This window comes from Pistacia vera, unplaced genomic scaffold (genome assembly GCF_008641045.1).
Source record: "Pistacia vera cultivar Batoury unplaced genomic scaffold, PisVer_v2 Contig52, whole genome shotgun sequence".
Classification (NCBI taxonomy): Eukaryota; Viridiplantae; Streptophyta; class Magnoliopsida; order Sapindales; family Anacardiaceae; genus Pistacia; species Pistacia vera.
In genome coordinates this window covers 193,402-252,224 of record NW_022196357.1, presented here as the reverse complement: position 1 = coordinate 252,224, position 58,823 = coordinate 193,402, and the positions used below count along the sequence as shown (strand labels likewise).

Sequence of the window (58,823 nt, the reverse complement as noted above, 5' to 3'; positions counted from 1 at the left end):
CAAGTGTCTAAAAAATGAAGTGTACTAGCTGCAAGCCCATACTGCCTCAGAGATATTTTATATAAACCCTATCTCATTTTAAGATAAGGATGAATGAGAGCTCTCCATGTGTCAAGATAACTATCAAAAGCACTCATTACATTGACTTCGAAGGTGCATAAATTGACACCTCTCTTTACAAAAAGGAGAACCTGGGCAGATGAGAGGTAGACAAACATTTGAGCTTCATTATTTCTCTCTGTAAACAAAGTATTTCTCTATTTTTTTATGCCTTACGGGTAATATCATAGAAATAGTTGGAGAATAATAAAATAACAGTGGATGTAGGATTTACTTTAAACATCCGAACCACTATAAAAACCTCTCTTGCCAATATTTTTTTTTATGTTTCTGCAACATATATAATCTCAGCACCATATTCAAATCTCATGGATCCATCACGTGTAATTTCTAAGACTCTCTTAGCATTTTGCAAGTGCGAGTCGTTGGTGTCAAAATCAAGCATCAATAAGTATATACTCAAATTTTTATTGCATTTGCACAATGTAAACTCATTTTGTTACATGAATCATATGTCGTTTGCTTAATAAGATTATAATAATATAACCGTGCAATGCCTATTGATTCTTTTTGTATGTATTGGGCTTTTGGTGGTTGGTCTTTGTGTATAGATTATAATAGTGATAGAATTTGAGGTGGGTCTGACTCCTCATCCAATAAGGTTTTATTGAATAGAAGAATTACTCTCTCTTATAAACCAGTAGACTTAAGCATGTCTAGTCGGTGTTGGACTCCAATACTCCCCTTTATAATCAAGCCTATATATGTTGGGTCATGCCTATTAATGGAGGTAGTTGCTGGCTCTAACTCTTTACTCGCTAGTCAAACACTTAGCTCAACTGGGCCTAGCTCTGATATCATGATAGAATTTGAGGTGGATTTGACTCCTCACCCAATAAGGCCTTATTAGGTGAGGAGTCATACCTACCTTAAATTTTATCATGGAATTAGAGCCATGTTTGTTTCTCTCTCCCCTCTTTGGTTGGGGCAATGATGGGTTTGGACCTTTGCCTTGCACGCAGAGTGTGAAGAAGGGTGTTAAAAGTTGAATTTGTCTCACATCACCCCAATAGTGGGCTATTACGGTGTATGTTAATGGTTGGACTCCCTCATCCCTTGAACTAGCTTTTGGAAGTGAGTTCTACCCAAGCCCACTTTATCAAATATCTGCCCTATTTTTGTGATGCTGATATGCTTATGTGTATGCTTCATCAAGACTAGCTTGTTGGTTCATAGGGATTGTAAATCCTTGCTTCTTTTTATTGTTTTTTGTTTGGTCCTTGGGCATGTCCAGGAAACCTAACTCTCTAAGAAACCTCCTTGGTGGTCTGATTCTTTATTCTTTATAATATCACCTCTTTACCTAAAACAAGAAACGAAAAGGATGACTATATAACCAGAGCTTGGACTGGAGTTGAGCTATATACTCAAATTTTTATTGCACAAAATCTGTAAAGTTTATTATTATTTTGCACACAATGTAAACTTATTTTGTTACATGAATCCGTTGTCGTTTGCTTCATAAGATTATAATAATACTTTTGATGCTTGATTTTGACACCAACTATTCATGCATGTGAAGTGCTAGGCGGACTTAGAAATCACACGTGGTACGAAAGTGTAAAAAGAGAGATTGAGCAGGTAGCAATTTTTAAAGTGGTTCGGATGTTCTAAGGCAGATCCTATGTCCACTGTGATTATATTAATGGTTGATTACAATCAAGTCGCACTCGGCGAGCTGAACTACAATAGAAAAAGTAAAATAAAAATAGAGAGAGAGAGAGAGAGAGAGAGTATGTTTTGTGCGGTGGATGAGCCAATCCTATAAAATAGAGGAGAACCCTCTATTTATAGTCGAAGGATTCAAGCTGGTAATTATGAATCTACGTGCGGGCAGGTGTGGTACAATTCCTAACCCGTTTCCTATTGGTTGTCTATACGAGAGATATCCTTAAATCGCGTAGGGCTTCAATAGGTAGACAATTCCTAGTCACTCATAAGTTTGGCGTTCACCTGCCTCACTGGCGATGACCTTACCCCTCTTGTCCTTGCGGGACATGGCTGTATCCAAATGGCAGAAAACCTTCCTAAATTCTGATTGACTTCTACTGATTTAAGCTTATGTCAGCCCTGGTTTTTGGGCATAACAAATACAATCGTATCTTGAGTTTGGACTGGAGCAAGCTTTAAATCCAGCTAGTGTTCCTCAAATTTTTTTTGGCCAAGAGCTACCACGTTTTAGATTTATACTATGATTCTTGAGTTTGCTGGCACTACGGAGACTGTTCGTGAATGGAAGAGAAGAATCCCTATCATTTAGACCACACATTCAATTGTGTTCCCAAAACAATGAATAATTAAAATATACATATTTTAAACCATATGATCAACAGTAGGTAAATCAGATCTTAAAAGTATTTTGATCGATCTACATTATTTTGTTGTACTGACCAAGCATCAAGACTTTGAATTATTGAATATATGAATTAACTCAACGAACAAGAACCCTTTTTTTTTTTTGTGATGATCGTGAGTGTCGGATCAGTTTACATGTATCTCAAATAATTTCCTAAAACCCTAGAACTATCGACCAGCTAAAAGCTTTAATGGTTACCCTTATTAGTAACAGGTGAGAGACTCGAACTCAAGAGTCCCTTGTCGAATCACTCAATCACCCAGAAGTAATTATTTATATTATAACAAGAACTTATTAAATTACGAGGAGTGATTGGGATGAAGTTGCAAATTGGAGTAGTAAAAGTGAACAGCATACGCATGAGCAGAATATAATGCAGGAAATATAACGTGCTCCAGAATCCTTGGTCTCGTAACTCGTTACGTTGTTTGAGATTTGAACCAGTTTGGTGGCCCATGCAAGGTCTCGAACCTTCGTCCAAGCACCCCGATGGGTGGTCAAATCGCAAATCGCATGCATCAGAGCCCTCCAATCGCGTGATCAATTGCAGATCACACGCATCAGAGTTTTCGGATCGCGTGGTTAGATTGCAGATCGCAAGCATCAGAGTTCTCCGATCACGTGGCCATATTGCTATCCACGTATCGAGCCCTCAGATCGCGTGGTTAGATCACATTCACACATATCAGTTCTCGAATCATGTGGTCAAATCACAGATCGCACGCATCAGAGTTCTCTAATCGCGTGGCCAATTGCTATCGCACGCATCAGAGTTCTCTGATCGCATGGCCAAATTGTAGATCACACGTATCAGACCCCTCCGATCACGGTTAGATCGCAAATCTCCGTATCATTCTCGGATCGCATGGTCAATCGCAGATCATACGCATCAAAGTTCTCGGATCGCATGGTCAGTCGCATCATATGCATCAAGTTCTCGGATCGCGTGGTTAGATCGTAGATCGTACGTATTAGAGTTTTCCAATCGCGTGGCCAGATTGCAGACCGCAAGCACAAGAATTCTCTAATCGCGTGGCCAGATCGCAGATTGCACTCATCGAGCCATCAGATCGCAGATCGCAACATCAGAGTTCTCGGATCGTGTGGTCAAATCAGATCGCACACATCAGAGTTCTCCAATCGCGTGGCCAGACTGCTATCGCACGCATCAGAGTTCTCCGATCGCATGCCAATTCAGATCGCACGCATCAGAGCCCTCCGATCGTGTAGTTAGATCGCAATCTCATGCATCAAGTTCTCAGATCACGTGGACAGATAGCAAATCGTACACATCAAATTCTCGGATCACGTGGTCAGATTGTAGATTGCATGCATTAGAGCTCTCCAATTGCGTTTTAGATCGCAGATCACACACTTAGATAGCCTAATCGCTGGCCAGATCGCAGATCGCACGCTCAGATCGTTGAGATGATGCGTCAGATAATTTAGATCGCCTCTGAGCAGCCAGATCGCGCTTTCGGCACTTAGATCGCTGATCTCGAGTTCTCAGATCAAGCTTCACGCTTTCTGATCAAACTGCTTGTGTTCTCAGATCAAGCTTCATGCTTTCTGATCAAACTACTTTCTATTTATGATTGAACTCCTTAAACTCTTAGATCGCAAGAGCCTCAAGCTCTCAGATCGTAAAAGAGCTCTCCAGTTCTCAGATTGAGCTCCTTATGCTCTCAAATCGAGATTCTTATAATCTCAATCGAGCTCTTTATTCTCTCTAATTGAGCTCCTTATGCTCTCTAATTGAGCTCATAAGCTCACTATTTTACTTGAGATCGTGTGCATCAGATCGTTCAGATCGCATGCCTTAGACTCTCAGGTCGACTCCTATCAACTCGCGATCAGCCCTAGCTCTCAAATCGCGATCAACTCTCATCATTCTGAGATTGTGAACAGCCTCAAGTTGTATTCTTATGTTTCTCAGATAGCGACCAGTTACCAACGTTAGAAAAAACCATAGAAAACTCAAAACAACCTCGAAACATGCTAAATGGTGGATTTTGGCCCTAAAATGGCTCGAACTTGGTCCCCCATGTGCCACGATGTAGAGCTCAGAACAAGCTTTGTGGATACTTACAGGCTCCAAAACTCTTCCGATAAAAAGTTATGGCTGTTTTAAGTTGGCTTATCTGTTTAAGACCTCTAAGCCGTGCGTTTGGGCTTCTGATGTTAGCTCCCTCCAGGAATTCTTACTGGACATTTCATGTCAGTTATCAGATCGCGCTTAGCTTAGATCGCTCCAATCTCTCATCCAGTCCTAGCTCTTAGCACCTTATTGCACCAAGCATAGTTCGAGCTCTTCAGTTCCAGACTGCAGCCTATAGCACGACAACCATTCAGACTAAGACATAAGTTTTTGAAGTGCAATTACGTACTCCAAAACTAGGGGGTTTTGTTATGCGTAAAATCACCTGATGTCACTCAACAAGTGTCTAAAAAATGAAGTGACTAGCTGCAAGCCCATACTGCCTCAGATATTTTTTATATAACCCCTATCTCATTTTAAGATAAGGATGAATGAGAGCTCTCCATGTGTCAAGATAACTTCAAAGCACTCATTACATGACTTCGAAGGTGCATAAATTGACACCTCTCTTTACAAAAAGGAGAACCTGGCAAGGAGAGGTAGACAAACATTTGAGCTTCATTATTTCTCTCTGTAAACAAAGTTTTCTCTATTTTTATGCCTACGGGTAATATCATAGAAATGGTTGGAGAATATAAATAACAGTGGATGTAGGATTTACTTTAAACATCCGAACCACTATAAAAACCTCTCTTGCCATATTTTTTTTTATGTTTCTGCAACTATATAATCTCAGCAACCATATTTATGTTTCTGCAACATATATAATCTCAGCACCATATTCAAATCTCATGGATCCATCACGTGTAATTTCTAAGACTCTCTTAGCATTTTGCAAGTGCGAGTCGTTGGTGTCAAAATCAAGCATCAATAAGTATATACTCAATTTTTTATTGCATTTGCACAATGTAAACTCATTTTGTTACATGAATCATATGTCGTTTGCTTAATAAGATTATAATAATATAATTGTGCAATGTCTACTGATTCTTTTTGTATGTATTGGGCTTTTGGTGGTTGGTCTTTGTGTATAGATTACAATAGTGATAGAATTTGAGGTGGGTTTGACTCCTCACCCAATAAGGTCTTATTGAATAGAAGGATTACTCTCTCTTATAAACCAGTAGACTTAAGCATGCTTAGTCGGTGTTGGACTCCAACACTCCCCCTTACAGTCAAGCCTATATATGTTGGATCATGCCTATTAATGGAGGTAGTTGTGGGTTCTAACTCTTCACCCGCTAGTCAAGCACTCAGCTCAACTAGGCCTAGCTCTGATATCATGATAGAATTTGAGGTGAGCTTGACTCCTCACCCAATAAGGCCTTATTAGGTGAGGAGTTAGACCTACCTTAAATTTTATCATGGAATTAGAGCCATATTTGTTTCTCTCCCCTCTTTGGTTGGGGCGATGATGGGTTTGGACCTTTGTCTTGCACGCTGAGCGCGAAAAAGGGTGTTAGAAGTTGAATTTGTCTCACACCGCCCCAATAGTGGGCTATTACGGTGTATGTTAATGGTTGGGCTCCCTCCTTCCTTGAACTAGCTTTTGGGAGTGAGTTCTACCCAAGCCCACTTTATCAAATATCTGCCCTATTTTTGTGATGCTGATATGCTTATGTGTATGCTTCATCAAGACTAGCTTGTTGGTTCATAGGGATTGTAAATCCTGGCTTCTTTTTATTGTTTTTTGTTTGGTCCTTGGGCATGTCCAGGAAACCTAACTCTCTAAGAAACCTCCTTGGTGGTCTGATTCTTTATTCTTTATAATATCACCTCTTTACCTAAAACAAGAAACGAAAAGGATGACTATATAACCAGAGCTTGGACTGGAGTTGAGCTATATACTCAAATTTTTATTGCACAAAATCTGTAAAGTTTATTATTATTTTGCACACAATGTAAACTTATTTTGTTACATGAATCCGTTGTCGTTTGCTTCATAAGATTATAATAATACTTTTGATGCTTGATTTTGACACCAACTATTCATGCATGTGAAGTGCTAGGCGGACTTAGAAATCACACGTGGTACGAAAGTGTAAAAAGAGAGATTGAGCAGGTAGCAATTTTTAAAGTGGTTCGGATGTTCTAAGGCAGATCCTATGTCCACTGTGATTATATTAATGGTTGATTACAATCAAGTCGCACTCGGCGAGCTGAACTACAATAGAAAAAGTAAAATAAAAATAGAGAGAGAGAGAGAGAGAGAGAGTATGTTTTGTGCGGTGGATGAGCCAATCCTATAAAATAGAGGAGAACCCTCTATTTATAGTCGAAGGATTCAAGCTGGTAATTATGAATCTACGTGCGGGCAGGTGTGGTACAATTCCTAACCCGTTTCCTATTGGTTGTCTATACGAGAGATATCCTTAAATCGCGTAGGGCTTCAATAGGTAGACAATTCCTAGTCACTCATAAGTTTGGCGTTCACCTGCCTCACTGGCGATGACCTTACCCCTCTTGTCCTTGCGGGACATGGCTGTATCCAAATGGCAGAAAACCTTCCTAAATTCTGATTGACTTCTACTGATTTAAGCTTATGTCAGCCCTGGTTTTTGGGCATAACAAATACAATCGTATCTTGAGTTTGGACTGGAGCAAGCTTTAAATCCAGCTAGTGTTCCTCAAATTTTTTTTGGCCAAGAGCTACCACGTTTTAGATTTATACTATGATTCTTGAGTTTGCTGGCACTACGGAGACTGTTCGTGAATGGAAGAGAAGAATCCCTATCATTTAGACCACACATTCAATTGTGTTCCCAAAACAATGAATAATTAAAATATACATATTTTAAACCATATGATCAACAGTAGGTAAATCAGATCTTAAAAGTATTTTGATCGATCTACATTATTTTGTTGTACTGACCAAGCATCAAGACTTTGAATTATTGAATATATGAATTAACTCAACGAACAAGAACCCTTTTTTTTTTTTGTGATGATCGTGAGTGTCGGATCAGTTTACATGTATCTCAAATAATTTCCTAAAACCCTAGAACTATCGACCAGCTAAAAGCTTTAATGGTTACCCTTATTAGTAACAGGTGAGAGACTCGAACTCAAGAGTCCCTTGTCGAATCACTCAATCACCCAGAAGTAATTATTTATATTATAACAAGAACTTATTAAATTACGAGGAGTGATTGGGATGAAGTTGCAAATTGGAGTAGTAAAAGTGAACAGCATACGCATGAGCAGAATATAATGCAGGAAATATAACGTGCTCCAGAATCCTTGGTCTCGTAACTCGTTACGTTGTTTGAGATTTGAACGATAATATAATCCACAAGACTGGCAACTTGGCTGACCTCTAAAAAAAATCTAACAAAAGGTGCTTCTTGTTTACCACATAATTGGCCATGCAATCAGCCCTCTTGACTTTTGTATTTATCAATCAGTTGTGAATCATATTCATGGAAGTCTGATCTTATTTTCTTTTAATAAAGTTTTGAAAAAATTGGGAGCTGTTTGTATTCTATGAAAGCATCTCTTTCAGTTACCTTTGCAGTGGGAACTGGGAAATCCTTCTTTTTGGACTCTACTGGAAATATAGGTAAGTTGTTCATTTTTATTATTTTGTAAATGAAATAATAATTATTGCATGGACTTAATTTAATAGTCCATAAAGAAGTAACTACTAATTATCTCTTCATCGTTCACTCTATAAATTATTCTGACTTTTCTAAACAACATAATCAACGATTACATCATAATTAAAGAATTGAGCATGCTTTCTTAGACCATCATACAAGATTTGACAACCTCAATTCAGCTCACTAAGGATACGTAGTACGAATCTCAATTCAACCTACTAAATTTGACATTCTTGTTTCCCTTTATCAATCCAAAAACAGTTGACAAATTAAATGTCAGGATTTCAACTAGAATAAGAGTCAATAAAACATCAATATTTCAACTATAATAACATTTAGAGTCAATAAACCATCAATAAAAATATCTTAAGTAAATGTAAACCTATATATTTGAAATGACATGTTGAGGGACGTAGCTAACGTATTAAATATGGGTTCACTTGAACCCATTCAAAGTCTGAAAAAAATTAAAAAAAAAGTTTATACTTTACTTAAATTTATATTGACCCCACAAAAATTTATATTAAAAAAAAGTTAACAAATTTTCACATTTTCTCTCTTCTTTGTCTTCTTCATTTCCTCTCCTCTTCTCTCATATTTTCTTATTCCTTTAGTTGGATTAAACAAGAAAACCTACTCATTTGAAGATCACAATGCAAGACGATACTCTTTATTATTATTATTATTATTTTGCTTAAAAATCTCTTCTTTTATCTTTCTTAATTGATGAAAGATCATAAATTATGAATTTTTGTTGAATTTAATAAATGAGTTTGAAATGAGAAGATGAAATTCCTAGATTTTGATATGAGTTTTGATTTAATCTTATTTATGTTGAAATATGAGTTAATTAGTTGTTGTTTTAAGTTGGGTTTGATAAATTGGGTTTAAAGAATTGATGAAACCCTAAGTTGTAGAGATTTTGGGATTTGGTTAAATTTTGATATATTAGTTAATTACTTGATATTTAGAGCTTGGTTTGATGACTTTTCAAGGTTTTATGATTTGAATTTTTTTGGGTTATTAGAAATTGTTTGAAAAGCTTAAGTTATAAGATTTTGGACTTGAGCTTTTAATTGACCCCACTAACTAAAAATCGATGTTGTACAATATATTCTAATGAAAATAACCATGGATATGCCCAAATGCCATAATTACATTCTTGTTAATTTGCATTGGTTGATTATTTTGATGTGGGCATCAATATATTTTCTGTACAAGATCCAATGTTAATTAATTGTTAGCATGCATACACATTAATAAAGTTAATTCTTTCTTGCAGAATATGATTTATAAATTAACTAATTAAAGCAAGAAATATATACGTAATCTATATTAATTTAAGGTTCCATGAACGCGCACGCGCGCGCGCACACACACACACACAGATATATATATATATATATATATATATGGAGAAGGTAAGAACGTGAAAGCAGCACAATAATATGCCCAGTTCACCTAAATCAGAGGACCACACTTATTAAGTATATAATATATTATATATATATATTATATTTTATATATATAGGAGAAGGTAAGAACGTGAAAGCAGCACAATAATATGCCAGTTCACTAAATCAGAGGACCACAACTTATAGTATATATATATATATATATATAATATATATATATATATGGAGAAGGTAGGAACGTGAAAGCAGCACAATAATATGCCCAGTTCACCTAAATCATAGGACCACACTTATTAAGTACGCAACATTTATAGATCTGATGCACGAATCACTCCAAACTACATTATAATATATTAAACAGAAAGAAGATCCTCAAAGGAATCTAGTTGAACGTCTTCCTCAAAATTAAGAAGCTGCTGATACTCCCCAATGATTTCATCTAGCATGTTACCTTCAATAGGAACAAAGTCCAAGAATGAAAAATCACTTCCATAATTTGCAAGACTAGGTTCTCCATTGCGACAACTACCGCCCACCTCAGAATTAGTAGCTTTTTCTTCGACAAGATCAGGCCACCATGCAACTGGATTTGTGTCATTTGATCTTATTATGTTTTTTTCCCCATCGGAAGGTGATGATGAACCACTTCCCATGTTATCGAAACCCGTGCTTCTAATTGCAAAAGAATATGGGGAAACCTTGACTGCCTTGGGGAGATAAATTTTCACCTTCGTAATCTCTTCGTTTGCAGTATTACTACTGTCGTTGTCGTCGTTATTGCTCTTTTGTTTCTTGCCATTGGTGGACTGGTTCTTTTTCTTGACCACTCTTGCTGCTTTTGGTTGAGTTACTCTACTTGTTTCCACTCTCTTACTAAGATTGGAATTCCAGTAGTTTTTAATCTCATTGTCAGTTCGGCCTGGTAGTCTTTTTGCGATGAGAGACCAACGATTACCAAGAAGAGAATGAAGCCTGATAATTAGGTCTTCTTCATCAGAAGAAATGTTTCCTCTCTTTATGTCTGGTCGCAGATAATTCATCCATCTTAACCTGCAACTCTTCCCACATCTAAGCAATCCTGCAAACAAACCAAATATAAAAAAGTTAAAAAAAACAAGCCTATGAAGATAATTGAATTTCATCATTTTCATGCGCCATGCATGCCAGAATTAAGCAATCTATATACTAGGGAATTATAATGCTAGCTAATTAGGAAGCCTAGTTTAGTACCAGCTCTTTTTGGCAAATTTCTCCAATGGCCTTCACCATGTACCCGAATATAATTAGTTAGCAAAGTATCTTCTGTTGCACTCCATGGACCTGTACGCAAACCCACCTTTGAGCAACATGGGGCTCTTCCCATTCTTCTTCTTCTTCTTTATTTTTTTTACAAGAGATAATACAAATGAAAGAGATCAGGGAAGCTAATAAAAAGAACACGATCGAGTAATTACAATAAATTTCACACCATTCAAGTGGCCACAGAGAATTTGTGACGTTTGAGTGTTGTGAATTTGTGTTTTATATACACATATGACTACTTATAAACAGTTAAATATAGAATCACGTGAGGAAAGTTGGAGATGGAGAGAGTAAATATATAGAATATATAAAAAATTGGATTATCTTAATAAGACGTGCTAGGCATTGTGTTATTTATTTAATCACAAAGATGCCCGAGGGGGAAACACTCTTCAACCGCCATTCTTTCAATTATCTGTCGTTCAATTGATCAATTCCCCCAACTATTGGATCATTTGTTAAATATAAAAATCTCATTTTTAATTTGGGATTTGTTGGAATGTGAACATTTTTTCTGGTAATTCATGAAGACATTGAAGAAGAAAAGGAAAACAAGAAGAAAAAGAAATGATGTTGTGTATTGTTGTTCCTATTCTTGTTTAAGTTTTTTTTTTTTTTTTAATCCTATCTCAGGGCATGTCCTGTGGTAGAATATCTTTGTTTTTGTGTTCTTTTGCTTGCTCCTCTCTTTTTGTCTTATATCCTTCACGTGTTTAAGATAAGCAAACAAGAAAAGATTATGTTTTTAGTCTATTAGACTTGTGTTTTTGTTCCTTTCCCATGGCCTGTCCTGAGGCAGGATGGTCAATTTTTTTATGATCTCTTTGTACATTCTTTATCTCTTTCAATGATACTATTTACTTACCAAGAAAAAACAAAAATTAAGTTTTATGCAAATTTCTATTTTAAGAGTTTGTATTTGAGAATATTTGTTTTTTCTTTTTCAATGAGTTTTATTAGGAAAAAAAATTGGTTTATGACTTTATTTAGAGTTAAAATATGAGAATGAATTAAATTAGAGGAGTCTATTAGGATTTGAAATACGAATCCTAATAGAAAAAGAATGTACTATTCTATCTATAAATAAAGGGATCAGAATCAATTCAAAGGTATGAGAGAATCTAATTAAGAGAAGGGAGAATGTGAGAAACATAAAATGTGAGAAGGGGTATTAAATGCATAGGAAGAGGGCATCCACCTAAGTAGAAGGGTTAATGGTATTGTATGTTCTAGCATTTATGTTCTTAAGATTATAATGAAACTATCTTATTTATCGATATAGACAAATTATGTAGAACCATATAAAATATTATATGCCTTTGTGTGTTGTTACTGTTCTTTATTTAGTTTTTACTCCTCTAATTTTTGATATAGCATCAGAATAAATTATAATTTTTAACATAGTATCATAACAGATTCTGACTTTTACCCGGATTAAAGTTATGGTATAGTCTTTCATAGTTTATATATTTATGTAAATATAATAATACAACACACATTATGGGTTCATTGCCGACAGCCTATCTTCATCTTGGTTTTAGTAACATAATAATTTCACTTCTATACACATTTATAAAGATTATATTTCAGTACGCAAGTTGATTTGCTCATAATTTTTTGAACATTAAACGTGTTTTCTTCAGAGAATTAAATTAAAGAGATCACCAGATCTGTTGTTCTTGGCTTCCGAAACATATAAATTTCCCTCCAATATATTAGTAAAGAATCATTTCAGTATGCATATATACTATATAGTTGATTTATTTGAATACACACCGTGTTCCTCGAATTTCGAAGCAGTGAACTAAAGTTACTAGATCCGATATTTTTGGGTTGAAATCATATTCTCTAGTGGTATCGTACACATGGTTGGCGTCAAATATCAGATTAGAAAAAAAAATCCTCACTACCTACGTCAATTTCTAATTGGATTCATGTTTGCAAGCCAATAGACGAAGACCAACAGAACTGTCAACAGTCTGGACTCTGGAACCAAAAAGCTCTTCAATTGCGTATATTGGCTTTGATTCGTTCAATTTTAGCCAGTCAATGCCAAAACTATTGCTCCACATGGCCCGTAAATTCAACTACTCTGATGATTTTTATAAAAAATTATATTATACATATCTCTGTATATAATATTTATATATAGTACTTAAGATGACACAAAATAAAAAATTCGATTAGATTTGGAGATTCAACTAATAAAAATACTTAACAAATGAAGAAAAATGATTTGATAATGAGACATCAATTTGTATAGATTATTTGTATTTAAAATATTAACAAATGTTTTTTGAAACAAGACATGTTATCTAGGCACTAGGCAGCTTTTAACTAGGCATAAAAATATAATGTTAAGAGTTGCCCCCACAAAGTCAGGAACCCATATATCAAAATGAGTGGGAGTATGAAGTTTGCCTCGAGCCCCAGCCAGGCCAGGCAACCACGGCCTAAAATCTATCTCGATTTTGAAGGCATATTCAACAATTAACACGCCACATCATTCCTCGTGGTGACCCAGCTAGCTACATCTAACATCTCTCTCTCTATTTTCTATATTTATTTATATATATAAAAGAAAAAGGAAGAAAAATCAATAAGAATCTATATCTCTCTCGATTGCTTCACGCAATTAAGCATCATTCTACTGTGTGACTTGTGACAATAACAATATTGATCTTCTCTCTCACTCTTGAGTCTTGCCTTCCCTTTACACTTCTATCTACTGTTATTACTATTACTATCACTTTCCCGTACATTTTAAGTCTTCTGTACACCAACATTTTCCATCATCACTTTATTAATTTGGTGGGATTGGGGATTAAATAGAAAGAGAAATGATAAAAGAAAATGGAACTACTTATGGGTAGAGTGTAAATGTTGAAGTAAAAGCCTCTTTATGGAAAAAAAGGCAGAGGTGAATTGTGTCCGTATAATGGAAAGTGTCGAGAGAGTTATAAAGAGTTGCATGCGGTGGAGCTGACATATATAAACATGGTGTCATGTCACTCCTATTGTTTGGGTGGTAAACTTAGCTAAGTTGGCAAAATGCTAATTATAAGTATGCTGACTATCTACTCCGTTTCTCTAAAACGATCTTCATTGTCTTCTTGTTTGACTAAAAAGATTTATGCTGCAGGGCTTCTTGCTTTGGGCTGCTATTTTTCTTCTTTTATTCCGTGTTACTTATATTATATCATATGGGTCGTCCGTATATATATATATATTTCGACGTCAAAGGCAAAGAAAAGTTAAGCGTGTTTGGCTCCAGCTTTCTCTGCGGAAGCTTTAAAAAATTATTTATTATATATTATAATTAGAAAACAAAGCTAGCTGAATGTATTTAATTAGCACATTTGTTAATCTAATAACAACAATGGTGACAGCATGCATGTGGAGCTTATTTTGTCCGCCTCTTAGAGGATTTTCTCTTTTTCTTTCTTCTTTTTGGGTAAGTAAGTGGTATCATTGGAAAAGAGAAAAAATGTACAAGAGGCTATAAAAAAAGGGGTCATTCTATCTCAGGACATGTCTTGGATTAAAAACGAAAACACAAACCTAAAAGATTAAGAACTTAATCTTCTCTTATTTGTCTATCTTAAACACGTAAATGATATGAGACAGGATGAGAGGACCAAGCAAAGGAATACAAAGACAAAAATATCCTATCACAGGACGTGCCCTGGGATAGGATCCAAAAATAAAATATCTAAACAAGACTAAGAACAATTATACACAACATCATTCCTACCTCAGGCAAACCCTTGGAGTTGATTTGCTAAACAGACTTAAATTTCGATGCTACNTGTTGACCAAATGTTGAAAGTGGCAGTTTTGTAAATAAACACAAATGTTATGCTGTTTGTGTAATTAGACGCAGCTGAGTAATTAGGCGCAGATGTTATACGGTGTAGTTTCATTCTTCTTTATATAATAGAAGAAATTGTAAACTCTAATCAATGAAAACTTTAAGCTACTGAATCAGCTTTACTCTCTGGTTTTTCTTTCTTTTACAAGTTCTTTCGTTTGTTTTGACTGTCAGTAAGTCAAACCTGGGCCAAGTCTAAAGCACTGTCGTTTTAGTCTTCAATTTCAATTTTACCAAAACTGTGTCGTTTTGACCAGTTTCCTTCCTTTTCTATTATTTGTAGAACTTCAACTGAACTTCTCTGCATATATAAAGAGAAGTTAGCCGTATTTCGATCCTTAAGCTTTGTCAATAGAAAGTTCTGTTAATAACAATTTTCGTTCTCTTTCTTTCTCCCCAATTCTTTCTTTAAGCTTCAACACCTTTACTCTCAAAATTCCACATGGTATCAGAGCTTTGACAAACACCAATGGTTGAATTCGATCCTTCTAAGTTCATTAACACCGACAAGATGCTGAATAACTTTAGCAATTCCAGTATTTTTGCTTCGCCTGTGTTCTTATCCAGCCTACAAGTGATTAACCCTAAGCTCACTATTGACAACTATCGGTTTTGGAGGTCGCAAGTTCTGTTTGCCGTGGGTGCTCATACATTGGAAGACCATTTGATAGGTATAGTTTCTTGTCCTCCACCACTCATTTGTAGCAAGAAAGATAACTCTGGAATTGTTGGTGAAACTGTAGACAAAGAAAATGTAGTCACAGAGGAAAATAATCCAGCTTATGTTGTTTGGAAACGTACTGATAAATTCTTGGTTAGTTGGTTGTTAGCCTCAATTTCAGAAAGTATGTTTGGTCATGTCTCTAAATTTCGTCATTCAAGTGAAATACGGTTTGTCCTAGAGAATGAGTTTGAAATAGATTCTAAGGCTAGAGCCTTCCACTTAAAGAATTTGTTGCAAAATACTCATAAGAAGGACTTAAGCATAAATAGTTTCTTCAAGAAAATGAAGGAGATTGCGGACAATATATCTGATAGTGGACAATCCATATCAGATGAGGATCTTCTCCAATATGTCCTAGATGGTCTTGGCCCAGAGTATGATGTGGCTATTGTGAATTTAACTTCACGTATTGAGTCTAAAGTGGATTTTGTCTCCTCACAAGAAGCAAAGTTTTTGCTACAAAAATTTGAAATAAGGCTGGAAAAATTTAATACCTTGGACTTCTCAAATAGTTCAACCAACATAGCTATTGTAGCTACTAGAAATCAATTAACATCAACTATGAAACATGAGATGCTCCAATGTTTAATGGACCTACATTGAATGCTTTACATAGTTTAAAAAGTCAAGAACCACATTCCACTTATCCTGTCCCTGTAAATTCAGTACCTCAATTCAGTTCTTAGAATGCTTCGATACAACTGCCTAATTCTCAAACTGATATGTCTTGCCTACAGACCTGCAATATTTAATAATTCTGGTAGAGGTAGAGGTATATTCAACAATAGAGGCAGACCTATATGTCAAGTGTGTGGTAAACCAGGACATATAGCTGTCCAATGTTACCACAGATATGACTTAGCATATTCTGGAGGATTTCAATCAGGAATGTTTCCATCTTAGTCACAGTTCAACAATGGAAACTATTAGATTGGAAATTCCCACTTTGCAAGGCCAAGTCCTTATCTGTATGCAGGCTCTTCTTTATCTTCAGAGTTTAGTCCTGGTTCATATGGAAGCTCAGGACACTCTGGACACTCTAGTCAGTTTAATCCTGGTTCTTATGGAAGCTCAGGACACTCAGGACACTCTGGTCCTATTGGTCTTCCAAGCCAGCAGATGTCATCTAGTCCTATTGGTCTCCCAAGCCAACGGATGTCATTTGGATCACAAGCTCACTTTGCCGCAATCCAGCAGTCCCCACCAGGCTCACAAGCACACTTTGCTATGCAGACCCAACAGTTTCCTGCTATGACTACGCAACAGTACCCAAATATGCCTCCACAACACTTCCCAAACATGTCAACTTCCCTTGCAAACTCAGCAACAACTATTGATCCTATCTGGTATATGGATTCAGGTGCAACTGACCACATTGCTTTTGATCCAGCTCAGTTGAATGCCAGCAAACCATACGAAGGTACAGATCAATTGCAAGTAGGAAATGGTAAGTTCTTAAACATCTCTCACACTGGTTTTTCTTCATTATCTAGTGTCTTACAATCCAAATGTTTATACCTTAAAAATATCCTCTGTGTGCCTAACATCACCAAGAACTTACTAAGCATTTCAAAATTTACAAAGGATAATAATGTGGTTGTTGAGTTCAATTCTAACTGTTGTGTTATGAAGGACAAAATTTCCAGGACTGTGCTACACCAAGGAGATCTTAAAGAAGGGCTATATCGGCTGATGCTACCTTCTAGTATGTCCATTCAACCCTCACTTTCATCACAAGTCAAACTTCCACCTCCTTTACATTCTGTTAATTGTGCAATGTCTAAACAGGTTCAGTATTCAGTAGAAGAACCTTTAGAATAAGCAATGTTAGAGAAGTCAAACTCTGTAATGTTTGATGTCAATACCACATATAATAATAAATCTTCTTGCAATAAAAATAAAGTTCCAGTTTCAGCTTCAAATGTCTTAGTACCTGATGAAAGTTCTAAGGTTGATAACTCTAATAAATGTCATCAACATGATTTATCTTATGCATATCTTAAGTATAGCATTGTGATTAAATCTACTACTGCTGATAAAGAACACCATATGAATGATCTTTCTAATGCTGATTTTTCTGATGTTGCTTTGTTATCTGATGTTGCTGTGTTAAATTCTACTTCTATTATTACACAAAATAATAAACAATTGTCTTTAGACAGTTCATTCTCTCATGTTGAAGCACTTGTTACTACTAACACTAGTGTTAATTCATTGATTTGGCATCAAAGACTAGGTCACCCCTATAGTAAGATTTACAATCAAATCATGCATCGTTCACTACAAAAATTGAATTTACATCATGTTGAATTCTGTGATGCTTGTCAATTAGGAAAGATGCATCACACTAGCTTTCCCAAATCACATTCTAGAGCTAATTTTCCTCTTGAACTCATCCATAGTGACATATGGGGTCCTGCACCTATTTCCTCAACTGAAGGCTTTCAATATTATGTGCAATTCTTAGATAACTTCAGTAGGTATACTTGGCTATTTCCCCTTAGAACTAAGGCTGAGTTAGGTCTATGTTCATCAAGTTTCATCATTTAGCTGAAAGATACTTTGGTTATAAGCTTAAGTGTATCCAATCTGATCAAGGAGGTGAGTATAAGGGAATATTGCCATATCTAACTAGTGAGGGAATTCAATTTAGATATTCTTGTGCCTATGTCCATCAACAAAATGGAAGGAGTGAAAGAAAGCATAGACATGTTGTAGAAATAGGTTTAACACTATTAGCCTATGCCTCTATGCCTTTACATTTCCGATGGCTTTCTTTTGAGACTACAGTATACTTAATAAATAGAATGCCTATTGATGTACTGCAACATGCATCTCCCTATCAGTTACTGTTTAAATTTCCTCCTGTGTATGATACCTTGAAGGTCTTTGGTTGTGCCTATTTTCCTTTCCTAAGAGTTTTCAATAAATATAAGTTTAGTTTCCATTCAAGTAAGTATGTCTTTGTTGGATATAGTTTGATTCATGAGGTTATAAGTGTCTTAGCTCAGATGGTCGAATCTTTATCACCCCTAGTGTTAGATTCAATGAGCATGAATTTCCATTTTCTTCTAGTTTCACCACTGTTAAACCTGTCCAGTCTTCCTCACCTGAGTCCTCTTCCACTGCACCTACATTTTTCCCTTTCATTTCCATCCATAATCCCTTCTGCTCAGCTAGCTTTGATCCTCCTGGAGTAGTCTGTCCTTCAAATGATTCTCCTCCAACAAGTGGTAAGGATTCACTCTTCTCTCCATCTATTACTCCTGTATCCCATCAATCACCATCATCTAGTGCATCTCCACCATCAAATACACTGCCTAGTACTATCACAGTAGACCTAACAACTTCATAACTCCTTAGTCCTTCACCACATCATTCAACTATACACAATCTTCACAAACCTAAACCAACCCTCTACAACTATTCCAAACCAGAAACATTCCTACACAGTTCTCAAAGAACAGACCCACCCATACACAATTCTCCCACTCAAAGAACAGAACCAACCATACACAATTCTCACAATCAAAGAATTGAACCAGCCATACACAATTCTCATAGACCAGAACCATCCTGTTCCATTGAAATTGATCTGAATCCTTCCAAGTTTGCCATCATTCCAAGCTTTTCAGATGTTCCCATAAACACTCATCCTATGATTACAAGAGCCAAATCTGCTACTCTTCCCAAAACAGCATTACTAGCTGCTACCTCTATAATGCATGAACCCAACACTGTCCAAGAAGCCTTGTCTAGCAATAAGTGGAAATCAGCTATGCAAGTAGAATATGATGCTCTAATTGCCAACCATACCTGGACCCTTGTCCCATTTTCTTTGGAAATGAATGTTGTAGGGAATAAGTGGGTCCTTAGGACAAAGTTCAATGCCGATGGGTCCCTCCAAAAGTATAAGGCAAGGCTTGTAGCCAAAGGTTTTTAATTAACCCCTGGCCTCGACTATTTTGAAACCTTTAGCCCAGTAATCAAGCCTTCCACAATACGAATTATCCTTACCTTGGCAGTGAATAACAATTGGGATATCCAGTAGGTGGATGTAAACAATGCTTTCCTCAATGACACACTAAATGAAATGGTTTATATGTCTCAACCTTTTGGTTTTGAAAATGTCACACAACCAACTTCAGTTTGCAAGTTAAATAAAGCCCTTTATGGACTTGAGCAGGCTCTAAGGGCCTGGTTTGACAAGCTTAACAAGCTCTTCTATAGAAAGGTTTCATTTTCTCTGTATCAGATTCGAGCCTATTCATCCTTCATCAAAATGGTCAAGTTGTTTACATTTTAGTTTATGTTGATGACATGTTGTTAACTGGTTCAGATTTGTCCTATATAAAACAGTTAGTGTAGGAGCTTAGTGACCAATTTGCACTCAAGACACTTGGTTCAATCCATTATTTTTTGGGGTTGGAAGCAACAAGGACAGCCACTGGTTTACATTTAAAACAGTCCAAATATGCTACTGATTTGCTTGCCAAGACAAATATGTTAGAAGGCAATGCATGTGCTACTCCTATGGCTACTATGCAAGACTGTTTTTAGGAGATAGTGAATTATTCTCTAATCACAACCTGTTTAGGTGTATTGTAGGAGCTTTACCATACTGAACTTTAACCAGACCAGATCTGAGCTTTATGGTTAATAAGTTAAGTCAATTCTTTCAAGCTCCTACCACCCTTCGTTGGCAAGCTTGCAAAAGAGCCCTGTGGTATATTCAGAATTGAATGTTATGCTGATGTTGATTGAGGAAGTAATATAGAAGATAAGAGGTCAACTAATGGATATTGTGTGTTCCTAAGTCCCAACTTAATCCAATAGACCTCTAGAAAACAAAAGGTAGTGGCTCTTTCCTCTACTGAAGCTGAGTATAGGGCACTTCCACACACAGCCATTGAAATTGCTTGGCTGAATAGTGTGTTTACTGAATTAAGACTATCCTTTAACAAAACTCCAGTCATATGGTGTGACAATGCGAGTGCTAGAGTCTTGGCCTCAAATCCGGTGTTCCATGCTCGTACCAAACACATAGAAATTGACACTCATTATATTCATGAACAAGTATTGGCTCATAAGATTGCTGTTCAGTATGTACCTTTTAAGTTGCAAATTGAAGACATACTCACCAAGCCCCTTCCTACTGCTCAATTTGAAGAACTAAAGGCAAAGCTGACTGTTAAATCTGACTGTTAACTTTGCTACAATAAAAATACTGATTACATGTTTATACTGCTTCTTTTCTTTGATTGACATCTTATGAAGAACTGCAGTATTAGCTACAATGAAGCAATGAGCTACTGTGTTACAGAAAGCAGTGATTACTGTTGCTAAAGTAGTGAAACAGTGATTAATTCATGTTGGCACTATGTGGTGGTTCATGATGTGTTACAACTACTATTATCTAAAGCTGATGTGTTGCAGCTACTGTTATCTAAAGCAGTGAAGCAGTGATTAATTCATGTTGACTTTATGTCGTGGTTCATGTGTTACAGTTTGTAAGTTACTGATCTGCTTAGAAGTCAGAAGTTTTCTTAGAATGTCACCTATTGCAGCAGTTTAAGAAGATTAAAAAGAAGAAGATTTTCTGCTTCAGCAAATTTAAGAATATCTGCAGAATTTATGTTTCAGCAAGTTGAAAGAATTTTACAGAATTAGAGTTATAGAGCAGAATTTCAGACGTGCCTAATGTCTACAGATTTTGAGTTACAGAGCAGAATTTCAGTCTTGCGTAATGTCTACAGATTTTGAGAACAAAAGCAGAATTTTAGTCTTGCTTAATGTCTACAGATTTTGAGAACAAAAGCAGAATTTCAGTCTTGCCTCTCTGAATTTCGGTCTTGCCTCTTTTTTGTTTGCAAGCTGAAGCTACAAGGTTGTTCAGCTTGAGGGGGGCTATTAGCTAAAAGCGAAGCTACAAAGTAGTTTAGCTTGAGGGGGGCTGTCAGTAAGTCAAACCTGGGCCAAGTCTAAAACACTGTCATTTTAGAATTCAGTTTCAATTTTACCAAAATTGTGTCGTTTTGACCAGTTTCCTTTCTTCTCTATTATTTGTAGAACTTCAGGTGAACTTCTTTGCATATATAAAAAGAAGTCAGCCGTATTTCGATCCTTAACCTTTGTCAATAGAAAGTTCTGTTAATAACAATTTTCGTTCTCTTTCTTTCTGCCCAATTCTTTTTTTAAGCTTCAGCACCTTTACTCTCAAAATTTCACAGGGCTTAATCTAGTGCATATCTTAAATTTCACAAATTTATTATGGATTTGAGTAAAAAGCATATGGTACATCAGTTTCTTTTTAAACTTTAAGTTATACAACTATTTATAATTTTTTCATTATTTAAAAAAAAAAAATATCCTAAACAAAAACTAAAGATATAGATGAAAACAAAACATCATCATCATAAATGGGACGAACAAAGATTCTGTATATCAATTATTTTTGTAGGATATTTAGCCCTCTATCTAAGCTTCTAGAGTTAAATATCTAAATTCATGCCAAAAAAAAAAAAAAAAAAAAAATTCAATTATCTACATCTTAATCATAAAAAGATTTATTCTTTAACAAGGCAAACATTATTTCTTTATTCCTTATTGACAGGACCAATATTCTTAAAAATGAACATCTTGAATGACTATATCAAAGACGATAAGTGGAGCATGCATATGTATATTACAGAATATAGAAAATGGAGCATGCATACGTAAATTGTAACTACGATTGCACATAAATTGATTCGGTTTTGAATATTTAGCTGTCTCTCTATGTATGCATCATTTTATATCATTTCTGTTGAGAGATTGTTAACTCACTTTGGTGTATCATTACCCATTTTTAAGTGCAGCGGAATATTTTTACCAAGTAGATTAGAACATTTCATCCACAAGTGCATAAAGTAAAGAATACAGTCATATATGTTGTTGATTTTCTCAAGTGTACGAAATCGTGCTAGTAATAAAGTATATAAATACGGATATCGAACCCAAGGGAATTACTATTATCAATTACCAATTAAACTATCCTATTACTATTTGATCAATCCAAATTGTATCAAGGAAAATCTAAAAAATTAACAATTGAATTTAAAAGAAAATTGAAAAGAAAACAACTAAAATAAATCTTTGGGTTTAGAACAAGATGATTAGACCTAGGGCATAGATTTCACACCAACTCTTATTCATATGTATCGATCACTTATGCTAATTTTATTAAGTTCTTCCTACAGGTCAAACTCCCTAAATTTCCAATAACTTTCTCTCGAACAATTATCAAATTAACCCCTAATTACTAACCCGAATTATCTCTAATCAGATTTAAGCAATTGGAGATTATTACGCTCTATGGAGTTTACCAAAACCTCACAAGTCGCAGTAACTTATCTCCAGCGTTCGCTCAACCTATGGTTTTACTACCGTAGACCAACTAAGTATCATTTCTCAATCTCAACCTAATCTGTTAGTTCAATCAATTCTTGGGCCCTTAAGAATCAAAAGCATTAAGAATAATAATAAAACTTATGAAGAAATCTTAATAAAAATTAACAAGCATAAACCAATACATAATTAAGAGATTGGGCTACATTTTAGCCCTAGAGAACAAATTTAGTTCATAATAAACATGAAAGAAACAATCATCATTATTAAAACAATCATCATGAGTTAATAAGAAAGGAACAAGACAAACTTCTCTATATTGTGAATCAAAACTCCAGAACTTCTGTCACTTTCTTTCTCTATAGGTTTTCCTTTTCTTCTTCTTCCCCAAAGAATCAACTAAAGACATATATTGATACTCCTAGGGTTTTAGGGTTATGATTCCCACTATCCTAATCACTTTAGAAGTCTTAAAACAGGAAATACACGTCATAAATTTAATGCAAAAAATTCCAGAATCGCAGTTGTGCCGCTGCACTGTGCCTAGGTATATTTGATTCTACCCCAAAACTTGCAATCTTTAAAATATGGGGATGTTTGGGCATGATAACGTTCGAATCTAGCAAAGTGGTAAAGATATGAATTGTAGCCATTTGAATCAGATTTCCAAAGGTCCATGAATCGTCTTAATCCAAGTTCTACAACTCGAGATATTTTTAAAAGACCGAGATATGCTCAAGTTGGAGCATAACATTTAAGCACTAGTAGCCTGAAAAACAGTCAAACACACTCGTGATCCCATAAAAGACAATTATGAAAATATTAAGCAACTTTACCAAATTAAGCCTAATTTCCCATAAATAATCCGCATAAACCACTAACTAAATGTGTATTTTCAAGCTCTTATCAATATACATGGTTCGACTAAAATCCACTTTTAGCCTACATCCAGGGGACCTTATCTAGATCGAAGCGATCCACTAAGTTAAAAACACATTACAAGATAATGTTCAAAGTTGATCTAAGATACAATAAAAAAAAAACTCTCTATTCAACTTTACACTTAGCACCACACTTTGAATCCTTAACATGTTGAAACTCCTTGGACCTTTTTCACACTAGGAACCCACTCGAGAGTAGCTTGTGAACCACCAAGCTTCAAGCCACCGATGCCACATACTAGTATTAGCAAACGAACCACGTTCCAAGGGCCATGAAGACAATGAAAGATAGGGTGAGGTTTTGACGCAAAAATGAAATGAACCTATGAACCTTTTAAGAGGAAAATACTCTAAGAAATTTCAAAGTACAAAGAAGAATAAAAGATCAAAAGGCTTGATTCAAACATACAAGAAGAGATATTATATAGTGTAGGGTTTCTTGCTTAACACATTTGTGCCATGTTAGCCAATAATAACCTGACCCATGTTTGTCCAAATAAGGAAAGTATTCCTTCTTTTGGTTTGGACCACAAAACAAATTGGGAAAAGCATCTTTATTCCCTAGGACCCCTTAAGGATAATATGACACATGTAAAAGGTCCTAAAAAGGTAGCAACAAAGATAAATAAATATCTTTGCTACTTTATCAGACATGCAACTCGTGTTGGGTTGCAAATATCTGAAGCGAGTCTGTAAGCATAAACTATTGTGCACACACACATTCGATATGAAATAAGCCAAGACACAAGTCTGCCACCCAGTGTGCACATAGAACTATTATGCCCACAGAAGACAAAGGAAACAAGCCAAATCATAATATTGGCAACCAGTATGCACACATAACTGTTGTGCACACACACAAGTCATAAGTTTGACAAACAAGAATATTCTACATTCTCTCCCTTTGTCAAACTTATGAACAAAGAAAATAAACTGAAAAGTGATCAAGCAAACCTGTCTCAATCAAACAATCAAACCTGCAAATTTGTAAAAATAAAAAACACAGAAAAAATTCAATCAAAGGCAACACAAACTCAAACACGATGTTAGCCAATAAACAGTCAAGGCAATATGATAAAACAATTCTAAATCAAACCAAAAGCAATAGCAAAAATAACTCCCCCATGAATAGACAATAGTAGATTAGTTTAGTAATAAACAAAAACTAATTAAAAGTTTATCAAGGAAATGAAAAAGTCTAAAGTCAATGAAAAAATCTAAAGTCTAAAAATCACTCCCCCATGCTCCAATACTTACTCGCCCTCTATGTTCATAAGTCTTGATGATTTTTGAGAGGGAACCGATGAGCAATGAGCTTTCCTCTTGATGTTTTTCTTAGGAGGACCTGTGATAGTGACATGAGTGTCCTCCACTTAAACATCAAATGCAGCAACTGATGTGGTCTCAACAGCATCATGAGGGGATTCCTTTTGGATGGGAGGGGTGTTGTCTTCGATAGGAGGAGAAGCAACTTCTTCAGTGCACACATTAGAGGCATCTTCTTCTTCAGAGTGTTGTACAATTTCATTAGTAGCTGCATCTTCAGGTTTATCATCACCTTCATGAGCAGCTTCTCCTTCTTGAATAACAACAGCAAGAACACTAGGGACAACATTAGGAACAACAGTAGATACTATAGGACCAAAAGGGATAGTAGGTGCAGCAAGGACAACAGGAGGAACATCATGAACTGCAACAGGTTCAGTCTGGATAGGGGAAGCCAAATTTTTCTGCTTTTTCTTCATTGTAATCTCCATTTGTCCAGCTGAGCACTGAAGGAAAGGTGAATTCCTTCACATATTGGAGAACATTATTCATAGACATCTCTAGGTCTTGCATTGAAACAAATAACTTGGATTGCTAAGTGTTAGCACGTATGTGTTCAGCCGAGGAGGAGGAAGGTATGTTCCTTGGTGGCAACCTAAAAGACTTCTTGGTGACAGTCTTTAGTTTCAACAAAGGTTCCACTTCATAGAATTTTGGTTTGTAGGTGGTAATGATCTTATGAATAAGGGAAGGGAAAAGCAAAATCTGAAGGGCATGTGTGGATTGTGTGGCCACCCTAACACTAGTGAAAATGAGAGAAGCCAAATTGATTTTCTTTCCTAGTCCCATCCCATGGAGAAGTTGAGCTCTTTCATGCCTAACTGTGGAATTATGCATTGAGGGAGACTAATTGGTTAGGGAGATTTTAAACAGTATGCGATAAAAAGGTGTGAGAGCACTAGGTTGAAGAGAACCACTTCTCGGCCACTTTACAATTGAGCCACCAATAACAACTTTGACAATTTTGTCTAACTCCATCTAGTCAAATCAAAAGGTTTCTTAACCCTTTTCAGACCTAATGCATCCTTAACTACCTATTCATAAAAGAGAACCCGATGACCTCTGACATACATTCTGTCATTGTGTTCATTGGAGTTGGGGTCAGCATTATGAAAGCCAAAATTGGTATAAAACTCTTACATGAGAGTTTGAATGGGTGTAGTCAAACCCAAGACAATATTAACCTATCTGTGCTTTTTCATCACAGCATGAAATTCTTTAAAGTCCCCTAACCTAACATTGGCCTCACTCACAATTGTCTTCTTGACAACGTGATTTCTAAACCTATTCTCAACCACAGGTAACCCAAAGGGTGAGATTTTACCAATTAAGGCTTTTTCCATGATTGCCTTCCTTTTCTTTTTCACCATCTCCACCGATGTCAGGGGCTTTGATGGACTAGCCTTCGCAAGAGCAACCTTGTGTGATTTGAGAGAAGCAATGGGAGCATTTCTAAGGTGCTATCAGATGCCGAAGAGGAGGATTTCTCTGGTGAAGCAAGGTCTGACTCAGCTGGTGAGCACACCAAGTCCTAATGGTCACTAGTGTTAGTGTATATTAGTGTATGCCCTAGAAACCATTCGTGTTGTCGGTTTCAGAGCATTTTGTCTTGTATCTATATATATCATAAATAATAGAAGAAAGAGTTCTTCAATTCATATATGTAAATTGCTTCCTTTATTCAGTCATGCATTTAAAATAAAGTATGTATATCAATTGTCCAGATGATTCATTTAATAGGTAAATGAATTATCGAAAAGGGTTCCCTACGGAAGCAATATAAATTTGGGCAACTATATTGTACAGTAGGCATACCGGATGCTTCCGAAAGATATCATGAGTTGATATAAGTACGGATGACGATGATAGTCATGTCACTAGGGCATTGGTATGGATTAACGGTTGGTAACTGTTTTTCGAATGTGACCGAATAACGACAAATCACTTGGAAAAGCATGTAGTCAATGATTTATCGTTTGGTTATATCATGCAGATGTAGTCCTTTGACCGAGCATTGTAGTCGGATCCGATATGGATGCATTGTTCATACGTGTATAAGTAGAGACTATCATGTTTCGTCAATAAAGCCTATGTGTCATGCGTTGTTCATATGCGGAAACGAACGATGGTCAAGAGGGGATCCATTGACTCGAATATAGGATCGGGAGTACCGCTGACTCCATCGGATTCGAGTTCCTAGACGAACATGATAAATGTCGGAAAACTAATCTCTGGCCAGAGTCTATTATTAGTCATACAAAGTAAGTTTGTGATGACAAGTTCCGGATATTGATCGACATTCGGTAGAAGATCGAGTTTGGATTTTGACGTTCCAATCCATACTCGATTAGGATATCTCAATGGAGGACTTTACCTGCATGGTAGTATGATCTGAAATGGGTTCGATGAAGTATCTTCATCGTGGTTTAGGGACTATGGCACATTGCTAGATGTTTACCAGTCGTTGGGCCTCCACAGGTTTCGGTTCATCCAGAACCGCTCACGGCTAATCCACGTGGACCTACATGGTCCACCAATAGCCTTGGGAAGTTGAGAAGGATGAGAGAGAGAAATGATTATCCGAAGAGGGCTAGCACCTTCCGGGGTAATAACGGGATTTCTATAGTAATGTTACATAAATCATTGTGACATTTTAAGGGTTAAAATGGTCAAGAAATAATTAATTATATTAATTATTTATCTTAAGTGTTAAGATTAATGAGATGAACAAAAATAACCTTTTAATAGTTAAAGGGTAAAAGGGGTAAATTTTGGGTTGTTAATGTAACTAGTTTAGTTTACATGGGCCCTTGATAATATTGATTATTCAAAGGGTAGCATATTAAATTCGTGGGGTCCCTTTATAAAATAAGATTTTATTGGCTTGGAAGTGAAAAATAAAAATTGCAAATTGCCCAAGTATATATAATGCAAAAGGTGCATTTTTGTTCATCACATTGTTCACCAAACACAAACCAAAACTCTCTCAACCACGACCACTCTCTAACCTCTCAAGGTGTGTTAAAGTGTGGAGGTTCTCCTTTTGAGGCTACTTCATCAACCAAAGCAAGGAGTAGGTATAATCTCTTTTCAAGCTTTGTTTGAAAACCGGTTTTGAATCCATTTTTTTTATTTTCTTCTCCATTCCACCACTCTTCATGCATGCTGCGATCTTTAAATGGTATCAGAGATAAAAGCTCCTTGCATGTCAATTTTAAGCAAAATCATTTTCCATGTGTTCATATGTTCATCAAACTTGTTGAGTTTTGCATGTTAGTGATATGGTTCAAAAATGTTTTTTTCATATAGATCTTTACATGCATGTCTCGGCCATACATAGATTAGTGGTATATGTTCATTCTTCTTCTTCTCATTCTTATATGTTTGAATGATAATGGTTATATGAGCATGCCTTAGTATTGGATGAGTTTGTTTGATGTATAAGCATGTTTGATGCATGTTTATGTCTCGGCCATCTCTTGATCTTTGGAACATGTTTTTCTTCTTGCTCTAATAGGTTTGGGTATGTTAGAATATGATTTAAAGCATGTTTGGATGATGATTATTGCATGAAATGTGTTGAAAACTACATGCATGCATATATGTCATTTTCGGCCATGACTATTTTTGCCATGAAAATGTCATTTCATTCATGTATATGAATGATGTTTTAGGAAATGTTGCATGATGATTTATTTAGAAAAATGTTCATGCATGTTCATTTCCATGACTTTGATTAAATGATTTATGCTTTGACATGCTAAAAGTGTTATCCTTTAATTTGATTAAAGTATATTTTTGCATGAAGTGTATGCAAATGTTGCAAGTGTTTAGTGGTGGAATTTGATGTTAGCATAAAGTTATGGATTATTCATTCATATGATGAATTATGATATTATATATGATGGTGGTAATTTTAATGTAGGATGGTTAATTTGATTAAATTATCTTATATTGCATCATTGTATGGCATAAATTATTATATTTTTGAAATGTAATAATTTGGTTGTTTGAATGGTTTAAAAATTGATGATGCAAGATGACATGATTGTCTTTGAGAAGATAAATGTGTCATAAAATGTATTACTTTAGTTAAAAGTAACTTTTGTTATAAAATGATTACTCTTGGAGTAATATATCCCATTTATCTATGCCATGCATGACTTTTGTGAACAAGCAAGCAAAAGTTAAAACAAACTGATAACACCAGCAATTCGAGGTGCTAGGAGCCTCCCACAATAATCCCACTACAAATATTCACTAGTATATCAAATTGTATCCATTTCAGCATTGGAAGAAACAAAGGGCTTTGGAGGCATTTCTAAGCTTTGCATATCACCTTCAAGCATTTGTATTACTATTGGCATTGAAGGCCTTTCTTTTGGATTCCATTGAATGCACCAAAGTGCCATAATTGAAAGCTTCTTGGCAATTTCTTCATCTCCATCTGCCTCAATTTCTAAAGCAAATTCTTTACCTTGACTCACTTTGTTATATATCCACTCAGGAAAATAAATTTCATTTGATTCTCAATTGAAAGATCAATATTTTTCTGACATCCAACCATCTCTAACAACATCATTCCATAGCTAAATACATCGGACTTGTAAGAAACTTCTCCAAAGTTCCTAGAGAATAGCTCGGGTGCTGCATATCCCGGAGTTCCTCTAGCTGCGGTCATGGATATGATACTTTGATCCTTAGAGCATAGATTAGCAAGCCCAAAATCTGAAATTTTCGGGCGAAGATTATGGTCTAGTAAAACATTGTGAGGCTTAATGTCAAAGTGAAGGATCCTCTAGTTGCATCCTTGGTGAAGGTACTCTATTCCACGTGCAACACCTATTGCAATCGTTTGTAGCTTCTCCCAACTCAATAGACGATGAGTTGATTCATTAATCTTTGAGAAGATAAACTTCTCAAGAGATCCATTTGGCATGAACTCATAAAGAAGCGTGCAACGTGTCCCTTCTGAGCAAAATCCCAAAAGACGAACTATGTTAAAATGGTGTATCCTATCGATGGTAGCCACTTCATTGATAAATTCTTCACCATTTCCTTTTGAATTTTCTACCATCTTAACAGCAACTGGAATTCCATTAGAAAGTTTTCCTCTAAAGACACTTCCGTAACCACCTTGGCCAAGTCTATGTTTAAATTTACTAGTTATTTTCCTTAGCTCACTGTAAGTATATCTAGTTGGATTGAGGGTCCTTTAGTCTTCCAGGAACTTCTCTACCTTTACTTGAATTTCCTTTTCCTGTTTAGATTTCCGAGATCTATAAACAAGAAATATCACCAATGCTAAAACAACAAGGCCTCTAATACATGTGGATGTGGATACTGCAATTTTAACAACAGGACCTTGAGGATCTGCATTTCAAAAGAAAACAAAAAATTCGCTCAGATTACGAATGATTTGAAGGTTGCTCGATGCACAGAGTATGACAAAGAAATGAATTCATATTTTAGATGAAAAAAAAGAGGCACAGAGGCTGAAATAAATTAACGATACAGAGTATATCAGAAAACAGAGAGCTCTGTCTCATGTGTTTTGTGTTACGCAAGCAAACACAAACACATATCGAATACACAAACAATCGAACAAGAATACCAAGACAACACAGGGATTACCGTGGTTCACTTATCCTTTTATGGATAAGCTACATCCACGTTGAGCTTAGGAAAGGTATGAGCTTGCTGCACTTACTATTACCACAAAGAATCAAGATTACAACACTTCCTACAATCTCCCAAAACCAGTACAACATAAACTGCAATCAGCCTAATGAGATACCCAATGAGAATCCCTTACCCGAGAGAACAACACTCTCGCCCGAATGATTAAGATCCCTAACCACTCAAACCTGATTACACACACAATAGCAAGAAGCTCATAACCCTAACTTAGAAATCGCACGAAAGGAAAAAACCCAAAACAGTGTTCTACTCGTTTCTGCAAAAAAGTGAGTTTATATATGGTTGACTAAGTGACTGATTCTGGCTATCAGATTTGGAGTGTATCCTGCGGTTTGGATTCATTTGGTTGCTTGTCTAAAACGACGTCGTACTCCTTTACCTAAAACGACGCTGTTTCAGGCTTCCATTTTAACAATCTCCACCTTGGAAGCACTAAAATAGCCTCTCTGTGCAGCTTGCTTGGTTTTATTTCGGCATAGCTCTTTATCACTCCAGACTACTTGACATACAACAGGTTCAAGCAGTGCTTGAACTTGGTTGGAGTGATTATCTTGGTACCCATGTCTGCTGGATTTTCTCCAGTGGGTACCTTCTTAAGTTCAATGATTCCATTTGCAACTTGATCCCTCACAAAGTGATAGCAGACATCCACGTGCTTAGTTCTTTCGTGATACACTGGTGCTTAGATGGATCGCACTCTGGCTATCGGAGTACACTGTCACCTTCCCATCAATTAGATTTGCCTCTGTCAGGATTCCTTTTAGCCATAAGGCTTCTTTAACTGCATCAATTACTGCAATGTACTCTGATTCTGTTGAAGACAAGGCTATAATGGGCTGCAGTTGCGACTTCCAGCTTATACAATTTCCACCAAGTATAAAGAAATATGCTGTAGTTGATTTCCTGGTACCCTTATCACCTACAAAGTCAGCATCTACAAACCCAACCAGATCAAATGCAGTATTTCATTTATAGTATTCAAGCCTAACACACACAGTACTGTTTATATATTTCAGCATCCATTTTAAGGCTGTCCAATGCTCCATACCAGGGTTAGACATGTATCTACTTAACATGAAAATGGCAAGGCTAAGTCTAACCTAGTACTTATCATGGCATACATCAGTGACCCCACAACATTAGCATATGGGACAGACTCCATTCTCAACAGTTTTGACTCAGTTTTGGGGCATTGGGACTTACTAAGTATAAACTGATTGGTTAAGGGCATTGAGACCAGTTTGGCACCAGCCATGCCAAACTTTGTGACTAGTTTCAGTAAATAAGATTGTTGCTGCAGCCTAAGTTCACACCTCTGTAACACCCCACTTGAGGTACGTACTTAAGATTTACTGTATTACTTAAATGTTCATTGATTCGGCTTCAATTGAGTTTGAATGTTGTCATGGTTGGTTGGTTGGTTAGCCTTTAATTAAATGTTATGTTGCGTTGGATAAGTGTTTGCCCTGATTTTTGGTTGAGACTTGGTGAATTTTTGAAATCCAGACTTTGCCGTGGCGATGAGGTGCTGCAACCACGGTGTAGGTTCTGCCATGTTTCGCCGAGGCGACGGAAAGTTCTTCGCTGCGGCGAAGAGCCTAACAAAATGTTTAATGAATTTTCTAGAGAATTCTTCCTTTGGAGCATAATGACCATTCTACCCCTAATTAGCAGGAAAAATGGAGAGTGAAATGCAAGGAAATTTCATGGAGAATGTGTTAGTATTGGGGGTGTGAGTGTAATGAATTAAAGGACAAAGATGGAATTTTCAAGAAAGAGTAAGGGCAAAATGGGAAAGCATGTGTAAAATATGAGATAATAAGGATTTGATATTAGTAAACCCTTCATTCATTCTTCTTCCACCACCTCTTCCATTCTCCATTTTCTCTCAAGTCTTCCTTCAAGCTTTAAACAATTTTTGAGGGTTTTTAGTTGGATCTTGGTAGAGAATTGATCTAAGACTTCCTAAGGTAAGAATCCTTGCTCTAGATGTGAAATTTACCTATAAAGGTGTTAAGGTCTTAATGTGTTATTGTTTTAAGGTGTAGAGAAAAGACATCTACCAAAGGAAAAAAGAAGATTTAGTGGAATCACACCATCACAAGGTAAGTAAATCCAACTCAAGCTAAAATTTAAGAACTCCTTGAGTAGAGATTTCTTTATGCATGTATATATGATGCTTGTGGAGAAATTGAGTAGAGATACATGCCTACTTGTTGAGAAATTAAATTGAGATGAGTATTCATGTTGAGTTTGTTGGATACTTTTCCCTTATAAGAAGTGTTGATGTGTGATGAGTTGAGATGAAGTTGGATGAGATTGAGTAAATCTTTTGGGAGTGTTCTTCTATGATAGTGGTTATGCCCATGGAAGGGAGCTTACTCCCATTTTTGGATGGTTAAAAAGAGAAATAGAGTTGTAGTTAGAGAAGAGTTTTTGTATGCACATGAGTTGTTTGATGAAATGCCTAAGAGAAGTATGAGAATGAGTTATGAACCTTAATTCTTGCAACATTTCATATTGGCATTTCCTAAGTGTATTAATGAGCATGAGTCATCCATATGCATTAATTGTGCATTGGGAAGTAGCTTGAGAAAGAGTAGAGAAATCATCCATATGCATTAATTATGCATTAGAGAAAGAGTAGAGAAAGAGTAGAAAAAGAGTAGAGAACTTTGAGTGTGAGCTTCTCGAAAAGAGAAAAGAGAAAAGAGAATAGAGTAGGTTGTGCGATGGGGAACCTGTGAGTAATGGGTAGAGTATTCCCGCATGTACGCCGCATTGAGAGAGCGGCATGAGTATGAGAGAGAAAAGTGTTATAGCCCGTGAGAGTGCATGCGGATGAGGGCTATACCCAAGAGTACTCGAGAGAAAGATTACACACTCACATGGCCAAGGGTTCCGAATCCATGCATAACCAAGTCCGATCGGCTGAGAACGAGTAGAAGTCACGAAGAGCAGGAGTGAGTCCCTACCGTGCCCCTGGTAAGATGGGGCCGTGACTTACTATAGAGAGTTAGTAGAAAAAGTTCTAAGAAAGAGAAACAGAGAGAAGTACAAAAAAGAGAGTAAATGAGAATTTGTAAGGAAAGAATTAGAGAGAGAGAGAGAGTTACGGGGTTAGACGAGTAGAGGATTTCCTTACTGAGCATTGTTTTAGTGCTCACCCCGTTGTTTCCTATGTTTTACAGGATCTAGGTGAGGACACGGTCAGATGGACGTCGGCACGGAAGGGTAAGTGGTTACACTGTCCACCATGTTTTGATAACTTTTGTACCTGATATAATTTTTATGTAAAGTATGTATATGTTTAATAAAAAGAAAAAATTTGGGCCCAACTCTTTATACTATCTCATATGTATTTTGGTATGTATATTATATGAGTATTTGAGTAGAAAGTGGCTATTACAACCTCCTCCTATCCCTATTTATTTCCATGCCTTGAATTTTCTTGGCATTCCCTAGGTTTTTCATGCTGAATTCAGTATTTAACTCCTTCTTTAATTCACTAATCTGGGTTTTTGACTTGCTAATCAATAGCATATCATCAACGTATAACAGTAAGTAAATAGGCAGATTATTGTCCATTTTAAAGTAGAAACCACTGTCATATTGACTTCTAGAAAATCCTATACCTATTATAAAGGTGTCAAACCTTTTGTACCACTGCTTAGGGGACTGTTAACCCATATAAAGACTTTTAAAGAAGGCATGCATGGTCTGGGAACTCAGGGTCAATAAAACCCATAGGCTGGCTCATATAGATTTTTTCCTCTAAGTTTCCATGAAGGAATGTAGTGGTAACATCCAACTGCTCTAGTTCCAGGTCTTGATATGCAACTACTGACAACATCATCCTAATTGTCTTGTATTTTACCACCGGGGAGAAGACTTCATTGAAGTCTATCCCCTCCCTTTGGGTGTACCCCTTAGCCACAAGTTTGGCTTTAAACCTAGGTGGGTCAGCTATGGAAATGTCATCTTTAAGTTTGAAAAGCCACTTACATTGGGTTAGCTTCTGGTTTCTTGGTTTTGGAACTAGTGACCATGTTTCATTTACCTTTAAGGGCTGCATTTCCTCCTCCATAGTTGTTCTCCATTTGTCCCTATCTCTTGATTCCATGGCCTCTTGATATGTATCAGGTTCAAACCTCAGCACCTCAGCACCTGCAAGAAGAGCAATGTAAATTAGTTCTGCGTATGAGTATCTTGAGGGTGGTCTTACCTCTTTCCTTGTTCTGTCTCTGGCCAGCTGATAATTTGTTAGTTCATGTTGTTGAGGTTCCAGGAACTCTTCAGTTTCTTCATCTGCATCTTGATCAAGTTCCTCAGGTGTTGTTACAATTGCAGGCTGCTGTTGTGCTTATGCTTGAGCTTGAGGTGGGTTTAATTGTTGGGTTATGGGCTTCACCTCAATCTGAGTAGCACTGGTCTGATTAGTGGCTGTTTTTGTGCTTTTGGTGGTGCTTGTATCAAGGTTAGTTCCTTTGCATGGGAAAACTTCCTCATTAAACACAACATCCCTGCTTACTATGATCCTGACCCTTGGTGACTCCCTGTCCCATAATCTGTACCCCTTTGTGCCCTCTGGATATCCAAGAAACACATACCTAGTGGATCTTGGTTCCAGTTTGCCCCCCATTGTATGTGCATAAGCTGCACAGCTAAACACTTTTAGGTGCCCTAGTTCTGGCCTTCTTCCAGACCATCTCTCTTCTGGACAGGTTAGTCCTATGGCTGTAAAGGGACTTCTATTCACTAAGTAGGCTGCTATGGAGAGTGTTTCTCCTTAAAATGTTTTTGGGAGGTTTGATGCGATTAGTAAACACCTAACTTTATCTAGGAGTGTCATATTCATTCTCTCAGCAACCCTGTTTTGCTGTGGGGTATTTCTGATTCTTCTATGCCTTAAGATCCCCTGTTCACTACAGAACTTGTCAAACTCTAGATTACAGAAGTCAAGCCCATTGTCAATCCTAAGGGTTTTGACCTTTCTACTAGACTAGTTTTCAACCAAAGTTTTCTAGTCTCTAAACTTTGCAAAAACTTGATCTTTTGACCTAAGTAAGAATACCCAGACCTTCCTACTGTAGTCATCTACGATTGAGAGAAAATAACTGTTTCCACCGTGAGATTTAACCTTTTCTGGCCCCCATAAATTAGAATGTAAGTAATCCAGACAGTTGTTTGCTAGAGGAACTCCCTTGGGAAAACTATTCCTATGCTGTTTACCAAGTACACAATTTTCATAGAAGTCTAAGCTAGTGACAGTGTCTTTCCCAAAATGTCCTTGCCTTTTTAGGACATCCATTCCCTTCTGACTCACATGACCTAACCTTAAGTGTTGCTTTTCAGTTACAGACAAGTTTTGAGAGCCAAGAATTGTACTGTTACAATCAGAGTAGAAACTACTACACAGTATATAGAGACCATTTTTCTTTTCTCCTGTCAAGATAAGTTGTTCATTTTTATAGACATTTAACCAGCCACTATTAACCTTATAGCAGTAGCCTGCTTCATCCAAGGTGCCTAGGGAGATGAGGTTTCTTTTTAAGTCAGGGATATACCTCACTTTGGTTAACCTGATCAGTTTTCCCCCACTTAATCTAAGGGTTATACAGCCTATTCCCTTAACCCTACATGCTTGGTTGTTCCCCATGTACACAGTCTCATGTTCAAAATTCTCAAAGTCTTGGAACCAACTCCTATTAGGGCTCATATGGAAGGCATAGCCTGAATCTAAAACCCATTTCTTTGTAGTGTCAGCTATTGACACTGTTAGGACTTCTGGTTCATCTGTTTGGTTACTAGTAATGGCCAGGTTGTTCTCTGTATTTTCTAGTTTTTGTTTCTTTTTCTAGTCAAAGCACTTTTTCTTTAGATGGCCTGTCTTGTTACAGTAGTAACACTTCCTAGTTTCAGTTTTGGCTTTGTTGTTTCCTTTCTATTTCTTCTTATTCTTACCCCCATGACTAGGCTGGAATCCTTTACTAGATTGACTAGACTGACCAGGTTCTAATCTACCCTTCATAAACAGAGTGTTGTTGTTCCTATTAAGGGTTTTAAGTTCTAATTCCCTAGCCTTAAGCCTAGCAACTATCAAATCAACACTGGGTATAGTACCAGAGTACTGAAGGGTATTCTTGACTACTCGGTAGTCATCAGTTAAGGAGTTTAGTAGTATCATGGCAAGACTTGTCTCTCCTAATTCTTGGTCTGTTCCTTTCAAAGATAGATTCATCTTAAGAAATTCATCTAAATTTTCCTCAATAGACTTTGAATTATCCATTTTATAAGGGAGTAAGGCTCCCTTTAAGAAAGCCAGATTCGGTGCAGACTGTAAGGCATATAAAGATTCTAACTTACCCCATAAGCTAAGTGAAGTTTCGAATCCATCTACCTTCCAAAGTACACTGTCTGAGAGATTCATCACGATCAAGTTGTCATTTTGACTTGTTGTGTGAGAGAAAAGCTTTCATCTTCTTCTTCCAGCTTCTGAAATTGATCTTCCCATCGTATTGGTTTATTTCTAGTCGAGTGATGGTGTTTGCAGTCATTTTGATTTGTTTTGTAAAAGCCCCAAACTATAAACCTTAGTTCCTCTTGCTCTGACCTTTTGTGCGATTTTTGTGATCCTATTCTTTTCCTAAGAATCGTCAAGATTTGACTCCTTAGATCTATTCTGAGACTCAAGGGAATCAATGATTCGAAAAACCCCAAATTTCCCGAAACCCTAATCTCCCAAAACCCTAATTTCGCAAAAGCCCCAATTTCGCAAAACCCTAATTTCACAAAACCCTAATTCACAAAATCTCTTCTATTAGGACAATAACTCGATAATCACAAGATCTAGACTCCAAGAAATGGCTCTGATACCACTGTTACACAATCAAACACAAACACAAACACAGATAGAACACACAAACATTCAAACAAGAATACCAAGACAACACAGGGATTACTGTGGTTCACTTATCCTTTTATGGATAAGCTACATCCACGTTGAGCTCAGGAAAGGTATGAGCTCGCTGCACTTACTATATATTACCACAAAGAATCAAGATTAGAACACTTCCTATAATCTCCCAAAACCAGTACAATGTAAACTGCAATCAGCCTAATGAGATACCCAATGAGAATCCCTTACCCGAGAGAACAACACTCTCACCCGAATGATTAAGATCCCTAACCACTCAAACCTGATTACACACACAATAACAAGAAGCTCACAACCCTAACTCAGAAATCGCATGAAAGGAAAAAACCCAAAACAATGTTCTACTCGTTTCTGCAAAAAAGTGAGTTTATATATGGTTGACTAAGTGACTGATTCTGGCCATCAGATCTGGAGTGTATCCTGTGGTCTGGATTCATTTGGTTGCTTGCCTAAAACGACGTCGTACTCCTTTACCCAAAACGACACTATTTCAGGCTTCCATTTTAACATGTTTGTTTCAAACAGATTGTTGAATTGCTTCTAATGTTGAAACAACAAAAATCCCCCTATTTCTCGCAGCCTTGGCATCCATATTCAAAATCATTCAATCCTAGGATGACTCTTGGTGTGCTCGAATCCCTCATGGTAGCATTCAGCAGATCAAATCCAGTCCAAATATTAAATGATTTGTATGTTCTGCAAGCTGAAGGAAGCACATCGATTGGTTCGTAAGAATTTGGCATGAACTTGTAAAGAAGCACGTGACATGCCCCTTCTAAGCAAAATCCCAAAAGATGAACAATGTTTAAATGGTGTATCCCACCAATGGTAGCCACTTCATTGATAAATTTCTCTATTTCCTTTTGAATTTTCTAACATCTTAACCGCAACCAGAATTCTGTTAGAAAGTTTTCCTATGAAGACACTTCCATAACCACCTTGACCGAGTGTGTGCTTAAATTTACTAGTTATTTTCTTAAGCTCACTGTAACCCTGTAAGTATATGTAGTTGGATTGAGGGTCATGTAGTCTTCCCGGAACGTCTCTACCTTTACTTGAATATCCTTTTCCTTTTCAGATTTCCCAGATCTATAACCAAGAAATATCACTAATGCAAAAACAAGAAGACCTCCAATAAATGTAGATGTGGATACATAAATTTTAGCTCAAGGACCCCGACGATCTGCATTTCAAAAGAAAAAAAAATAACTCAGATTACAAATTATATGAATGTTGCTCCACGCACAAAGTATAACAAAGAAATGAATTCCGATTTTAAATGACAAAAAGAGGAGAAGAGGCTGAAATAAATTAAAGATACAGAGTATATCAAAAAACAGAGAGCCTTGTCTCACGTGGTTGTTTCAAAACAGATTTTTGAATTGCTTGTAATGTTCAAATGACAGAAATCCCCTGATTTCTTCCAGCCTTGGCATCCATATTCAAAATCATTCCATCATAGCATGATAGCTTTCTGCAGATCAAATTCAGTCAAAACACCAAATAATTTGTATGTTCTGCAACTGAAGGAAGCGCATCCATTGATGTATCATAATCTATTACATAAAGAAAAAATTTATCACAACTTACACACTCAACTGGTCTGGTAGCCCAAGATAAATAGATCATCTCAGTGCAGTTCACTAAAGTTTTCCCCAACCAAAAAGGGAAGCAGATACAAGATGGTTAAAATGTTGCAATAAAAATATATAGTATGACATAAAAAGATATTTCTGTTTCTTTAGATTCAATTCCTTGTTTACATAAAAAGCTCAACAAGCCCAGTTTTCCATTTAGAATTTGCTAGACTATAAATTAGTAGACAGTGTTTAAATATTGAACTATTTTTTCATCAAAAGGAAGTAAGGAATTCACAAAATTCTACCAATTCCACAAAGCTATTCCTAAAGAAATTTCATGGATCCTTTCACCTGGCTAAATTCTTCGACTTTACTTTCTTTCAAAATGGGATACTATCAAGAGAACCATTAAACATATACTCATATACAAGTGTAAGTGCATGTTTGTATCACCTACCACAGAATTATCAAATCCCATATCATTAGTGAATGAATCTGGAATTCAGTTAATAAGGCTTGAGTCCTCTTTAACATAATGGAAACATGTAAATAATTTCAGTCTTCTCTTAGCCGTTCGACTTTGGATGGTGAATCATTACTTTAAAGATACATAAATCAGCTCCCAATAGCAATTAAAGATGAACTTCAAATGGTGAATCATTACTCTCCTTGCACATTGGTAATCAAATTTTCACTAAAGTATTACACAAAGACAGCCATAGTGTACAGAACAAAACAAAAGTATCTTTTATTTTACTTACACATTCCATTGGAAAAATTAAATTACTTACACATTCCATTGGAAAAATTAAACACTATCATTATATGAGCATTCTGTTGAAATGTGATATCATGCTGGAAATGAAGAAAGGTGGCAGAATTTTGAACTGGAGTGTACCGCTGGTTGATCTCCCGCAATTCATGCAGAAGCAATTTTTTTGGTCACTGTGTTGGTTTGATTTAGTGACATGTTTAGGTGTACTAGGTTTGGTTAAGTGTAGTTTCTCTCATGCTTATATGTGTTTTAGTAGGTGTAGTAAGTTTAAATTTGAATTTTGAAAAGTTATTAGTTGAAACAGTAATGTATGCTTTGTATATTTTTACCTGTGCTTTTTGAATCAAAAACAGTGCATTATTGCAGTCTCTTGTTTATCTTTAGTTCATCTGTTTTTCTCTTTGTTTCCATGCAAAACTAACAAATGGTATCAGAGCTTTAATTGATCTTAGACAGCCTAATAATTCAATCTTCTTTCTTCTCACTTTCAACCCCAGTTTTCGTCACTCTCTTTGTCAAAACTCAAAACATTCAGTTTCGATGGCACAGCCTCCAGTCTTTAATGGCGAGCAATACCACATATGGGCAGTCAAGATTAAAGCATTCCTTCGTGGACAGGGTCTGTGGCAGTACGTGGAGGAGAATCATCAACTGCCTCACTTGGGACCGAATCCTACCCTGAATCAGATCAAGATGCATGAAAAAGAGGCTGCCAAGGCATCGAGAGCTCTCTCTCACATTCATGCAGCAGTGGCTGACCTTGTATTCACAAGGAACATGGCGTATGAAACACCAAAGGAAGCATGGGAGAAGTTGAGAGAAGAGTATACAGGTAGTGATACAATAAGAGGCATGAAGGTGTTGAACCTGAGAAGAGAATTTAAGTTGCTAAAAATGCAAGAAACTGAGAAGGTAAGGTTGATAGATTAATGAATGTGGTTAATAAGATTAGATTGCTTGGGGTGGAGTTGACGGATAGAAGAATTGTGGAGAAAGTGTTAGTAAGCCTACCTGAAAGGTTTGAAGCTAAAATCTCCTCTCTTGAGGATTCTAAATACCTGACTCAAATAACACTTACTGAGCTAGTCCATTCTTTACAAGCTCGAGAACAAATGAGGCTTTTAAGGCTGGAAAACGCGGGTGAAGGTGCTATCGCTGCAACACATATAGGGAAGTTTGTGCAGGTTGGAAATAAGAGAAATGCAGGAGATAAGAAAGGGAAAGAGAAAGCTAACTGTCAGTGGAACAAACATGGTGGGATAAAAGAGTATCCACCGTGTTCCCACTACAAGAAGAAAGGACACTCGGAAAAACCATGTTGGTTCAGACTAGGAATTCAGTGTAGAGCCTACAAACAATTCGGCCATATAGAGAGAGTTTGTAAAAATAAAGGGGAATCCTCTTAGCAGCAAGCTCAGATGGTTGAAGATTTGCAGCAAGGGTAGGAAGCTGAGCAGTTATTTGTGGCATCCTGCGGGTCTGCCTCATCATACAATGAAACCTGGTTGATTGACAATGGATGCACAAGTCATATGACTCCAAATTTGCAAAGCTTCATCAGCTTGGACATGACGTTTCAATCCAAAGTCAAGATAGGGAATGGAGAATTTGTGGATGTTAAAGGGAGAGGTGATGTGGCTGTGCAAACTCAATCAGGTACTAAGCTGATTTTTGATGTGCTTTATGTTCCTGAATAAAATCAAAGTTTACTTAGTGTAGGACAAATGTTAGAGAGAAAATATGTCCTACATTTTTAGGATCAATCTTGTAAGATACTAGATAGTGAGGGCAGTGAACTTATGAGAGTTAGAATGATGGGAAAAAGCTTTCCCATTGACTGGAAAAATTCAGAATTCAGAGCTCATAGTGTTAAGCTAGATGAATCTAAAATATGGCACAAGCATTTTGGCCATTATCACTACCACGGTCTCAAGCAAGCTCAAACCAAACAGATGGTTCTGAACCTATCCAAAATTGATGAAGTAAACACCATGTGTCATGCATGTCATCTTGGCAAGCTAAGCAGACCATCTTTTCCCGTGAACCAAGCTTGGAGAGCTTCAGAAAAACTCCAACTCATCCACACAGATGTATGTGGCCCTATGCAAACACCTTCCTTGAATGGGAGTTGTTATTTTGTCTTATTCATTGATGATAAAACTAGAATGTGTTGGGTGTATTTCTTGAAGCAAAAAAACGAAGTGGCTAGAGTTTTTGGAAGGTTTAAGCAGTTGGTTGAAAACCAAACTGGTTTGAGTATCAAAATGGTGAGGAGTGACAATAGGAGTGAGTACACATCAAAAGAGTTTGAAACAATCTACATAGATGTAGGAATCAAGCATCAATTCAGCAGTCCTTATACTCCACAGCAGAATAGAGTAAGTGAGAGAAGGAATAGAATCGTTGTGGAGTTGGGAAGATGTATGTTGGCTGAGAAGAAGCTGCCGAAATTTTTTTGGGCAGAAGCTGTAAACACTGCAGTTTATTTACTAAATAGGCTTCCCACAAAAGCCTTGATCAACCAAACTCCCTATGAAGCTTGGTATGGGATCAAACCTGCTGTGGATCATTTAAGGGTCTTTGGCAGCACCTATTATGTATTGGTTCCAACAGCCAAGAGGAAGAAGCTGGATGACAACGCAACTATAGGCATTTTCATTGGATATAGTAATAATTCCAAGGCTTGTAGAATGTATAATCTAGAAACCAAAAAGATTCATGTTACTAGAGATATAAGGGTTGATGAGAAAGGTGTTTGGAATTGGGAAGAGAACAAAGTTGATGAAGAAGAAAGTCCACGGCAGATTGATATGGTTGGTGATGAAACAGCTGAAGAAGATGCAAGTGAAACTGAAGAAGAGCTCCCGATTAGAGGTACTCGTTCATTGGCTGAGGTTTATGAGAGGTGTAATTTGGCCACGCTTGAACCAACTAACTTCACTAAAGCAGCAAAATCTAAAGCTTGGAGAGTTGCTATGCAGGAGGAGTTGGCAATGATAGAAAAAAATCAGACCTAGAAGCTTGTGGACAGACCAAGGGATAGGAATGTGATTCAAGTCAAGTGGATTTTCAAGAAGAAATATAATCCTGATGGTTCAATACATAAGCACAAAGCAAGGTTGGTTGTCAAGGGATTTGCTCAATGACATGGAATTGATTTTCATGATACATTTGCACCGGTAGCAAGGCTTGACACGATCAGGCTGTTACTTTCTCTTGCGGCACAATTCGGATGGAAAATATTCCAAGTTGATGTCAAGTCTGCGTTTTTAAATGGATGGCTCAATGAAGAGATCTATGTTGAGCAACCGGATGGGTACCAGGTTCAAGGCCAAGAGAATAAAGTGTATCTTTTAAGAAAGGCCTTGTATGGCCTAAAACAGGCTGCTAGAGCTTGGTAAAGTAGGATCAATGAATATTTGAGTAGCTTGGGTTACTTGAGAAGTCCCAATGAACATACATTATATGTAAGAAACGTGGAGGGTGAATTGATCATTGTTTCACTGTATGTTAATGATCTTCTCATCACCAACAGTAGTCCAAGTAGGGTGGATGAATTTAAAGAAGCAATGAATTGTGAATTTGAAATGACAGATCTCGAGATAATGTCTTACTTCCTAGGTATGGAAATTAATCAAACTTCAAGTGGGATATTTGTCAATCAGAGGAGGTATGCTGTGGAGATCCTTAAACAGTTTGGCATGGATAAATGCAAGCCAGTCAATACTCCTCTGGTTGCTACTCAAAAATTGAGCAAAGAGGACGGGGCTGTCAGGGTGGATGAGAGTTTGTACAGAAGCTTAATAGGCTATTTGCTGTATCTAATAGCAACCAAGCTTAACTTAATGTGTGCTACAAGTCTCCTCTCCAGGTTTATGACTAATCCAAGTGAAAATCATTTTAGGGCAGCCAAGAGGGTGCTCAGATATATTAAAGGTAATCCTAGACTTGCTGTGTAGTTCAGGAAATCTAAAAGTTTTCAGCTTGTGGGATATTTGGATAGTAACTGGGCTGGATCAATTAATGATATAAAGAGTACATCCGGCTATGTATTTTTCTTAAATACAGGTGTTGTGTGTTGGCTTTCCAAAAGGCAGGCAACGGTAGCTCTGTCAACAGCAGAAACAGAATGCATTTCTGATATTGCTGCCGTGAACCAAGCCATTTGGCTCAGGAAGATTTTGAATGATCTTAACCAAACTTAGAGACAGCCTATTGTAATTTTCTGTGACAATTTGTCTACAGTTTCTATGGCAAAAAATCCAGTTAATCATGGCCGTACAAAACATATTAAGATAGAATACCATGCAGTAAGGGAAGTTGTGCAAGATCATGAAGTTGAGTTGATACACTGCCGAGGAGAAGAACAGGTCACTGATATTCTGACTAAGCTGTTGTCCAAAGCCAAGTTTGAATATCTTCAGTTCAAACTTGGTGTTTCCAGCAATGATATCAAGGAGGAGTGTTGAAACGTGATATCATGCTGGAAATGAAGAAAGGTGGCAGAATTTTGAACTGCAGTGTACCGCAAGTTGATCTCCCGCAATTCATGCAGAAGTAGTTTTTTTGGTCACTGTGTTGGTTTGATTCAGTGACATGTTTAGGTGTATTAGGTTTGGTTAAGTGTAGTTTCTCTCATGCTTGTACGTGTTTTAGTAGGTGTAGTAAGTTTAAATTTGAATTTTGAAATGTTATTAGTTGAAACAGTAACGTATGCTTTGTATATTTTATTTGAAAGAGCTGATGGTTCTTCGCCTTCATGATCCTCCTTTCTGAGATTTGAAAAAACAAATATGAATTGGAAGCTTGCGTGATTATGGTTATGACAAAACTAGATGGACGACTTAAAGACGTAGAAATTATCTTTTTCTATACATTGTGTTTCATGTTAGTCAATGGTGAGAAAATTCTTCCAACAAAGACTTGAACTAAAAAATGACCCACAGATCACTGGTCAGACGGCCAAATATAAAGTTAACTTTACCAAAAATAAATTTAAAAAAAAAAGGTAATTGATAATTAATTAAAAGTTATAAATTAAACCATAACAGTCGTGTATAGAAGGTCATGTATCACAGACCATCAAAGCTTATTAGTCAACCAGTACCTATAGAGTTGACCGATTGGGAACACCGTCCAAAGGACATAAATTAAAGTGAGTTTGTCGTCTATTTTACTTAAAGTCTATAAACATGGCCATTGTGGTCCTGAAACTAAATACAAAGAAATAACACGTTGGGCCTATTAAACTTCCTCTCAGCACACCAGATGGAACGTTACTAATATTTGATAGGAACCCCGAATTCTACTAGAATTTAGCTTAGATTTCCAAAACCAAAACACCAGACAGATGAAGAAAACTCTATATATTGTATTGATCTGAATTTAAGAATGGAAATATCAGTAGGTCATGAACAGCAAGCAAAAGTTAAAACAAATGATAACACCAGCAATCGAGGTGCTAGGAGCCTCCCACAATAATCCACACAAATATTCACTAGTATATCAAATTGTATCCATTTCAGCATCGGAAGAAACAAAGGGCTTGGAGGCATTTCTAAGCTTTGCATATCACCTCAAGCATTTGTATACTATGGCATTGAAGGCCTTTCTTTGGATTCCATGAATGCACCAAAGTGCCACAATTGAAAGCTTCTTGGCAATTTCTTCATCTCCATCTGCCTCAATTTCTAAAGCAAATCTTTACCTGACTCACTTTGTAATATCCACTCAGGAAAATAAATTTGGCTTTGATTCTCAATTGAAAGATCAAATTTTGACATCCAACCATCTTAACAACATCATTCCTAGCTAATACATCGGACTTGTAAGAAACTTCTCCAAAGTTCCTGGAGACTAGCTCGGTGCTGCATATCCGGAGTTCCTCTAGCGCGGTCATGGATATGATACTTGATCCTTAGAGCATAGCTTAGCAAGCCAAAATCTGAAATTTCGGGCGAAGATTATGGTCTAGTAAAATTGTGAGGCTTAATGTCAAAGTGAAGATCCTCTGTTGCATCCTTGGTGAAGGTACTCTATTCCACGAACAACTATTGCAATCGTTTGTAGCTTCTCCAACTCAATAGACGAGAGTTGATCATTAATCTTTGAGAAGATAAACTTCTCAAGAGATCCATTTGGCATGAACTATAAAGAAGCGTGCGACGTGTCCCTTTGAGCAAAATCCCAAAAGACGAACTATGTTAAAATGGTTATCTATCGATGAGCCACTTCATTGATAAATTCTTCACCATTTCCTTTGAATTTTCTCCATCTTAACAGCAATGGAATTCCATTAGAAAGTTTTCCTTTAAAGACACTTCTAACCACCTTGGCCAAGTCTGTTTAAATTTACTGGTATTTTTTAGCTCACTGTAAGTATAACTAGTTGGATTGAGGGTTTTAGTCTTCCGGAACTTCTCTACCTTTACTTGAATTTCCTTCTGTTCAGTTTCCGAGATCTATAAACAAGAAATATCACCAATGCTAAAACACAAGGCCTCTAATACATGTGGATGTGGATACTGCAATTTTAACAACATGACCTTGAGGTTGCATTTCAAAAGAAAACAAAAAATTAGCTCAGATTACGAATATTTGAGGTTGCTCGATGCAAGAGTATGACAAAGAAATGAATTCATTTTAGATGAAAAAAAGAGGCACAGAGGCTGAATAAATTAACGATAAAAGTATATAGAAAACAGAGAGCTTGTCTCACGTGTTTGTGGACGCAACACAAACACAGATGAATACACAAACAATCAAACAAAATACCAAGACAACACAGGGATTACCGTGGTTCACTATCCTTTTATGGATAAGCTACATCACGTTGAGCTCAGGAAAGGTATAAGCTTGCTGCACTTACTATTACCACAAAGAATCAAGATTACAACCCTTCCTACAATCTCCCAAAACCAGTACAACATAAACTGCAATCAGCCTAATGAGTACCCAATGAGAATCCCTTACCGAGAGAACAACACCTCCGCCCGAATGATTAAGATCCCTAACCACTCAAACCTGATTACACACAAAATAGCAAGAAGCTCATAACCTAACTTAGAAATCGCACGAAAGGAAAAAACCCAAACAGTGTTCTACTCGTTTCTGCAAAAAAGTGGTTTATATATGGTGACTAAGTGACTGATTTGGCCATCAGATTTGGTGTGTATCCTGCGGTTTAGATTCATTTGGGTTGCTGTCTAAAACAAGTCGTACTCCTTTACCTAAACGACGCTGTTTCAGGCTTCCATTTAACAATCTCCACCTTGGAAGCACTAAAACAGCCTCTCTGTGGCAGCTTGCTTGGTTTTTAGTTCAGCATAGGTCTTTATCACTCAGACTACTTGACATACAAAGGTTCAGCAGTGCTTGAACTTGGTTGGAGTGATTATCTTGGTACCCATGTCTGCTGGATTTTCTCCAGTAGGTACCTTCTTAAGTTCAATGATTCCATTTGCAACTTGATCCCTCACAAAGTGATAGCAGACATCACGTGCTTAGTTCTTTCGGATACACTGGTGCTTAGATGGATCGCACTCTGCTATCAGAGTACACTGTACCCTCCCATCAATAGATTTGCCTCTGTCAGGATTCCTTTTAGCATAAGTCTTCTTAATTGCATCAATTACTGCAATGACTCTGATTCTGTTGAAGACAAGGCTATAATGGGTGCAGTTGCGACTTCCAGCTTATACAATTTCCACCAAGATAAAGAATATGCTGTAGTTGATTTCCTGGTACCATCAACTACAAAGTCAGCATCTACAACCCAACAGATCAAATACAGTATTTCATTTACAGTATTCAAGCCCAACACACATAGTACTGTTTATATATTTCAGCATCCATTTTAAGGCTATCCAATGCTCCATACCAGGGTTACATGTATCTACTTAACATGAAAATGGCAAGGCTAAGTTGACCTAATACTATCATGGCATATATCAGTGACCCCACAACATTAGCAAATAGGACAGTGTTAGAGTCATGAAAGTAGATCTATTTTGGTGATAAAAATACCCCATTTGTGATTAAATTGAAGTATATTGAGACAATTAAAGAATTTATGAATTTATTCACGAAAATCGCTTCTAATATTTTTCTTATGATTAACGTGTTGGAATGATTTAGGAAAATATAGAGTTGATATGGGTCGTGGTTATGGACTAAGGGTGATTTTGGTCATTATGCTGTTTAGGGGGTAAATGTCATATTTTAAGGGGCTAATTTTGTCACTTTTCAATTGTGTAGGGACTAAACTAAAATTTACAATATGTTCTATAAAAGAAAAAGTGCAAATCGCGACTCGGGGGCTGTTCATCTTCATTTTTCTGGCGACCCTTCACCTTCTCCGATCAAGCTTCGGCCAGAGTGGTCTCCTTTCGGCGACGACTCAGCTCCCCCTTGCTCCGGTCACCATCATCCCTCATCACCACCGTGAACCAAGCACCACCACGGCGTTTCATCTTCCATCGCGTCGTTTCATCTTCCCGGCCAGTTTTGGCTGTTTTCCGGTGACGATTCGGCTCCCCAAGGGTCGATCTCCCTTCCCCACAGCCGGATCTACACTTCTCTAGCTTCAGTCGCCGCGAAAACCGTCGGAATCCGGGATTAGCCACACGCGACTCTCATCTTCCAGGCCAGATCCTGCTCATTTCGGTGACTTCTCACTCCCCAGGACCTGATTGAAATCCCCATCATCAGAGCTTTCCATCGGTACCTTCGGATCCTATTTCTGCCACCGTTTTTCGGAGACCCGTCGGAAAATTAAAGTTTTCCTACGAACCGCGGCTGTTCGTATTTCGGGCTGTCCGTGGTCGTTTTCACCCTTCTTCGCATATCGCTGTCGGTTACCTCCTCTCCGCCATGGTCAGCTCCGTTTCCACCGTTTCGGCCTCCGTCATCACCACCCATGAGCGGCTAAGCTCCCGGTGTGTTACGGCATAAGCGAGATCGGGATTGACTCCACGACTCTCCTCATCAGCTCTCGACTAGTTGGATAGACCCGATTATAGGATATTTGGTAGTATTGTGCTCGGATTATATGTTTTCGTTCATGATTGATTTCGATACTTTAATATGATTTTAGCATAATTTGTGTGAATATGTTGGCCATTATGATTAATGTTTCATAGAACTTGCTGGATGAAAAACGTTGGTTTGGAATAATTAAATGATGAATATTGCTTTTCATTACTTGCATCGATTGTAAGAGTTGTGTTCGGATTTAATTTAATTTCTACTATGTTGCGTTTATTGTGAAGTTGGTTGATTGGATATTACGTGTTGACAAATTGTATTTGTAATCGCGTACCAACTAGTGGTATTGCCTGTAGCGTTTTCGGTTCAATGATAGTCTTTAACCAATCGAACTTGAGTGTCGAGTGAGACAGGATAGATTATACCTAGAGTGTCGGGAAACCATTTCTTTGATTTACCTTGCCTTGTAGGTTTAGGGGATCGTAGAGGGTGGAGGAGAATTGTGTGAGTCGGTCTCGTGTCGAACCAAAACCGTAACGGTAACATTTTTTATAAAGTCTTTATTTGTTTAATTGCACTATTCATTATTTGCATTTGTCTTTTAGTTTCATTAACCTATTGCCAATTTCATTTCCGCTACTTAAAATACATTAGGGTGTTAGTCTTGCTCCTTGGGATTCGATCCTGCTGACTGCTACTACGGTATTTAGGTTAATTTTTAGATATGGGATAGACTCCATTCTCAATAGTTTGACCAGTTTGGGGCATTGGGACTTACTAAGTATAAACTGATTGGTTAAGGGCATTGAGACCAGTTTGGCACTAGCCATGCCAAACTTTGTAAATAGTTCAGTAAATAAGATTATTGCTGTAGCCTAAGTTCACACCTCTGTAACACCCCTGAGGTACACTTAAGATTTACTGTATACTTAAATGTTCATTGATTCAGCTTCAATTGAGTTTGTATGTTGTCATGGTTGGTTGGTTGGTTGGCCTTTATTAAATGGTTTGTTGCGTTAGTTAAGTGTTTGCCTGATTTTGGTTGAGACTTGGTGAATTTTGAAATCCAGTCTCATCGCGCAATGAGGTGCTGCAACCACGATGTAGGTTCTGCCATGTTTCGCCAGGGTGACGGAAAGTCTTCGCTGCGGGAAAGAGCCTAACAAAATGTTAATGAATTTTCTAGAGAATTCTCCTTTGGAGCACAGACCATTCTACACCTAATTAGCAGGAAAAATGGGGATGAAATGCAAGAAATTTCATGGAGAATGTGTTAGTAGGGGTGTGAGTGTAATGAATTAAAGGACAATGATGAAATTTCTAAGAAAGAGTAAGGGCAAAATGGGAAAGCATGTGTAAAATATGAGATAATAAGGATTTGATTAGTAAACCCTTCATTCATTCTTCTCACGCTCTTCCATTCTCCATTTCTCTCAAGTCTTCCTTCAAGCTTTAAAGAATTTTTAGGGGTTTTAGTTGGATCTGGTAGAGAATTGATCTAAGGCTTCCTAAGTAAGAATCTTTGCTATAGATGTGAAATTTACCTATAAAGGGTTGAGGTCTTAATGTGTTATTGTTTTAAGGTGTAGAGAAAAGAAATCTACCAAAGGAAAAAAGAAGATTTAGTGGAATCACACATCACAAGGTAAGTAAATCCAACTCAAGCTAAAATTTAAGAACTCCTTGAGTAGAGATTTTTATGCATATATATATGATGCTTGTGGAAAATTGAGTAGAGATACATGCCTACTTGTTGAGAAATTAAATTGAGATGAGTATTCATGTTGAGTTTGTTGGATACTTTTCCCTTATAAGAAGTGTTGATGTGTGATGAGTTGAGATGAAGTTGGATGAGATTGAGTAAATCTTTGGGGGTGTTTTCTATGATAGGGTTATGCCCAGGAAGGGAGTTACTCCCATTTTGGATGGTTAAAAAGAGAAATAGAGTTGTAGTTAGAGAAGAGTTTTTGTATGCACAAGAGTGTTTGATGAAATGCCTAAGAGAAGATGAGAATGAGTTATGAACCTTAATTCTTGCAACATTGCATATTGGCATTTCCTAAGTGGTATTAATGAGCATGAGTCATCCATATGCATTATGTGCTTGGGAAGTAGCTTGAGAAAGAGTAGAGAAATCATCCATATGCATTAATTATGCATTAGAGAAAGAGTAGAAAAAGAGTAAAGAACTTTGAGTGTGATTCTCGAAAAGAGAAAAGAGAATAGAGTAGGTTGTGCGATGGGGAACCTGTGAGTAATGGGAGAGGATTCCCGCATGTACGCCGCATTGAGAAGCGGCATGAGTATGAGAGAGAAAGTGGTATAGCTCGTGAGAGTGCATGCGGATGAGGGCTATACACGAGAGTACCTGAGAGAGAGATTACAACTCACATGGCCAAGGGTTCCGAATCCATGCATAACCGAGTCCAATCGGCTAAGAACGATAGAAGTCACAGAGAGCGGGAGTGAGTCCCTGCCGTGCCCCGGTAAGATGGGGCCATGGTATACTATAGAGAGTTAGTAGAAAAAGTTCTAAGAAAAAGAAACAGAGAGAAGTACAAAAAGAGAGTAAATGAGAATTTGTAAGGAAAGAATTAGAGAGAGAGAGAGAGTTACGGGGTTAGACGAGTAAAGGATTTCCTTACTGAGCATCGTTTAGTGCTCACCCATTGTTTCCTATGTTTACAGGATCTAGGTGAGGGCACGGTCAGATGGACGTTGGCACGCGAGGGGAAGTGGTTACATATCCACCATGTTTTGATAACTTTTGTACCTGATACAATTTTTGTAAAAATGTATATGTTTAATAAAAAGAAAAAATTGGGGCCAACTCTTTATACTATCTCATAGTATTTTGGTATGTATATTATATGAGTATTTGAGTAGAAAGTGGCTATTACAACCTCCTCCTATCCCATTTATTTCCATGCCTAGAATTTTTGGCATTCCCTAGGTTTTTCATGCTGAATTCAGTATTTAACTCCTTCTTTAATTCACTAATCTGGGTTTTTGACTTGCTATCAAAGCATATCATCAACGTATAACAGTAAGTAAATAGGCAGATTATTCCATTTTAAAGTAGAACAACAACTGTCATATTGACTTCTAGAAAATCCTATACTATTATAAGGTGTCAAACCTTTTGTACCACTGCTTAGGGGACTGTTAACCATATAAAGACTTTTAAAGAAGGCATGCATGGTCTGGGAACTCAGGGTCAATAAAACCATAGGCTGGCTCATATAGATTTTTCCTCTAAGTTTCCATGAAGGAATGCAGTGGTAACATCCAACTGCTCTAGTTCCGGTCTTGGTATGCAACTACTGACAACACATCCACTTGTCTTGTATTTACCACCGGGGAGAAGACTTCATTGAAGTCTATCCCCTCCCTTGGGTGTACCCCTTAGCCACAAGTTTGCTTTAAACCTAGGTGGGTCAGCTATGGAAATGCCATCTAAGTTTGAAAAGCCACTACATTGGGTAGCTTCTGGTTTCTGGGTTTGGAACTAGTGACCATGTTTCATTACCTTTAAGGGCTGCATTTCCTCCTATAGTTGTTCTCCATTTGTCCCTATCTCTGATTCCATGGCCTCTTGATATGTATCAAGTTCAAAACTCAGCACCTCAGCACCTGCAAGAAGAGCATGTAAATTAGTTCTGCGTATGAGTATCTTGAGGGTGGTCTTACCTTTTCCGTGTCTGTCTCTGGCCAGCTGATAATTTGTTAGTATGTTGTTGAGGGTCCAGGAACTCTTCAGTTTTCATCTGCATCTTGATCAAGTTCCTCAGGTGTTGTTTGCAATTGCAGGCTGCTGTTGTGCTTGTGCTTGAGCTTGATGTGGGGTTAATTGTGGGTTGTGGGCTCACTCAATCTGAGTAGCAATGGTCTGATTAGTGGGCTGTTTTTGTGCTTTGGTGGTGCTTGTATCAAGGGTTAGTTACTTTGCATGGAAAACTTCCTCATTAAACACAACATCCCTGCTTACTATGATCGACCCTGGTGGATCCCCTATCCATTATGTACCTTTGTGCCCTCTGGATATCTAAGAAACAACACACCTAATGGATCTTGGTTCAGTTTGCCCCCCACTGTGTGCATAAGTTGCATAGCCAAACACTTTTAGTGCCCTAGTTCTGGCCTTCTTCCAGACCATCTCTCTGGACAGGTTGTCCTATGGTGTAAAGGACTTCTATTCACTAAGTAGGCTGCTATGGAGAGTGTTTCTCCTTAAAATGTTTTTGGGAGGTTTGATGCGATTAGTAAACACCTAACTTATCTAGGAGTGTCATATTCATTCTCTCAGCAACCCTGTTTGCTGTGGGGTATTCTGATTGTTCTATGCCTTAGATCCCCTGTTCACTACAGAACTTGTCAAACTCTAGATTATAGAAGTCAAGCCCATTGTCAATCCTAAGGGTTTTGACCTTTCTACTAGACTAGTTTTCAACTAAAATTTTCCAGTCTCTAAACTTTGCAAAAGCTTGATCTTTTGACCTAAGTAAGAATACCAGACCTTTCTACTTAGTCATCTATGATTGAGAGAAAAAACTGTTCCACCGTGAGATTTAACCTTTTCTGGCCCCCATAAATCAGAATGTAAGTAATCCAGATAGTTGTTTGCTAGAGGAACTCCCTTGGAAAACTATTCCTATGCTGTTTACCAAGTACACAATTTTCACAGAAGTCTAAGCTAGTGACAGTGTCTTTCCAAATGTCCTTGCCTTTTTAGGACATCCATTCTTCTGACTCAATGACTACCTTAAGTGCGTTTTTTCAGTTACAGACAAGTTTTGAGAGCCAAGAGTTGTACTGTTACAATCAGAGTAGAAACTACTACCCAGTATATAGAGACCATTTTTTTCTCCTGTCAGAAAGTTGTTCATTTTATAGACATTTAACCAGCCACTATTAGCCTTATAGCAGTAGCCTGCTCATCCAAGGTGCCTGGGAGATGAGGTTTCTTTTAAGTCAGGGATATATCACTTTGGTTAACCTGATCAGTTTTCCCCCACTTATATCTAAGGGTTATACACCTATTCCCTTAACCCTACATGCTTGGTTGTTCCATGTACACAGTCTCATGTCAAAATTCTCAAAGTCTTGGAACCAAATCCTATTAGGGCTCATATGAAGGCACAGCCGAATTAAAACCCATTTCTTGTAGTGTCAGCTATTGACACTGTTAGGACTTCTGGTTCATTTGTTTGGTACTAGTATGGCCAGGTTGTTCTCTGTATTTCCTAGTTTTGTTTCTTTTTCTAGTCAAAGCACTTTTTCTTTAGATGGCCTGTTTTGTTACAGTAGTAACACTTCCTAGTTTCGTTTTGGCTTTGTTGTTTCCTTTCATTTCTTCTTATTCTTACCCCCATGACTAGGCTAGAATCCTTACTAGATTGACTAGACTGCCAGGTTCTATCTACCCTTCATAAACAGAGTGTTGTTGTTCCTATTAAGGGTTTTAAGTCTAATTCCCTAGCCTTAAGCCTAGCAACTATCAAATCAACACTGGTAAGTACCAGGTAATGAAGGGATTCTTGACTACTCGGTACGTAGTCATCAGTTAAGAGTTTAGTAGTCATGGCAAGACTTGTCCTTCCTAATTCTTGGTCTGTTCCTTTCAGTAGATTCATCTTAAGAAATTCATCTAAATTTTCCTCAATAGACTTTGATTATCCATTTTATAAGGGAGTAAGGCTCCTTTAAGAAAGCCAGATTCGTGCAACTGTAAGATAAAAGATTCTAATTACCCATAAGCTAAGTGGAGTTTCGAATCCATTACCTTCCAAAGTACACTGCTGAGAGATTCATCACGAAAGTTATGCTTTTGAACTCTTCTATCTTCAGTCTCTGACCATTCTTGGATCCTTTCCAGTGCGATATACTGTTGTGTGAGAGAAAGCTTCATCTTTTCTTCCAGCTTCTGAAATTGATCTTCCCATCGTATGGTTATTTCTAGTCGATGATGGTGTTTGCAGTCATTTTGATTTGTTTTGTAAAAGCCCCAAACTATAAACCTTAGTTCTTGCTCTGACCTTTTTGCGATTTGTGCATATCTTTCCTAAGAATCGTCAAGATTGACTCCTTAGATCTATTCTGAGACTCAAGGGAATCAATGATTCGAAAAAACCCAAATTTCCCGAAACCCTAATCTCCCAAAACCCTAATTCGCAAAAGCCCCAATTTCGCAAAACCCTAATTTCACAAAACCCTAATTCACAAAATCTCTTCTATTAGGACAACAACTCGTATCACAAGATCTAGACTCCCAGAAATGGTTGATACACTGTTACCACAATCAAACCAAACACAAACACGATTGAACACACAAACATTCAAACAGAATACCAAGACAACACAAGGATTACTGTGGTTCACTTATCCTTATGGATAAGCTACATCCAAGTTGAGCTCAGGAAAGGTATGAGCTCCTGCACTTACTATATATTACCACAAAGAATCAAGATTAAACACTTCCTATAATCTCCAAAACCAGTACATGTAAACTGCAATCAGCCTAATGAGATACCCAATGAGAATCCCTTACCCGAGAGAAAACAACTCTCACCGAATGATTAAGATCCCTAACCACTCAAACCTGAACACACACAACAACAGAAGCTCACAACCCTAACTCAAAATCGCATGAAAGGAAAAACCCAAACATGTTCTATCGTTTTTGCAAAAAAGTGAGTTTATATAGGTTGACTAGACTGATTCTGGCCTCAGATCTGGAGTGTATCCTGTGGTCTGGATTCATTTGGTTGCTTGTCTAAAACGACGTCGTACTCCTTTACCCAAAACGACACTATTTCAGGTTCCATTTTAACATGTTTGTTTAAACAGATTGTTGAATGCTTCTAATGTTGAAACAAAAAATCCCCCTATTTCTCGCAGCCTTGGCATCCATACAAAATCATCAATCCTAGGAGACTCTTGGTGTGCTCGAATCCCTATGGAGCATCAGCAGATCAAATCAGTCCAAATATTAATGATTTGTATGTTCTGCAAGCTGAAGGAAGCACATCGATTGGTTCGTAAGAATTTGGCATGAACTTGTAAAGAAGCACGTGACATGCCTTCAAGCAAAATCCCAAAAGATGAACAATGTTAAATGGTGTATCCCACCAATGGTAGCCACTTCATGATAAATTTCTCTATTTCCTTTTGAATTTTCTAACATCTTAACCGCAACCAGAATTCGTTAGAAAGTTTTCCTATGAAGACACTTCCATAACCACTGACCGAGTGTTGTGTAAATTTACTAGTTATTTTCTTACGCTCACTGTAACCCTGTAAGTATATGTGTTGGATTGAGGGTCCTGTAGTCTTCGGAACGTCTCTACCTTTACTTGAATATCCTTTTCCTTTTCAGATTTCCCAGATCTATAACCAAGAATATCACCAATGCAAAAAACAGAAGCCTCCAATAAATGTAGATGTGGATACATAAATTTAGCTCAAGGACCCCGAGATGCATTCAAAAGAAAAAAAAAATAACTCAGATTACAAATTATATGAATGTTGCTCCACGCACAAAGTATAACAAAGAAATGAATTCCGATTTTAAATGACAAAAAAAGGAGAGAGGCTGAAATAAAAGATACAGAGTATATCAAAAAACAGAGAGCCCTGTCTCGTGGTTGTTTCAAAACAGATTTTTGAATTGCTTGTAATTTCAAATGACGAAATCCCTGATTTCTTCAGCCTTGCATCCATATTCAAAATCATTCCATCATGCATGTAGCTTCTGCAGATCAAATTCAGTCAAAACAAAATAATTTGTATGTTCTGCAACTGAAGGAAGCGCATCCATGTGTATCTAATCTATTACATAAAGAAAAAATTTATCACAACTTACACTCAACTGTCTGTAGCCCAAGATAAATAGATCATCTCAGTGCAGTTCACTAAAGTTTTCCCCAACCAAAAAGGGACAGATACAAGATGGTTAAATGTTGCAATAAAATATATAGATGACATAAAAAGATATTCTGTTTCTTTAGATTCAATTCCTTGTTTACATAAAAAGCTCAACAAGCCCAGTTTTCCATTTAGAATGCTAGACTATAAATTAGTAGACAGGTTAAATATTGAACTATTTTTTCATCAAAAGGAAGTAAGGAATTCCAAAATTCTACCAATTCCACAAGCTATTCCTAAAGAAATTTCATGGATCCTTTCACCTGGCTAAATCTTCGACTTTACTTCTTTCAAAATGGGAACTATCAAGAGAACCATTAAATATACTCATATACAAGTGTAAGTGCATGTTTGTATCACTACCACAAAATTATCAAATCCCATATCATTAGTGAATGAATCTGGAATTTAGTTAATAAGGCTGAGTCCTCTTAACATAATGGAAACATGTAAATAATTTCAGTCTTCTCTTAGCCGTCGACTTTGGATGGTGAATCATTACTTTAAAGATACATAAATCAGCTTCAATAGCAATTAAAGATGAACTTCAAATGGGGAATCATTACTCTCCTTGCACATTAGTAATCAATTTCACTAAGTATTACCAAAGACAGCCATAGTGTACAGAACAAAACAAAAGTATCTTTTATTTTACTTACATTCCATTGGAAAAATTAAATTACTTACACATTCCATTGGAAAAATTAAACACTATCATTATATGAGCATTCTGGAAAGTGATATCATGCTGGAAATGAAGAAAGGTGGCAGATTGAACTGAGTGTACCGCTGGTTGATCTCCCGCAATCATCAGAAGCAATTTTTTGGTCACTGTGTTGGTTTGATTTAGTGACATGTTTAGGTGTACTAGGTTTGGTAAGTGTAGTTTCTCTCAGCTTATGTGTTTTAGTAGGTTAGTAAGTTTAAATTTGAATTTTGAAAGTTATTAGTTGAAACAGTAATGTATGTTTGTATATTTTTACCTGCTTTTTGAATCAAAAACAGCATTATTGCAGTTCTTGTTTATCTTTAGTTCATCTTTTTCTCTCGTTCCATGCAAACTAACAAATGGTATCAGAGCTTTAATTGATCTAGACAAGCCTAATAATAATCTTCTCTTCTCACTTTCAACCCGTTTTCGTCACTCTCTTTGTCAAAACTCAAAACATTCAATTTCGATGGCACAACCTCCAGTCTTTAATGGCGAGCAATACACATTGGGCAGTCAAGATTAAAGCATTCCTTCGTGGACAGGGTTGTGGCAGTACGTGGAGGAGAATCATCAACTGCCTCACTTGGGACCGAATCCTACCCTGAATAGATCAAGAGCATGAAAAGAGGCTGCCAAGGCACAGAGCTCTCTCTCAATTCATGCAGCAGTGGCTGACCTTGTATTCACAAGGAACATGGCGTATGAAACACCAAAGGAAGCATGGGAGAAGTTGAGAGAAGAGTATAGGTAGTGATACAATAAGAGGCATGAGGTGTTAACCTGAGAAGAGAATTTAAGGTGCTAAAAATGAAGAAACTGAGAGGTAAGGTTGTAGATTAATGAATGTGGTTAAAGATTAGATTGCTTGGGGTGGAGTTGACGGATAGAAGAATTTGAGAAAGTGTTAGTAAGCCTACCTGAAAGGTTTGAAGCTAAAATCTCCTCTCTTGAGGATTCTAAAACAGACTCAAATAACACTTACTGAGCTGGTCCATTCTTTACAAGCTCGAGAACAAATGAGGCTTTAAGGCTGGAAGACGCGGGTGAAGGTGCTATCATGCAACATAAGGGAA

General features: G+C 37.1%; 1 protein-coding gene and 1 pseudogene across 1 annotated transcript; both read right to left on the bottom strand.

The window, feature by feature from the left end:
* Positions 1-9,915: 9,915 nt before the first annotated feature.
* On the bottom strand, positions 9,916-11,059 carry LOC116106536 (transcription factor MYB13-like). The gene is made up of 2 exons (XM_031392904.1): positions 10,819-11,059; positions 9,916-10,666 (listed from the first exon to the last, which is right to left on the bottom strand). Exons 1-2 carry the CDS (start codon positions 10,949-10,951, stop codon positions 9,942-9,944), a joined length of 858 nt encoding a protein of 285 aa, XP_031248764.1. The 5' UTR covers positions 10,952-11,059; the 3' UTR covers positions 9,916-9,941.
* An 18,347-nt stretch (positions 11,060-29,406) lies between these two features.
* Positions 29,407-31,899, bottom strand: LOC116106603 (annotated as a pseudogene).
* Between the last annotated feature and the right edge of the window lie 26,924 nt (positions 31,900-58,823).

What these genes read in the sequence shown, in the direction of transcription:
- LOC116106536 (XM_031392904.1), bottom strand. Translation starts at nt 10,951, where the DNA reads ATGGGAAGAGCCCCATGTTGCTCAAAGGTGGGTTTGCGTACAGGTCCA. An exon ending in AAATTTGCCAAAAAGAGCTG is followed by an intron (nt 10,667 to 10,818) that starts GTACTAAACTAG and finishes GTTTGTTTGCAG; the next exon opens with GATTGCTTAGATGTGGGAAG.